The 72,089-nt window shown below is 37.2% G+C and overlaps 3 protein-coding genes across 3 annotated transcripts; 1 reads left to right on the top strand and 2 right to left on the bottom strand.

The window, feature by feature from the left end:
* Window positions 1–565: 565 nt before the first annotated feature.
* On the bottom strand, window positions 566–1,404 carry LOC142606595 (uncharacterized). Its single transcript, XM_075777904.1, has one exon. It carries the CDS (start codon window positions 1,348–1,350, stop codon window positions 907–909), a length of 444 nt encoding a protein of 147 aa, XP_075634019.1. The 5' UTR covers window positions 1,351–1,404; the 3' UTR covers window positions 566–906.
* A 56,931-nt stretch (window positions 1,405–58,335) lies between these two features.
* LOC142607817 (calcium-transporting ATPase 1, endoplasmic reticulum-type-like) lies at window positions 58,336–68,074 on the top strand. Its single transcript, XM_075779453.1, has 9 exons — window positions 58,336–58,536; window positions 58,939–60,409; window positions 60,822–60,894; window positions 60,981–61,102; window positions 64,239–64,520; window positions 64,649–65,026; window positions 65,836–65,945; window positions 66,913–67,141; window positions 67,274–68,074. The coding sequence occupies exons 2-9, from the start codon at window positions 58,997–58,999 to the stop codon at window positions 67,853–67,855; spliced, it is 3,189 nt and encodes a 1,062-aa protein (XP_075635568.1). The 5' UTR covers window positions 58,336–58,536; window positions 58,939–58,996; the 3' UTR covers window positions 67,856–68,074.
* A 1,145-nt stretch (window positions 68,075–69,219) lies between these two features.
* On the bottom strand, window positions 69,220–70,038 carry LOC142607462 (histone H4). Its single transcript, XM_075778971.1, has 2 exons — window positions 69,924–70,038; window positions 69,220–69,819 (listed from the first exon to the last, which is right to left on the bottom strand). The coding sequence occupies exon 2, from the start codon at window positions 69,791–69,793 to the stop codon at window positions 69,482–69,484; it is 312 nt and encodes a 103-aa protein (XP_075635086.1). The 5' UTR covers window positions 69,794–69,819; window positions 69,924–70,038; the 3' UTR covers window positions 69,220–69,481.
* Between the last annotated feature and the right edge of the window lie 2,051 nt (window positions 70,039–72,089).

Below are 72,089 nucleotides of genomic sequence, written 5' to 3'. Positions count from 1 at the left end.
GTAATACTAGAAATGACCAATACTTCTCTTCTTCTTCTTTTTTTTCTTAACCAATTTATCGTCTTTTGTTTGGTGCAGAAAAGCACTTGGACTTGGCCATACTGTACTGTGCACATATAAATATTCTCTATAACTGAAAATCCTAACCGCTTATTGTTACTAAGTACTAACGTGTTCAGTCCTCTCTCTGGAACAATTAATCGGGGCATTTAACAAAAAGTGAGTACATCCCAAAGCTTCTGACAAAATAACAATGAAATATAACTGCACATCACATCATCTCCATTAATCCTCTTTCTTTCTTATTTTTTTCTCCCTGGCTAGAAACAAAATTTTAATAATTATTATGAATTTGTGACAATGGAGATAGGTCTCAAATTTACTGCCAACCAAAAATACTGACAGAACTATAACGACAAGTCTACAAGTTCTTTAGATATATATCTCAATAAAATTTATATAAAAAGAAGGCTCTGTTTTCTTCTCTGTAAACATAGTGGCAGTGATTTCGATCCCCAACCTCATACTCAACTTCCAATAGAGAAAATTAAACATTACACAAAAATAAATAAAAATATAAAAATTCCTTATAATTAAAAAAAAAATTATATTTTTCCACTCAAACTTTCGCTCCATTTACAATGTTACCAAACTATATATTTGTTCGAGTAACACCCCAATTAAAAGACTTTTATCAATATGCCTTCTGTCATTCAAATAAAGTATTCAATAAGACAAAAATTGGGCATATATATAATAACCAATCATTTTTGTCTTATTTTACACTTAATTTAAATTGATACAATTCTCTCAAATTAGGGTATCAATCGGGCAAACCAATAGTTTGTGGACAATGAAAATGAAATCAAGTGTGTGGATCAAATATAATTTACCAAAAACATAGAATCAAATATCATCAACCACATCAACCTTGGCAGTGCAAAATAGCAAGCGCCGGAAGAAGGAGAACAAGGCATTGCATGAACCCTCCTTAGCCTTCATGAACACTCCACGGCCAGGCTTTTTCTTCTCATCAATAGTAGTACTCTTTGCCTTATTGCTTTTATTTCCGGAGGCCATTCTCAGCTTTACTTTCTCCAAACACTTCTTGGTCTTTTCGGGGACACTCTCTTTCCTAGAGAAAGTGTAGCTCCTCAAGAACATTTGCCTGCATGAAATGCTGTCCACCACTGTAGGGTGCGGACGCGCCCCGGCAGCACGGTGCCCATTAGAGCTTACGGCCCTCACGAACTCGGCGTCGGATTCTGGCCATTTGTAGAGGTTGGTGTAGGTTGGTCGGACTGGTACACGGCTGTCTTCGATGCAGTTTGATATGCAAACCGAGGCCATTGGCTCCAAGCAAGGGTTAGCAGTGATGGCTTTGCTTTTGTTTATAGAAATAGAGCAGAGTGTGGGAGTTTTGTGAGGGACAATAGTATGGTTTTTTATGCATTTGGGAGTGTTAATAACTTAATATATATGTGATATGAACGTAATGATTTGGAATGATGTTCAGGGTGTGTACATTTGAAGTCTCTAAGACAAATTAATTTTCTTCTTAATCATGTGATTTGACATGATTTTGAGTAGACTGTACGATTTGTGGGTGTACATATGAAGTGTAACCCAAATGACCTGATAATGTTTCAGAATTTTTTTTTTTTTTTTTTTTTTTGGGGGGATAAGAATCTGTGTTACTAAATAAAATTCTAATTTACCATACAAAAGCAATTCTTAATAGTACATGTTTATTATTATAATGACACTTATAAAATATGTAAACAATTTTCATATTATATTTGTACAAAATACGTCAACAGTCAACTTGATTAAACTTCAAACATGTTTATTGTTGCGATGTGTCATTGTATACAGCAATTAAATAATCAAATCAATATTTTTTTTGTTCCATGTTTACCATTTGAAATTAAACATCTATAATTTGAAATTAAACCTTATTATCGTATTTAATATGTATGATTTTAAATAAACAAATATAAAGTTATTTGATATCATATCACACATAATATACTAAAGAAAAATCCCAATCAAGAATCCAAATTATATTCTAGTTGCACTCTAATTTTATGTCAATCCTCCTTCTAATTGCCCTATTATTTGACACTAAGTATCTTTAGATTTCATTCTCAAAAAAAAAAAAAAAGTATCTTTAGATTTTAAAAGCATTCAAATTTCAGCCTAATTGTCCTTCCAATTATGCTCTAATTGGGAGAAATTACACTTTATTACCCTAAATTATACTTCCGATTACACTTTACACCATACATTTTTCGAATGCACATTTTGCACCCTAAACTATGATCATTGTTACACTTTGTATCTTGACATTAAGTTTGTTGTTAACTTAGAGGGAAAAATATGAAACCACGTGAAAATGCCTAATTGCCCATCTTCTCAATCCTTTAAAAGTAAAAGAAAAATTATACTTTACCACCTTAAATTATACTTCTAATTACACTTAGTACCCTAAACTTTGAACTTCCATCTGAGTGGATTTATTTTTCAAAATAGCACTGATTTTCAACCAATTTTGTTAGTTAACACGGTTTCAAAACTATTTAGGAAACTAGCATCTCAATTGCATTAAACTCAATTTTGGTGTGCTAAATTGAGTGCAATGAACTCGATTTCGTTTAAATTGAACCTTCTTTTGCTGCTAGCCTTGAAGGCCGAAGCTTATCACTTTGTCTTATTCCATATCTCTCATTCCCCACCAAAGCTCACCTAGGTTTTGCTCAGATCTTATCAGACCTGGGTTTTGCTGGAGTTGTTCGGATCGGACCTGGGTTTTGCAGGAGTTGCTCGGATCGGATCGGAATTGTAAGGAAGGTTTTGCTAGAGTTGATTGGATCGGATCAATGGTTCTCTCTCACTTTGTCTCGTTCCCCACCAAAGCTCATTTGAGTTTTGCTTGGATAGGATCAGACCTGGGTTTTGCTGGAGTTGCTTGGATCAGATCAGACCTGTGAGGAAGGTTTTGCTGGAGTTGAGTTTTGCTGGAGTTTGTTGAAGGTAAGAACTAAAGTTGAATTATGAAATTTAAACGAAATCGAGTCCATAGGACTCGATTTTTATATGGCAGAACTCGAGTCCATTAGACTTGGGTTCTATGATGTCAACTGCTAACCAATGTTGAAATCGAGTTAGCACACCATAATTGAGTTCATTTCACTCGAGATGTTAATTTCCTAAATAGTTTTGAAAACATGCTAACTAACAAAATTGTCTGAAAATCAATGTCATTTTGAAAAAAAAATGCCATCTAAGTTAACAGAAACCTTAACGTCAAAGTGCAAAGTGTAATAAGAGTCATAGTTTTAAGGTGCAAAGTATAACATGAGGTATAGTTTAGAGTAGTAAAGTATAATTTTCACGCTCTAATTGTGTGTCAGTTATATTTACATGCAAATTCATGTAACAAAACTTTGAAAGTACAAAAAGACTCAATCCAAATTATATATATATAAACTTTGAACTTCCATCCAAGTTAACAAAAAACTTAACGTTAGGGTGTAAAGTGTAACAAATGTCATAGTTTTAAGATGCAAAGAGTAACATGACGAATAGTTTAGAATAGTAAAGTGTAATTTTCCTGCTCTAATTGTGTGTCTGTTATATTTACATGCAAATTCATGTAACAAAACTTAGAAAATACAAAAAGACTCAATCCAAAAATTTTATAATAATAATAATAATTTGGATTGAGTCTTTTTGTATTTTCTAAGTTTTGTTACATGAATTTGCATGTAAATATAATTGACACACAATTATATATATATATATATATATACACACACACACACCTACTAGATAGCTCCTATAGACTCCACATTTTGTACCCCTTAAGACTCAAGCCCCCATCCCTCAATGATACTGAATTTTAAGACCCAAGGTTGGTTTAGGGCCCAATCAGATGTTAAATTGACTTGAGAAATGTTAAAATGAAAAAATAACTCTTAATGAGCAAATAAATATATTTTTGGAAAAGTAAGGCCAAGGAAACCCTCGTTATGCGCATGTAAGAATCGACATGCGCACGTAAGAATCGACATGCACACGTAACTTTCTGCATGCGTACGTAGGCTCGATCTTGCACACGAATAGCGAGTTCTAGAAACTAAACAATGCAAGTTTTCTGTATTAATGTTGAGGTTTGGAACGAATTTCACATCATTTGGGAGTCATTCTAAGCCCATATTTTCACATTATGAGTAGTCTTAAATGATATATTTTCATAACAAACAGAAATCCTATGGGAAAATACTAAGATTCACTAGAAATAGTGAATCAAAGATGAAGTTTTTCACAAAACATCCTTAAGCCAATTTTCTTTTGATTAGGGCCTTTTCTGGCCTTGATCTTTGAGTTTAAGATTACGAATCACTTTTTTATTAAATTGTAAATAGATTTGACTAAGGGGAACGGTTAAAAATCAATCTTGGAGAGCTTTTCTTTGAGGTATTAGTCTAAATTTTTCTTTTCCTTTTATTTTTCTTTTTTATGCTTTAATCTTTCTGTTTGCTTTATTTTCTTGTTATAATATATTCTAATATGTTTATCTAGCTTAGGTTTATGTTTTTGTATGTTTAAAAAGCATGTTAGAGTGTTAGATTTAGTGTTTTAAAGCTTGGCTGTGTTTTTAGGGTTTCTAGGCAGAAACCTGCGTATGCATAATCTTGTCTATGCATGCAGGCTTGATTATGCGCACGCAGGGAAGTTCATGCGTGCGCATGAACTTGCCCAAAAATTCTATTTTTTATTTATTTGTTTTTGGTTCTGCTTTCATATGTATGTTTCTGTATAGCCTCTTTTTTTTATTTTTTATTTTTTATTTTTTATGCTTTCAAAGCCTCTATTTCACATGTTGGTTTGCTTGTTTGCCTTCACATGTCGAAATTAGGGTTTATCTTGTGTTTCCTCTGTTTTGATGCCATGAACATGCATTCACATGCATACGCATAATGCCATAAGTGTTGAGTTGCTGCAAGGTAAGTGAGGTAAATCATACGTTGGTATGAACATGCATTTTAATGATGCAATATGCTTGTTTGATGTGTGATTTTATGTCTAAGAGGTTGGAATGTATGTTATAACCCATGCTGGATTACTATGCCCTTTTGTTGCCTTGTCTTTGTTGCTGCCTTGTTTGATGATGATATGTTATGCCATGATTAAATGAATGTTAGGATCTATGATACGTTATGTGTGATTAAATGTATGGTAGCTTTTTTTTGATAAGCATGATAGATGTAAGATTAGGTCTTTTGGGATGATTAATGCCATGTTTTTTGTTTAGATGCATGTTAGTGTGTGTGTGTGTGTGTGTGTGTGTTAGATACAAGTTTTGAGTGTGCCTTTAATAGGGTTAAGACATAAGACATAATGATAGGAAGCCGACTTTAGGGTTGGGCGGTTTTGGATGCCTAACTTTCCAAGACCGTACCTTAACTCCAAATTTATATCTCTGGTAGTAAGATCAACAGGTCATTCCTTTAGAGGATGCTATATATATGGTTCCTAGGCCATTGCAAAAACTAGGTGGCAACTCCCACCTTGAGTCCACAGCCGCCCAATTGCTATTTTACCAACCAACATGCCTAAAATCATGTTTACTCGGATATGTATTGCTATATTTTTTTAGCTACAGTGAACAATAAATTCTCAAATATACAACCTATTGTAGCTGTGAATGTAAAACGAAATATATTATTTTATTAAAAATATATCCTCTTTCTCTCTCTTCAATCACACATCTCCATCATTCTCTCTCTCCCACTCACTCCTTCTCCCTCTTTCTCTCCCAGTTGCAAATATCTTTCTCTCCCCATGCTGCTCAACCCATCTTTAATACTTTATCCCTCTACCTTTTTTCTCTTCACCCTATTGCTCTTTCCCTAGATTGAAGATTCAAGGGTTTCGTCTCTCACAGTTTGGGTCAAGGTTATGGGTCTTGCCATCTTGGGTTGTAGGTCATGGTGGAGAATGGCGTTTGCTGTGGAGACTAGTAGGTTTGGGCCTTGGGTCATGGTGGAGAACAACGTTTGTTATAGAGATTGGTGGGTTTCGATCGTGGAGATCATGTAGGATACTAGTGGGTTTGGGTCGTGGTTTATGGAGATGGTGGCCGATTGACGGAGGGCATGATTGATGGTGGTGGTTAATTAGTGGTGGTAGGTGATTGGCGGTGGTGGGTGTGATGTGGAGGTGGATATGGATCCTAAAGTGTTTGGCAGTGGTGGTTGGAAGTTTTGTTGTTGATTTTTTTGGGTTTTTGGTGCGACGATGTTGTGGTGGTGGTGGCTGGTGGTTTGTGGGTTGTTGTGATTCGGTGGTTGGTTTACTTGGGTGGTTCCGTGGTGGTTTTTTGTTTTCTGGTTTGGTGGTGTTTCAATATTGGTGGTGTTGATGGCTGGCTTTTGGCAGTTGTGCTGAGTTTTGGTGGTAAGTGGTTACTAGCAGTGGTGGTGATTGCAAGCTGTGTTGGTTTGATGGAGAGAGAGAGGAATAGAGATGGGAGAGAAGAGAGAGAAGTGAGTTGTTTATATCATTTAATGGTGTAGTTTATATTATTTTAAGGAGTTGTATGTAAAAATCAAAATCAAAATGTTGGTTGAATTGTAAAATGGGATGGTAAAATAGATAAAGTAGATTTTAAGGGTGTAAAATAGATAATTTTATTACATCCCCGAATGTGAATGCTCTTACACACACAAGTATGTATGTATGTATTGCACCCCTGCATATACAAGAGTCATAAGCTAGTCATAATAATATGAGAGAATAAAAACTATTTTTTGATACATTGATAATTGGGGGTGGGAGGATTTAAACATTGAATGTCTCTATTATAAATATCATGAGGTGTTAATTGAATTACAAGCTTGCAAATTTCTTGGAAAAAATAAATACTTTTTTCCCCTAAGTAAATGAAGGATAATATTAATTATTAAAAAATTTCACCTTCAATCACTTGTTACATTATCTTGTTGAAAAATACATTAAAATTATATATATATATACACACACACACACACACTCTCTAAATATATTAAATGCTTAGTTGATTTTTTTACTTTATTATATAGTTATACTTGTCGCTAACTCGTGCGATGCACGAGAATAGCTACCAAATGAGTTTCAAGAAAAAAAAAAAGTCATTCTTTTTGAGTTGGAGTAGTAAGCAAAAATGTATGAAATTAAAAAAAAAAAATGGTATAGCAAGAAATTGCACAAAGCTTTATTAGTTAGGCAGAAGAACGTAATGTTTTATTAGTTAGTTTGAGTTGTATATATAGGTATATATAAGATAGGTTATAATATATATGCCAAAAAGTGCATATTGGCTGAAAATATGTGTATTGAGTGAAAATGTGCCGCTTGACCAAAAATGTGCCTATTGGCCAAAAAAGTGTCTACTAAAAGGTGTCTATTGAAAGGTCATGACCTTTCATATTGGATATACCAAAAGGTGCCTATTGGCTGACAGTGCCAGAAGGTGTTTATTGCGATGCACGAGAATAGCTACTGAATGAGTTTCAAGAAAAAAAAATCATTATTTTTGAGTTGGAGTGGTAAGCAAAAATGCATGAAATTAAAAAAAAAATGGTATAGCTAGAAATTGCACAAAATGTTATTAGTTAGGCAGAAGAAAGTAAAGTTTTATTAGTTAGTTTGTGTTGTATATATAGATATCTATAAGATAGATTGTAATATTTTCTATATAAAAAAAAAATAGATTGTAATATGTATGCAAAAAAGTGCCTATTGGCCGAAAAAAGTGCCTACCAAAAGGTGTCTATTAAAAAGTTATGACCCTTCGTATTGGATATACCAAAAGGTGCCTATTGGCTGACACTGTGCTTATTGACAAAAAATGTGTCTATTGACCGAAAAATGTGCCTATTGAATGAAATGTGTCTATTAAAAGATATCTATTGAAAGGTCATAACCATTCATATTGGATATAACAAAAGGTGTCTATTGACCAAAAATGTGTTTGTTGACAAAAAATGTGTCTATTGAATGAAAATGTGCTTGTTGACTGAAAATGTACCTATTGAGAAATGAAAAGTCACAACTGTTCGATATTTTTAAATGTATATGTGGTATTAATTTATGTAACCATGTGGTGCAATAAGAATCGGTCAACAAAAAATAAAACGTTTCGGTTTTATATTATATATAGATATAAATTAGATAACATATCATACTAGAAGCAACTTATCATATCATATACTGTAGACACTCAATTTCACACCCATAATTTAACATTGGAAGATGAAAAAATGACCATTCTATGTACCCCAAAAATCATAGTTGCATTTTAGTCATTAAGTCATTCATCACATATCATGAAAATGATCTTGAGATTCTAATGATTACAACGATACATTCGGTTCCCAAATCGGACACTTAGATCCAAAAATATCACAAGATCAAGTTTTAATAGTCTGCATGCATTCATTTGGGTAAAATTGATCACACATGATTAATTGAAGTTAATTTGATTGGTTAACAATTAAAATTAATTAAATGAATTTCTATGATTGGTTGAATATTCTTATTAAAGTGTGATTTGCTGCATTAGAAAAAAAGTAATAAGCTGATAATATTTGATGATGCGAAAAAAATCAGTAGGCTGGATGCTTTGGACTTGAATGGACTACTGGTTGTCTTGATGGCCTGAAAAAGGAAGAAAAGCAATCAAAGGTGACCGAGGTCGTCAGCCAAGAACCCTCCGATGGCAAAGTTAGTTTTTCTCTCTCAAATTTTGGAGTTTCAACTTTTTAGGATGTGTAAAAACGTACCTTTGTTTTGTCTGAATAAGCGTTTATATAGTGTCCTAAGAACAGTTATTAGACTTGTAACCTCCCCTGGATTTGAGGAGGTGTTAGGGTTCAGGGATAACTTCCTCAACTGTTTAGGAGTTACATTTTTCTCATGTAACGGTCACTGGAAGTTATGCGTGTAATATGGAGTTGTTGTACATACTCAGGAATTTTCCCAAGTGTCAAGGGCTCGTCTAGAGGTCCCCTTCCGGAAGTCCTCTGGATGAGCATATCTCGCTTCTAAGGGAGGTCGTTCCTTTACGGACGACCTTCTCATGGACGAGGTTTATGGTTCCTTTAGACGGCACGGTGTGGTTTTGTAAAACCTGACCACGCAAAGCTCGTCCAAGCACCTTCCAGCAGGGACAAGCTTTTTATGGACGAGGTTCTTACAACCTTTGCTTTCTTGGTCTTGCCCTTGATGACCTCCATGGACGATGTTGGAGTTAGTTCCCCATCAATATTAAATTTGGACTGATAATAAGGTGTTTAGGGTAATTATATTTAAAAGCTTAATTATCAACTTGGGAAAAGTTTTATCATGAAAATAACTTAAAATTTGTCCGAATACTGTTTTAGACTTGGAAAACACTTGAAAAACGTGCTAATCAAGTAGCAGTTTTAGATTCAAGTTCAAGTGCACTTTTGGCATGAGATTTGGACTAGCTATTTCTAGCAAAGTTGTAGGGAATCTAATTTTCCTTCAGCTGTCACAATTTCAGTTTAATCCAAATTTTTAGTAGAGAGATATGGTCAAAATACAGAAATGTTTTCAAATTTGAAAAATTAGCTTAACCCTTATCCAAATCTCTTTTTTTAAAGGATTCTCTTCATATGTTTTTTGCTTACTTTTTAAGCAACTAACATCTCTATAAATAGATGAGACCACCCAAGATTCAGCACCCCTCTTCCCTTTAACATTAAAGAAACTCTTGAAATTTTTCTTCACGACTTTCTTTTTTTGTTAAGCGACAATTTTTTAGATCTCAGAGAGATCCATTCTCTCTGATTTCTAAAGCAATTCCCTTTTGTCAGATTAATTCATGCATGTATAGTTTAGTATTGTTTAAAGTTTTGTATAACATGTGTTTCTTTATTCCATTCTTTACATAATCATATCTATGGCTTGTTCATTGCATGCTTTCTTTTCCAAATCTTAATTCACATGATAGGCTTAGGATTTTGTTTGCTGTTAATTAACATGTATAGATCTAAGGTTAAATCATTATTTGAAACTGTAGATCTACAAGAAATTTCATGCATAAATACATCTTTTCATATCTTTACAAAAATAGATCTGATATTCTTCATACAAATACATCTTTTTACATCTCTCAAAAACAAATCTGAAATTTCATGAATAAATCCATATTTTTACATCTCTCCAAAAACAAATCTGAAATTTCATGCATAAATCCATATTTTTACATATCTACAAAAAAATATTTGAAATTTCATGCATTATTATATCTTTTTTAACATCTCTACAAAAACATATTTGAAATATTTTTTACATAAGATTCATTCTTTTTCTTCTCTTTCTTTTATATCATAAAACCAGAACTTTATTTTTTATATAAAATTCACAACTTTCATCATACAAATCAGATCTTAATTTTCTAATCATGATTCTCATTAAACTTTTTGTTTGCATTAAATAAGAATGCAGATCTAGGATTTTAGAATAGTATTTTAACCCAAGATCTAGGAAAATTAACATGGCATTTTTTTGCATCTCATTAATCTCTTGCATATAGGTACTTGGTTGGTTGTTTAGAGTCTTGAAGACCAAACTTTGTTTGAGCAGTATGGATGCCTAACACATTCTCATCCTGTAACCTAGCCCTCAAGTCTAGATCCTAGGTTCATAGATAGTGTTTTATCTTTCTTTTATAGATAGATTGTAACTAGGAAGAAAAAAAATTGTAGTCTTTTTACGTAGATTGTAAATTAGGACCAAAGCTATGTATAGTTCCTTTTTATCAAATTGTAATCATTTAAATTAATGAGAATTAATATTATTCATATATTATGTATTTTTTAATAGTTTTCTTATTTTTAATATAAAATAAGTGACGGTTGTTTAATTACCGATTATCCCAAAAACTTAAACTATTGGGATATAGTAAATTTAATCATTTAACAATGGGAGGTAGAGTAAATGAGACAAGGATCAAACTAAGGATCTCATGCTTTGATATCATGTTTAATTACTGATTGTCCCAAAAGCTTTAAACTATTGAGATATGATAGATTTAATCATTTAACCACATACTTCTAACACTTCCCCTCACGTGTGGATTGGAACTACCTTTTAATAGATGATGCCTAATACGTGGGAATTTAAATGGAAGATAGAGTGGATGAGACAATGATCGAACTCAGAATCTCATGCTCTATGTGAAGGTCCTTTTTCGACGAAATGTCCAGGCCCGCAATAGAAGCAAGGACCCTGGGGCTTGCTATTGTGTTAAGGAACTGAGCTTGGTTCACTGAAACTAAAAAGGGCTGTTTTATGAAACCAAGTGGTGCACAGAGCGGAGATCCTACAATACATATATTCTAACAAGCAGGGTTGTATATATATATATATTGAATAGCAAGCAAAACAATAAGGAACAATACTTAAAGAAGAACACAGAAAGTTAAAGATCCTTAAATCAATGAGGAATATTTTGTTGCTTTTAATTGAGGAACCACAAAGTGCTCACGAAGACATGTTACAAGGTCCAAATGAACTCAAAAATTACAGACTTAGATGGCCCTCTCAGCCTTTAAGACTTGCAAAGTTTGAACCCTTATGAATTTGAGTATGTTCTATAGTGGCTGCCTTGGTACACCGGGCAATATTTCTTTCTCCTTACTACTTTCTTTGAGTGTTTTAACAGAGTTTTCTCAATGATTCTATTCTAATTCATTATTGCTAAATGCCCTTCACTGTTGCTGCTTCCTCTTTTTATAGCGTCACCTTAGGGTTCTGGGGTACCACTGGTTCCCTCTCTTTGCTCCCCTGGGTAACAGAGCCCGTAGTGTGCCAACAACTTTGGTGGCTAGCCCATTCCTTATTTCTCATAATTTTCTTCTTTTGGTGCCTTTTCTCCAAAATTCCCTTGCTGACCTTCCATTCTAAGGTGTCTTCAGGGGAGTTGACCTTCAATTTCTCTTCCTCCAAGGCTTCTCTATCTTCCTTTGCTGACCTTCAATTTCTTTTTGTCATTTTTCCTAAGTGGGCCGATTCTATCCTTGCCAGGTTGAAAGTCCCCCTGGCCACTTCCCTTCATAGTTCTTCTTCCTGGGTTCCCCGAGGTACCAGACTCCTTGTTCATGAGTTTTTACTTTTCAATCCTTCTGGTCCCCTTCTACATCATCTAGTGATTGGGAAGGATGCTTTTGCTCTTCGTTTCCCGTGTTTCTTGGTACTCCTCTTGAGCTGTCTTAATCTCATTCTCAGCTGTTTTGCATATCCTGAGAACCCCGTGCCCCTGACGGCCTCTGGGTATCCCGGCTTAATACTTACTGCTGGGCTCTTTTGGTTTTCTAATCTTGATAAGTTGGGCCCTTTTTTTTCCTTTTCGTTTGATAGGCCTTAAGGCCTATGCCTCCATGAATTTTGGGCTTAAAATCCTTTTTAATGGTCTTGGGCTTAAAATCCTATTTAATGGACTTGGGCTTACTCCCTTCCCTGTTGCGGGGAGCTTTGACCATTTTATTATTACTTTCCATAGGGTGCATTTACTGTGCTACTTTGGGCCTTGATGTCATGACTTTTTGTACCTCAACACTCTGATACCATGCTAAATTACCGATTGTCCAAAAAGTTTAAGCTGTTAGGATATGGTAAATTTAACCATTTAACCAATACTTCTAACACTCCCCCTCACTTGTGGGCCAAAACTACCTTTTAATAGGTGAGGCCCAACGCGTGGGAATTTAAATGGGAGGTAGAGTGGAGGAGACAAAGATCAAACTCAGGATCTCATGCTATGATACCATGTTTAATTACCAATTATCCAAAAAGTTTAAACTATTGGGATATGAAAAATTTAATCATATAACCACACAATTCTAATAGCTACTTCACAAAACCCCAAAAAGAAGGAGGTATCGGAACCTCTTTTTAGGGGTTTTGGGGAGTCGCCATTTATTTTTTATGAAAAATAAGAAAACTATATAAAAGAGTACCTAAATAATATGAATTCTCATTAATTTGAATGATTACAAATTAATCAAAAGAACTATACAGAGCTTTGTTTCCTAGTTTACAATCTAGTAAAAAGAGTACAAGGCTTTGTTTCCTAGTTACAATCTATCAAGAAATGAAAGATAAAACACTATCTACAAACCTATGATCTAGACTCGAGGACTAGGTTACAGGATGGGAAGGTGTTAGACACCCATCTTGCTCGAACATAGCTCGGTTTTCTAGACTCTAAATAATCAACTAAGTACCTGTATCCAAAATATTAAAGAGATACAAAAAATGTCATGTTAATGTCTAGATCTAGAGTTAAAACATTATTCTAAAATCCTAGATCTGTAACCTTATTTAATGCAAACCAAAAAGTTTAATGAAGTTCATGATTAAAATTTTAGATATGATTTTTCATGATGAGAAAGAATGAATTATTCAAAGAAAATACAGATTTGGTTTTCAATGATATGAAAGAATGAGTTTTAATGAAAATATAGATCTGGTTTTTTAGAGATAAGAAATAATGATTTTTTCAGTGAAAATACAGATTTGGTTTTTATATGATAGGAAAGAATGATTTTTTCAATGAAAATACAGATATATTTTTTAGAGATAGGAATGAATGATTTTTTCAATGAAAATACAGATCTGGTTTTTTAGAGATAGGAACGAAATATTTTTCAATAAAAATGCAGATCTGGTTTTTATATAAAATAAAAGTATATAAAATAAAAGAAATGTTTATGCACCCAAAAAAAAAAAAAAAAAAACAGATCTAAATTTGTATGGAAAAATAAAAGAGTGTATTTATGCATGAAATTTCTTGTAGATCTAAGATTTCAAACGATAATTTAACCCTAGATCTATGCATGTTAATTGATTAACAAATAAAATCCTAGACTAATCATGTCAATTTAGATCTGAAAAAGAAAGTATGCAATGAACAAATCATCAACAAGATTATATAAAAGATAGAAGAAAGAAATACATGTTTGTGCAAAACAATATAAAAATATACCTGCATGAATGAGTCTTACAAGGAGGAATTACTTTAGAAATTAGAGAAAATGGATTTCTTTGAGATCTAAAGAATTGTCACTTAACAAAAAAGAAAATCCAAAAGTAAAACTTCTAGAGTTTTTTTACATTAACAGGAGAGGGGTGCTGAATTTTGGATGGTCTCGTCTATTTATAGAGGTGGTATCTACTTAAAAAATGAGCTAAGGTTGCTTTGGAAGTCAGCAGACATGAGTTGGGCTAGATTTATCCTAAAAAAAATTGGATTCAATGAGTTTAAAACTGAAAAAGAAAAATGAAATTATGTTCTGGACTTAGTGCCAATCGGCACTGTTGAAGTGCCAATCGGCAATCCTGATAGACTCGTCCAATTTTCGTTTTCTTATGCATTTTGGACTCTTTTTAGTGTTTTCAAAGTTGGGAATTGTATTTAGACATGTCTTGGACTTATATTCCTGATAAAACTCATCCTAAGTTGATAATTAAACCTTTAAAATAATTATTTTAGAGATAATTACCCTAAAAGCCCAATTATGAATTTTCAATTCAAATCTAATATTATGAATTTATTTCTTTTATTCCCATGCAACCAATCATTGTTTAATAAAAATATTCTACCAATAACAGAATTTATTGAATTAATTTTATTTATCAACCAATAAAAATTAATTTCAATTAATTTCGTGTGATTAGTTCCACCCAAATGAATGTATGCAGATGGTTAAAACTTGATCTTGCGATATCTTTTGATCCGACCTTCCGATTTGGAAACCAAACACATCGTTGTAATCGTTAGAATCTTAAGATCATTTTCATGAAATGTGATGAATGACTTAATGCCTAAAATGTAACCATGATTTTTGGGTACCTAGAGGGGTTATTTGGTCATCTCTCAATGTTAAATTATAGGTGTGAAGTTGAGTATCTACATATACTATATAATAAAAATTGAATCCTAAAAACTATTGTTGCTCAAAATGGTTACATTATCATCATATATATATATACACATATTATATTAAAGTCCAAGCACGATTAGGATACAAAGTTAATTCAAATTAGTTACAATTCACAAAATTTTTGTTAATGATTTGATGATACAATAGAGGATGGGATTTGAACCTTGATTCTCTCCATAAAGGAGAGCAAGCAATGCTACTAAACTACAAAGCTTTTGACTTATTTTTAGTAATTGTTATGATATTTTAATTTAGCTAAAAAATCTATTAGTTGTGTTTCAAGAAATTAAAAATTCCACTCCAGTCAAAATTCTATTTTTCTTTCTAATCGTTAGGATAGTTTAATTTAGGTAAAACTCTACTATCTAAATTTTAGAAAGTTTAAAATTTTACTCCAACTAAAATTTTATTACAAAAAAAAAAATCTAAAAATCTAAAATTAAATTTAATATCTATTGTTGATTAATTAATCATTCGACCATATTTTGTATTTTTTAGTATAATAAAACTCACACACTACATACTATCCCTACATTACACAATTTAAAAAAAAAATTAATTCATAGTTTCTTTATGGTGATTGCGTTTAATTGTACAAACGTATAAACAAATTGACCAAAAGATCGCCACCTCAAAAGAAAACTATGTATAATTTGACATGTAACTGCAAAAAGTTAGAGCACGTACGATCAGTTGAGAAACATTTCTAGTTTTGTAACTTAAGCAAATGCCAAGATCTATGAGCATTTCCATCCAAGGTTTTACTTTAAGGTTTTTTTATTTTATTTTTTATTATCGATTAATGAAAAATGGGCATTGAAACCTTCCTCCTAGTCGCAGAATGGTTGGATAGTGTGCATTCACATTCGGTTTCTACAAATTATGTCATTTTATCATCTCAAAAGCTACTTTATCTATTATACCATATTATTTTACAACACACCCAACATCCTAAACTTTTTTTTTTGCCATTTTATTTAAATATTCTCTTTTTTACTATTTCTCTCTCTTCCTTAAAGTAACCAACAACCACAACAATACCACCACCATGCCAACACCACAGCGCAGCCACCATGCCAAAACCATGCCACTGTACAACAACACAACATTCCATTAAAAAAACAACCAAACAAACACAACACTACATTTCCACCAGCACACCAGAACCACACTATCGCCACTGCCACCACCACAGCACCACAAACCCACATCAACCACCACCACCACCATCAATCACCCATCCCCACCACCATAGAAACCCTCCACCACCACGAATAGTAAATACAGAGAAACCCACCCCCCACAACTAATAAGGCAACCCCCACCTCCACCACTATTAATCACCCATCACCACCACCACCATATCAGTCACAACCTCAACCACACCCACACCACCAAAAAATAAAAATAAAAAGCCACCACCACAACCCATCAGCCACAACCACAATCCCCACCATCAACAACACAAACACCACCCACATCCAAATTAACTCAACCAAACCATGACCATTAGCACCTTCACGGCCAAAACCCATCACCAAAACCGATTAGCAAGCAAACCCTTCACCACCCACGACCAAATCCGATTAGCAAACTCACGAACATGCCGCCACAAGCCACTATACCCACACTGATCTTGCCCCAAAAAATCACCTAGAAAAACACCACGACTGCCATAAGGGAGTAAGGATTGAAGGAGATCTAAGCTAAGGACTGAAGGAGATCTTGGCATCATCGGAATTGCTTTCTCGATCATCCAGTGGCTGCTTGTCTCTAAAGTCAAGCTCACGCCTTCGTTGCAGCATGCTTCGGTCAACAACGGAGCCGAAAGAATGAGAGAGACAAGAGCGAGTCAGAGAGTGAGAGAGGGGGAGACGAGAAATCAGATATGAGGAAAGAGTGAGTTAAGAAACAAAAGGAGACCATCATACCAGAGAAAGAGAAAACAGAGGAGAGAGAGAATAAAAGTGATTAAAAAATAAGATACAATAGTCTATAGTAATTTCTATAAGTAAGAGCAAACTATAGCAAAATTGTAAAATTTTTAGATTTACAAGCCCAGCACATCATTTTGGTGAGTTAATGCTAAAATTTAGCATATCCAAAGTTTTACAACTTCGGATGTGAATGCTCTAATGCAAGTGTGGGGGTGATAGGTCTAGGAGTACATATCTATGTATATATTGGGTCAGAGGCCCAATCTGAGGACATTAAGTAGTCCGAGGACGGGAAATATTTTCCTAAGAATTCGTGTTGGTAAGTAAAGAATTAAAGTCTGATCATGATCATCCAAGAAGGTGGTCCGAGGAGGAATACTCCCTCGGCTGAGCAAAGCTAAGGTCGGAAGGTGCGGTCTGCCACCCAACAACAACGTTCTAGGATATCCTGTAGGTAAGGATATACATCGTGAGAGCACAGGACAAGGAAAGGTTATGAATTATCTAAGAGAAAGCTGCTACCACCGCATTGAATGCTCTGCAGCTAACTCTCTGTCCGTATTAATAAGGATGTGATGCCTGAGCAGTAGTGTTCAGCCTTACAGCTATTTCCAAAGGCTTCAGGAAGGTGCTGATGGGACAAGTATCCAAACCAACAATCTGATCCATACGTGGAAGGAAGAGAGAGGAGGAAGCAGGGACGGAGGCATTAATGGACAAGGGGGGCAATGGCCCCCCCTAAATTTTTTTTAAAATATATTAGTATATATGTATATATGCTATAATGAGAATATGATGCCTGAGCAGCAGTATTCAGCCTTACAGCTATTTCCAAAGGTTTCAGGAAGGTGCTGATGGGACAAGTATCTAAACCAACAATCTGATCCATACGTGGAGGGTAGAGAAAGGAGGAAGGATGGCATAAAAGGGGGAGGAGACCTTCAAGATGAAGGATCGGAGAAGGAGAGAAAAACACTGTAGACTGAAGAACAATATTTGTAAAACTGCTTCATCTTTATTCTTTGGTCATCTTGGCCCACCACAATTGATGTACAAATTCATTAGAACCTAAATTTCAAACCCACTCTCTACAAATTCATTGTATTGGGCTCTTTGCGCCTATTCTCTTCATCTTTTAGGCTTAGGTGCAAATTGGGTCCCTACAATTGGCGCCGTATGTGGAAAATCCTTGTGTTTTAGTGAGTTTAATGTCCAGCTATGGTAGGTTCAGCTCCACACCAGGTAGAGTCTATGGGGTCCCAATGTCAAGACCATTCCTTTAATCTTGAACAAAGAAGGGACTGGGAGAGGAGTGTACACCTCACCCATACTGGTACGAGCCAGTCTCGGGGGGGGGGGGAAGCCATGTCTCTCATGAGGATAGTGTCAGGGCCATGCAGTTGGAGATTGATCGTTTGAAGAGGAAGTTGCGTCACGAACGACGGAAGTAAACTCCTTCCATTTCTGACCCTTCTTCTGATGATGGTGGGGATAGCAGTTATAGGCCCAGGTCAAGAACTCCCCCTAGTGAATTATTCTCGTGTGAAGAGGACAACCCTCATGGTCGCAGGAATAGGAATTCATCTTGCAGAGACCTGGGAAATGACGCTATGAGTAGAGCGTTGAACCAGATTTCTAAATCACCCTTCACACGTAGAATTGAAGGAGGAAGACTTCCTCGGCGATTCACTCAGCCAACATTTACCATGTACAATGGTCGAACAGATCCTGTGGAGCATGTGAGTCACTTCAACCAGAGGATGGCTGTGCACTCTAAGAATGAGGCTTTGATGTGCAAAGTTTTCCCATCTAGTTTAGGACCTGTGGCAATGAGGTGGTTTGACGGCTTGGGGGCAGACTAATTGATTCCTTTAAGAAACTTACCTGGGCATTTGGATCTCGCTTTATTACGTGCAGTAGGGTTCTTTGGCCCTTGGATTCCCTGTTGTTTATGACTATGCAAGAAGGGGAGACCTTAAAAATATACTCGGACAAGTACTGGGAGATGTTCAATGAGATTGATGGGGATTTTGATAATGTGGCCATAAGGACTTTCAAGGTCGGCCTACCTACCGAGCATGGTCTAAAGAAATTGTTAACAGGGAAACCAATTAGTAATGTACGTCAACTCATGGACCGCATTGACAAGTATAAGTGGGTTAAGGAGGACCAGCAGTTAGGTAAAGACAAAGCAAAGGTGGTCTCTTAGGATAGGGGAGACTTCAGGTCGGATAAGTACAATAGTAATCGTCCTCAGAGGGATTTTCCTAGGTAGTCTGGGGTTGCTTCTGCACCACAAGCAGTTAATGTGTTGTTTCAAGAACCAATGCATTAAATCTTAGAAAAAATCAAGAATGAACCTTTTTTTCAATGGCCAAATAAAATGGGAGGAGATCCCACAAGGTGCAACTAAAGCCTTCATTGTCAGTACCACCAAGAGCGAGGACATACTACGGAGGATTGTCAAACACTATAGAGTCACCTGGAGCAGCTAGTCCGAAGTGGCAAGTTAAAGCAATTCCTTTATCATCCCAATAGGCAGGGAGGCCAAGCAAGGTCAAGATCTCAAAGGGATGCTTTTTTCAAAACCCCCCTTTGGGTACAATCAATGTTATTCTTGCTGCCCTGGGAAGAGTTGGTTCTCACCACTCTATGGTACTATTCGTAGCCCAACCACCTGTGAGGGTTTCCTACCTTGAGTCTAAGAGAAGTAAGATGGAGGTCTGACCAGCGCTGAGTTTCTCTGATAAGGATAAGGCTGGTACCTTGCAGCCACATGATGATGCATTGGTGGTTACCCTCAGGATAGAGGGATATGATGTGAGGCAAGTATTAGTTGATCAAGGTAGTGGGGCGGGGATTATGTACCCTGACTTGTATAGGGGGTTGGGGTTGAAACCTGTGGATTTGACTAGTTACGATTTACCCTTGGTAGGTTTTGAAGGAAAGGTAGTTATACCAATAGGGCAAATCAAATTGCCAGTGCAAACTAGGTCAGAGGTGGTGGAGGTCAACTTCATAATGGTGGATGCGTATTCTCCCTACACGGCCATAGTGGCAAGACCTTAGCTTCATGCCATGGGGGCTGTTTCCTCTACCTTGTATTTAAAGATGAAATATCCATCTGGTGACTAGGTTGAAGAGCTGATAGAGAGCCAGTCTATGGTTAAGGCAGTGCTTAGTGGCCGCAATTAGATGTCAAGCTGAGGGAGAGTCCTCGGCGTCAAATGAGCGAAGTTTGTAGCAATCAAAGGAGCCAGTGTTATCCGAGGATCCAATGGAGGAGGTAGAGTGTGAAGGGTCAGAAAAGGTAATCATAAGTAATGATAAGAAGAAGTACTTTCAGGTCGGAGCTCAACTGCCTTCTCAGGAGAAGGACGAGTTGATGATGTTTCTTAGGGAAAACATTGACGCGTTTGCTTGGAATGCTTATGAGGCCCCGAGGGTGGATCCGAGCTTCGTTTGTCATCATTTGAATGTCAGCCCAACTGTCATATCAATGAAGCAACCACCTTCGCGATCATCTAAAGAGCATTCTGAGGCTGTCAAGGAGGAGGTGATCAAGCTCAACCAAGGAGGGGCTATCAAGGAGGTATTTTATCTTGAATGGTTGGCTAATACAGTAATAGTGAAAAAGAAGAATGACCAATGGCGAGTATGTGTAGACAGATTTGAACAAAGCTTGTCCCAAAGACCCATTTCTAAATCCTCATATAGATCAATTGGTAGATGCCACTATTGGGCATCCTCAGATGAGTTTTCTAGATGCCTTCCAAGGATATCATTAAATACCCTTAGCCTTGGACGATCAGGAGAAAACTGCCTTTGTCACCCCTACAGGAAATTATCACTACAAAGTGATGCCCTTTGAGTTAAAGAATGCAGGGGCTACCTATCAAAGGTTGATGACCAGGATGTTTGAATCATAACTAGGTAAAAATATTGAGGTTTATGTAGATGACATGGTAGTGAAGAGTAAGATGGTGTCTGAGCATGTGGGAGACCTCAGGAATATCTTTAAGATACTAAGAAAACACAAATTGCGCCTTAATGCTTCCAAATGTTCCTTTGGTGTGGGATCAAGTAGATTTCTAGGTTATATGGTCACTCATCATGGAATTGAGGTCAATCCTAATCAGGTTAAGGCAATTAACAATTTATAGCCACCTCGGAATCCTAAAGAAGTTCAGAATTTAACTGGAATGACTGCTGCCTTGAACCGATTCATCTCTCAGTCCGCAGACAGATACAGGCCTTTCTTCCAGTTGTTGAATAAGTGGAAGGAATTTGAATGGACTGAGGAGTGTGCTTTAGCCTTTTAGCAGCTTAAGGAATATCTTTCTCGGCCACCTACTATGTCTAAGCCCGAGGAGGATGAGGTTTTGTTTGCTTATATCGCTGTGGCTTCCTATGCCGTTAGTTTGGTGCTAGTACGAGTTGACAATGGTGTGTAGAGGCCAGTTTACTACGTGAGCAAGTCGTTGCATGAGGTAGAGATCTGTTAAATACCATTGGAAAATGCCATTTTAGTAGTGGTGCACGTTACGCGTAAATTTCCCAACTACTTCCAATCTCATACAGTTGTTGTCTTAACCCAACTTCTGCTCAAATCATTACTTCGGAGTGCTGATTACACTAGAAGGATTGCCAAATGGGGTACAATCTTAGGGGCCTTTGATATTAAGTACATGCCTCGTACCTCTGTTAAGGGTCAAGTTCTTGCAGACTTAGTGGCCGAATTAGCTGAACAAGCAGAACATAGATGGAAAATTAGTTGGCATGGTCTCTCTGCAAGGGCCTACATCCTGGAAGGTGTATATTGATGGTGAGACAAATCAAAGAGGATCAAGAGTAGGGCTAGTTATAGTTTCTCAAGAGATGATCGTTATTGAAAAATCCTTAAGGTTAAATTTCTCGGCCACAAATAATGAAGCTGAGTATATGGCCCTGTTGGTTGGGATGACTATGGTCCAGAAGATGGGAGGAAAAACAGTGGAGATGTTTTCAGACTCAAGATTAGTTGTTGGCCAAGTGGAAGGAGAGTTGGAGACCAAAGATCCGAGAATGCAAGAATACTTGAATCAGGAGAGTTTGAGTCTTTCGCCTTAGATTAAATCCCTAGAAGCAGAAATACCCATGTTGATTCTCTAGCCACCCTTGCAACGTCCTCGGCGTAGAGTTTACCTCGAGTTATCCTTGTTGAAGACTTGTGCAAGCCTACTGAGATGAAAGGAGACATGGTCCAGGTTCATCAGATCATGTCGGGACCTAATTGGATGGACTCTATAGTGCTATTCCTTAAGGAAGATATCTTGCCTGAGGAGAAGTCCGAAGCGAACAAGATATGTAGAAAAGCTCCTCGATTTTGGCTATCCGAGGACCAAAAGCTGTACAAACGTTCTTTTTCTGGACCGTATCTGCTATGTGTACACCCTAAGGCAGTGGAATTGCTCCTAAAAGAGCTACATGAAAGGATTTATGGAAGCCAAACGGGAGGCAGATCCTTATCTCATAGGGCCTTTACCCAAGGATACTGATGGTCGAGCATGCAGAAGGAAACGCATGAGTATGTAAAGAAGTGTGATCAATGCCAAAGGTTTACTCTAAATATTCATCAACCAGTGGGCGTCCTAAATCCTCTGTCCAGCCCCTGGCCTTTTACTCAATGGGACTTGGATATTATAGGACCCTTCCCTAAGGCAACAGGGAATAGGAAATGGCTGTTAGTTGACACAGATTATTTCACCAAGTGGGTTGAAGCTAAATCACTGTCAAATATCAGGAACCTGGATGCGAAGAGGTTCGTTTGGAAAAACATTGTTGTGATCTGGGTATTACGAATAGATATTCCACCCTAACTTATCCACAGGAGAACGGACAGGCAAAGGCTGTCAATAAAGTAATAGTGAATGGACTTAAGAAGAGGTTGGATGATGCAATGGAAAAATGGATGGAGGAATTGCCACATGTCCTTTGGGCCTATCGGACTACACCTCGTAGGTCCACAGGGGAGACACCATTTTCAATGACTTACGGGACCGAGGCTGTAATTCCTCTTGAGACCGGATTCCCAACACTGAAGACAAGTTCTTTCACTCCGAGCAATAATGATGGATTGTTAGAAAGGAGCTTGGATTTGGTTGAAGAACGATGAGAAAACGCCATGGTTCAGTTGGCATATTATCAGCATAAGCCCAAACAAGGCTATGACTCAAACGTGAAGTAATGGCTAGGAATGGCAACGGGTTAGGTTCGGGCCGGGTTTTTGCATACCCGGACCCGACCTGTGGGCCAATACCTGAGACCCAAATTCGGCCCGATTATTAATCAAGTTTTTTTTTTCCGGGGCCCAGACCTGCCCCGCCAAGCTCCGTGGACCCCGTTTATCTTCTTGGGCCCAAATTTGGCCCAACCAAAAAAAAATAATTTTGAAACCCATTAATATTTTTTTCCTATATTCAAACCCATTCAAGCCATTTTACGTGGCCCAAATGCCAAAATTTGGCATTTAGGCCACATTATATGGCAGCCAAATCAAACCAAATTACAGGTTAATCATAAATCAATAAATCACATGTTAATTATACATTAATAAATCATAACTAAGATTTTAAATCAATAAATCACTTAAAAAGCTACAAAATAAATCCCACAAATCTAAGAAATTACAAAATGTCTTATCCTCCACAAACCAACAAATTAAAAAGACTAAGAAATTACAAAAGGCTTAAAATAATTACAATCCAACAAATTAATCCAACAAGTCTAAGAAATTAAAAGAGCTACTAAATTATTACAAAATGTTTAATCCTCCACAACTGTGACACAACTCCCATCCGCTTGGCGAGGAAGAACCAGATTTGTTTGTGTCTGTCATCTCCATTTTAGGCTTTGCATTCCCAACAAACACAAAAACAATAAACAATTTCTTCCATTAGCACAAAATGGTTGAATTTTTAGTTTTTCAATTTAACGAAAATACGAAATATCCCGGATAAATCAATGCAGCAATAATGAGGAAATACACAAAGTCTATTGATGAAGAAGCCAAACCATGATGAGTCCAGAACTCCTAAAACATGTCTTTAAAGCATTAGATTGGAATTTTTCCATTTTCAAAGTTGAAATAAAACCTGGGTTTCAAAAAGACAAGTTCACCAAATTCCTGGAAAACGTGAATTTAGGTCTTTTGACACTGCCAAAAAAAACTACCACCCAAGAATCTAGAGATTTCCAGCTTCACCCACCTAAAACTTTTAACCCTTTTCACTTTCTCTTCCCCATGCCTAAAAATCAACTTCACCCAACATTCAAATCTCCCTCTGTATTAGCTAACCTATACATTGAAGAAACTCTCTTCATATATAAAGATTAACAACCAATATTCATGCAATAATTTCTAAATTGAAAAAAAAAAAATACCAGGTATTTCATTCGTTAATCATTTTCTCATCATCCAGACAAAAGAAATAAAGAAAGTGCCATTTTTCTAAGAAAACTGCAGCAAGTTACAAAAAGAATATATATATATATATATATATATATATATATATATAGATATATATATATTTTACTTTATCCATTATTTTCTCAGCACCCAAACAAAATATATTGCAGAGAAGGAGAGAGACAAATAAAAAATAAAAAAACTTACAATACAATGGCTGAGGCGTGGCTGAGAGCCTGAGGCGTGAGGGCTGAAGAGGGGCGTGAAGGGCTGATTGCAGAGGCATGAAAATGGAAGGAGAGGCGGCTGGGTTAGTGTCTTAGTGAGTAGTGACTACTGGCTTAGGGTTTCAATGAATTAATGATATATATATATATAAGAGGGGGGTTTTGTAATTTCCCCTAACTAGGTTATTTCCGGGCCGGGTTCCGAGTCGGGTTCTGGGTTTTTTGATAAAACTCGGACCCGACCCGAACCCGCTTCGGGGTTTTTTTTTTTAAAACCCATACCCGACCCTATTCTTTATCGGGCCGGGTAAAATCTGGCCCATTAGGGTCAGGCCGGGCCGGGTATCCGCGGGTTGGATCTAAATTGTCATCCCTAATTATGGCCATTGGCGCCAGGGGATTTGGTATTAAGTAAGTTTTAAGTGCTACAAAGAACCCAACATGGGAAAAATTATGGCCCAACTAGGAAGGGTCATATTGCATCACCTCGGTAGCTGGGATAGGGACATATTATCTTGAAGATCTAGAAGAAAATGTTATACCACGCTCCTGGAATGTAAATAACTTGCGAAGATATTATTATTAATGAAGGTCTTTTATGTTGTATATCACTTATTACTTTATGCGTTACATTTCTCATTATATTTAAGTATCAAACAGAACCTTGGTCATGCCTGGTTCCTCGGACCATCTACTTTGGGTAAATTAATACTTTAGGTCATCTTATAAAGTATCAAACGAAACCTTAGTCATGCTTGATTCCTCTTACCACATACCTTGGATAAACTGATATTTTTCATCATTTTTCTAAGTGTTAAACAGAACCTTAGTTATGTTTGGTTCCTCGGACCATCTACTTTGGGTAAATTAATACTTCAGGTCATCTTATAAAGTATCAAACGAAACCTTAGTCATGCTTGATTCCTCTTACCACATACCTTGGATAAATTGATATTTTTCATCATTTTTCTAAGTGTTAAATAGAACCTTAGTTATGTCTAGTTCCTCGGATCATCTACTTTGGGTAAAATAATACTTCAGGTTATCTTATTAAAGTATCAAACAGAACTTTGGTCATACCTGGTTCCTCGAACCACATACCTTGGGTAAATTGATATTTTTTATCATTTTTCTAAGTGTTAAACAGAACCTAAGTTATGTCTAGTTGCTCTGACCATTATCATAATCATGAAAAAAAAACTTGTAATTTTCATTGATCTAAGCCTTAGGAAAATGAAATTTACTTACAAAAGATCAGACTACATTACAGTTAAAAAAAAGGGAAAGAAAGAAGGAGAAGACAAGGACAAATCAAGGCTTCATCTTTATTACAAGCTTGTCCTTGGAAGTATTTGAAGGCTGGTTAAGGCTGTGGTAGAAGAAGCAAGTCCTTTGCCCTTCACGTCCTCCTTAGGGGGAATAGGAAAGGTTGCCAAGACAATCTCCATGGGTTGGGAAGACTCTTTCTCCTTAGCAAGCTCCTTGAGGGCAATTGGAGGCTGAGCAGCATCATAGGCCACCTCCTTAATTGTGTCAATTGCTTTCATAGTGGCCTCAGGTTGCTCGGCTTCCACGGATGGATTGCCAAAAGAAGGAAGGGCTTTGACTGGGCTATCCTTACCAGCATCTACTCTTTGGGAGGTAACAACAGCTTTAAGGACAGATGAGCTAGAAGCTCAGATGACAGAAGGGTAGTAAACACTTTCTGCTCTCTAGAGGGCAAAAGAGGCTTCAACCCCCGCTTGGTTGAGCGCCTCATTCCACACCTGGAAGCAATAATTTCTGCATACCTCCGAGACCTCCATTCTAAGGGTATCCTCAATCTCAGCCACCCCTGCTTCATACCCATTTTGCTCGGCCTGGTCCCTGGCCTTCTCGGCCTCCTCCTTAGCCTTTTCAACTTCTTCCTTGGCTTTCTCAGCTTTCGCCTTGGCCTTTTCAGCCTCCCCCAAACTCTTTGTGAGGGTCTTTATTTGTTCTTTTGCCACCGTAAAGTCATCCTCGGTCTATCGGAGCTGCTGGCGCTGGGCCTCCGCCTGCCTCTCTGTCACCGCCAGAGCGGCCTTGACACTCTTTTTCTCACATTCGGCCAAGTTTAGTTTGGCTGTGACTTCATGCAGCTTTTTCTCTACCACCTCAAATGTCTTCACGGCGACAACACGTCTGGCCTCCTCGTCCTTCATTGTTCTGTGCATGCTGATGACTATTTCCTCAGGTCTATGAGCAGCTTGGACGGTCATTTCCCAGTAATAAAAAGAAACAGTGAAACATGCTCAGATCAGAGAAGTTAGGTATGAGAAAATACATATATAAATAATTTCTGAAATGTAGCAAGTATAAAAAATAAAATAAAAAATAAAAAAACAAAACAAAACAAACAGTACAAAACAAAAAATAAAGAAGAGTTAAATAGTAGTCTCACCAAGGCAAGCTCCCTCTGTAGTGTAAGAAAAACCTCATGTTTCCTCATCTGCCTTAACTCAGTCATGTCTTCGGGTAATAGTAGAGCTTGCTCCAGTGCGTCGGCCACATATGCAGCTCTTCCCTGCTGAAATTCTCTAATGGAATCATCGGCAGTTATGGCAGCTCCATCTAGGATCATGGCCGGAGACCAAACCAAAGTAGGCACTAGAACCTGAAAATCAGCCCTCTTCTCCAAGGCCGTTTGGGTTGTCCGGGCCTATTTGGTTCCCTTTTGGGGCTTGGCCTCTTTAGAAGGATGGCTCTTCCCTTCCTCTACCACCTCCTTACCCTTGGGTTGATCCCTTTTTCTTTTGTGGTCAACCAGATCAGGGCGATTGGTTTGGGTGGGTGGTAGGGTTGGAAGTTTGGGCTAGGTGGCCTTTTCCAGCTCCTGACCTCCCACTTGGGACTCCATTAGATCTTGGAGGCTTTGTCTAGTTTTGCATTGGATTGGTATCGCTTCTGAGATGGCAAGTTCTCCTTGTGGGTGGCTTGCTTATGCTGGGGGTATGAGGCTAAGGTCACCGGTTGGACTTCCTGGAGAGGATGGTAGGTTGAAAACCTCAAAATCATCTTCAAAGTTCGAGACGTCAACTATTTCCTCCTCTTCTTTGATGATAGGTTAGGAAGAGGTAGCTTCAACGATTGCGTATTGGAGTGGAAGGGCTACTTTTGGAATGCCTTCTGGGATAGGATTGGTGGTGAGAGTGCCTTCTGGGATAGAATCGGGGATAAGAAAACCTGGAACGGCAACGCTTATCCGATGTAGATGAGGGTCCTTGGCTTTTATAACGCATTTCGGCGCCTAGAAGCTCTTGGATATAGGGGTGTAGCCGAGAATTAAGTGCGCTGCTCTGAGCTGACCGTCACTATGGACGAACACTTCGGCCTTTAATATCTCGTCTAAACTCTGCTGGTTGACAAAATTGAAGTTTGGAATAGCAGCATGTTTATCTGCAAAACCATCAAAAGAAACAAAAAACATCATCAACAAAAAACAACGCAAATCAAAGGAACACTTATGTATAGACACGCATAAAAGAAAAAGAAAAGGGGATGATTTTGAAATAATCAACCTAGACCTAGAGTCCCACCTAGTTGCCCCTCTCTCGTCGGGCAGGGGAGGCCATCGTGTCACTTCCTTGATACGATTAAAAAGTCCTTGTTTAGGCATTTGTTAGAATCGGGGAGGCATTGGATGAGCCTAACCTCGGGAAACCTAGACTTTAGGTAGTATCTCTGCCCTTTTAGGTGATGAAGGTTATAGATTCAGTTGACATCATGGTGGGTAAGCCCTAAAGCCATTTTCTCATTAAGGGCGTCTACGCAACCAAAAATTCTAAACATATTTGGGGCACACTGGGTGGGAGCTAATTTATAAGCCCTAAGATAATCCCTAATGACCATGCCCATGGGGATTCTCACCCCTCCCTCTATGAAGGTAATCATCGGGATTATTACTTCTCCCTCTTGCCTTTTCTCTTGGCATTCCCCTTCCTTACAATATTTAATGGGGACTTCTGACGGGATCCTATATAGAGCTTTAAAACTCTCTATTCCCTTCTTGGAGTCTACCAAACAGGTGAATCTACCCATTCCTAAGAGAGGTTTAAAGGTACTAAGAAGATAAAGAGAAGGAAGAAGACCCGAGGAGAAAAAGACATAGAGAAAAGAAAAGTAGATGAAAAAAGAAAAAGAATAATAAAACAAAAAGATTTATGAAAACTTACACGAAAAAAGAAAACTCTCCTCGGACTACCTCTTGGTAATTGTGAGGGCACGAGTAGATTGGGCAAGTTTGTAGGTTCAATGTATGAGTGCTAAAGTGAGATGAATAGTTAATTTGGACAGTATTTATATCAAAGGAGAGTTACAAGTGGGAAAATTCCCGCCCGGGTTCCAACTAAATCCTCAGCCATTGGATTCGCATCACGTCGTAGAATGTGGGGAACATGGAGCCGTAAAAATTTAATGAAGGCGCGTTTCGTATGCCAAAGCATCAGGAGCGTGTCTTGAGTAGTTAAAAAGACACCTGCGCAGTCAGAGATGATGTATGACGAGCACGGAGTAATTATAATGACATCGAAATCCTCCTTTCTTCCCGAGGAGCCAGAAAGAAGAATCTCGAGGGGCTATTGTGGGGGTGATAGGTCTAGAAGTACATATCTATGTATATATTGGGTCAAAGGCCCAATTTGAGGACATTAAGTAGTTCGAGGACGAGAAATATCTTCCTAAGAATCCGTGTTGGTAAGTAAAGAGGTAAAGTCTAATCATGATCATCCAAGAAGGTGGTCCGAGGAGGAATACTTCCTCGGCTGAGCAAAGCTGAGGTCGGAAGGTGTGATCTGCCACCCAACAGCAACGTTCTAGGATATCCTGTAGGTAAGAATATACATTGTGAGAGCACGGGACAAGAAAAGACTATGAAATATCTAAGAGAAAGTTGCTATCACCGCATTGAATGCTCTGCAGCTAACTCTCTGGCCGCATTAATGAGGAAGTGATGCCTAAGCAGCAGTGTTCAGCCTTACAGCTATTTCCAAAGGCTTCAGGAAGGTGCTGATGGGACAAATATTCAAACCAACAATCTGATTCATACGTGGAGGGTAGAGAGAGGAGGAAGGATGGTATAAAAAAGGGAGGAGACCTTCAGGATGAAGGATCGGAGAAGAAGGAGAGAAAAACATTGTAAACTGAAGAACAATATTTGTAAGCTGTTAGTTATATAGAAGAACCAACCTTCTCAGATTGAGTCCGATGACAATTTTCCTTATATAAAACTGCTTCATCTTTATTCTATAGTCATCTTGGCCTACCACAATTGATGTACAAACTCATTAGAACCTAGATTTCAAATTCACTCTTTACAAATTTATTGTATTGGGCTCTTTGGGCCTATCCCCTTCCTCTTTTGGGCTTAGGTGCAAATTGGGTCCCTACAGCAAGAATTTTGCCTCATATTGTATTACCAAAAGCTTAAAAGTAACTCTACATCCGAAAATCTGTTACTTTTCAATAGATCTAAAAATAGATCTTACTACAATAAGCTTTACTACCCAAACAAATACCATTATTTTATTTCACCCCTATTATTTTAATCTCAAATTTCTTCCCAAAAAATCTATTACTATTTAATAGATAAAAAGAAATATTTAAATAGATGTATGGTATATGGTTAAAATGATTGTGTAATATAGATAAAATAACTTTTTGAAGGTTTTTAACCCCAAAAAAAAAACGTTTGGAGATTCAAAATGCATTTGATATTTATGTTTTATTTTTTAGGTGGAAATGTTCTAAGTTTGTATGAATACGTAAGATCCCAAAGTATCCGGACAAAGTGTTTCAATGATTTCTTCTCTTATATTAGCAATTTATTTTAAAATATTCATAATTTCGACGTCTATTCTATATCAATCTTCTATACCTATTATTAATAAATAAATAAAAATATTCTATACCTATCAAAGAGCCTGAATGTTGAACATCTGTTTTCTTGAGCATCTTATGAAATGATAAGTTTTTCTTCACATTATTATTATTTTATTTAGGATGTCTTCACATCATTGTTGAGTGTTTTTCTTAATTTGGTAGTTTTTGCGTAAATTTTCCATTATATTTTAATTTTATTTATTTGTCCTTGATAAGCAATCAATTAAAGGTAGACTCCAAACAAGCTGGTTTTCGATAATTTTTTTTGGATTGAGAAAAGAATAAGTTTAATATCACAAAGTTTTTCACAATTTTGCCACAAATTTGTTACATAGAGACTCAAGAGTGGTGGAAATAAAATAATAAGTCTATATAGATCTATAATTTCTCCACTCACAAATCACCACGTAGTAAAATTGTGGCAAAATTGTGACAAAGTTGTGAAAAGATTAGCGGCGCTGGACTTACTCCGGAGAAAAGGCTATGTAAGCAACTGCGGTAATAGAAAAAGCAATGCCAATAACAAAATATTTTTCGCAATTTGTTTAACATCTTTTTATGGTGGTGAGTTTTTATTAAAACATTATTTTTATACGAGTCTGCCACTAACCCAATTCTCATTATGCACCAATCACTTAAATTAAATTCGTATCCCTAATTCCCTAATTTATATATAGAAAAATTCCTATACAGAAAAAAGAGAGTGATGGTGTTTAGAATTGGAGCAACCCAGCTAGTACCTGTGGCCATGATGGGTAAAACCATATAAGTTAAGCCTAGTATGGAATTCTCCAAAAATTAAATATAGAGCACATAGTTGACACATAAGTTTTATTAAAACTTGAATTAGAAAAAACAAATCCTCTTTAAACTAATAAACCTAATTTACTTTACATATTAATTTTCCTTACAAAATACAAAAGTCTAAAGATACTTTTTCGGTTTTTCCATCATTTTAGTGGAAAAATATGGTTTGAAAATTCAAAAGTTAAAAGTTTCTCCCCTAGAAATATGTGATATTTTATTTTATTTTTTTGGCGAAAATGCACTTTTGGTCCCTACATTTTGGGTCAATTCGCATTTTGATCCCTAAATTGATTTCGTTCCTATTGTCGTCCCTATTTTTAAAAAATTGTTTCTATTTTAGTCTTTGCCGTCATTCAAGTAACGGAACCCTATTACGTGGCAGACGGAGTGACCTGGTTGCTGATATGGTGCTGAAGTGGCACTGACATGATATTAAAATATTATTGAAAAAATTATTTGACATTTACGTCAGCATGATAAAAAAAATTTTCAATTTAAACTGAAAAAATTCAAAAACAAAAACAAAAACTTTACAGTTTTAAAGATTGAGAAAAAAATTTTTAGAGCAATTATTACAATTTTTCTTGAACTTTTTTAGAAACAAACACTAAATTAACACTATTTACGCTCTATGTTGGCGTTTTTGTGTTTGTGTTTGTGTTTGTATCTATTTCATTTTCTTCTTTCTTTTAAGATAAACCAAAAAAAGTAAAATCAAAACAAAAATAAATTAATAAATATCCCAAACGACATCAACCAGAGATGCGTATTTATAGTGCTAAAAAACCCAAATTAGTTTGTGTGTTTGTGTGGCATTTGCCTCTCTTAGTCTCTATCTCTCTCGATCTGAGACGACTTGCTCTCAGATTGGGTTGGTTGAAAAAATCCCAAACCACGGCTGAGAAAAAAAGAAGAGGGAAGAAGATCGGCCCAGAAGAATTAGATAAGGAGATTGGCCTAAGAAAAAAGAAGAAGAAGAGGCAGAGGAGATCAGCAACATGGGCACGGCATGCAATCTTCGAATTTTGCTTGTTTGTGTTTGTATCGTTCTTTTGCTTCTTTCTTTGTCAATCTCCGACTTCTTTTCTCTCTCTAAACCCGAATCCCTCTTCCTCTCTCTTTTTTTATCAACGATGGTGGTAGTGAGTTTGGTGACTTTGTGGGCGTGGTTTTGTTGACTGATCGGTGGGTTTGACTGTTGATTTTTTTGGTTTCGGGTTGTTGATGATTTTTCTGGGTTCATGGGTTTGATTTTTCGGGTTGTTGATGATTTTTCTGGGTTCATGGGTTTGATTATTTTGGGCAAGTTTTCATCTTCTTTTCTATAGAACAGTTTTGGGTTCACTACACTGTTCTGGATTTGCATTTGTTCTGGGTTTGGTCTTGTTCTGGGTTTGCTCTTAATTTTGGGTTTTATTTCTTGTTTTTCTGGATTTGATGGAGATTTGATTTGGTTGCTGGATTTGGATTTGGGTTTGCCAGAGATTGGATTTGTTGCTGGGTTTATTTCTTGAATTTGGGAAGAACATGAAGAACAGGTTTAATGAAAGTAAAAATAATAATATTAGATTTAAGGCCAATAATAATAATAATATGAAAGAAAAAAATTAAAATGCTGATGTGGCTTTGAAAAATGTAAAATAATTTTTTTTAATAATATTTTAATGCCACGCCAGTGCCACGTCAGCACCATGTCAACAACCAAGTCACTCCGTCTGCCACGTAATAGGATTCCGTTACTTGGATAATGGTAGGGACTACAATAGAAACGATTTTTTAAAAATAGGGACGACAATAGGAACGAAATCAATTTAGGGACCAAAATGCGAATTTGCCCAAAATGTAGGGACCAAAAGTGCATTTTCGCTTTCTTTTTTTTTTTACTTTTTTTCCTTTCACATTCCTATTCAAGCCCCAAAAAAGACCGAAAAAAATCTTTTAAAAAAAGAAAGGAAAATTATTTTAACTCTTTTCCACAGTTCAATGCATGACCCGATGATCGTTTTGTTTTCCTTCTGTTGATGCATGGCTTGACTTTGATGCCCCCATTGAAGTGGTTTATCTCTTTGACTGACTTCAAATATATTAGGAATTTAGGACCCAACTATCCTAATTTGTGTGGAATTAGAATACTAGTAGGACCAACTTTTAGATGGCTTTTAGTATTGGATTCGCACACCAGACTTATTGTGATATGCTAGTTGTGAGGAAGATAGAGCTATTTTAGTGTATTCCAGATTTGGGTTTTATAGGAGTTCTATGCCATTTTTGTAATTTTCGGTTTAGTAGTGAAATTTTCTAGTAGACTTCACTTGAATCATGTAAATACATTATAATTGAATACGCTCACAGGCCACAGCGAACTGGTATCAAAGTTTATGCTACCTCAACGAACTCATATTAGAGTTGGGGTATTTGTTTGGATTTTGGGTATTTTAGTTTTGGTTTTGGGTTCTTAGTTCAAGTAGTAGATGATGGTCTATTTGGATGTGTAGTTATCTCATATCTGTTTATTTCGGTGATGACAACAAACATTTTATTAGTAATGTAATTTGAGATAGAAAAAATTGATGGGAAGAATGATTCTAATTTTATGGCGTGGAAAAAAAAGTGTGTTTTCTTAGTGCGATAGGGATTTTCGATAGCATTACAAAGTCAAGGATGTTTTGTCAACAATGCCATCAAATGAGGAAATAGAAAGATTTGACCATACACGAAGAATATACACAATTTGGATGAAAGATGGTGACCTCTTATTTGACCATGATTCATAGACCATAATTCATAGACTTGTTACACAAGTAACACAACTATACCACAAGTAGTTCCTTAAAAAATATATATATAATAATAATAATAACCTATACGGCAAGTACGAATCGTAATTGAGTTGGAGTAAAATTACTTGATTTTGAGAGGTCATTATTTTTATACCCATGAGTTGATGGGTCCACATGAATTCAATTAACCCACTAATCCTCTCTTGTCTTCCTCCCTTAATAAACATTTAAAATAAATTAATGGATTGATTTGTAACATAAAAATTAATAAATATCAACTATCCTAATTAATAGGTGGTTTATCATAATTTAATTTTAATATATTTCATAGTCATTCAAGCCAAATAACTTGAACAAAATCCAAGATGGTAACCCTCCCGAAGATCATAAACAAGGTAATCCCCTTAAACCTTCTTCCTGAGATCATAAAAATACCTCTGATATGACCATTCTCCATTCACCTTTCTCCTAAAAGACGTGACGAATAAAATGAATAACCTAATGAAACAGTCACCTTCGCATTAATGAGACCTCTTACCTAATGTAAGCCACATCGAATGCTGAATGACTGGCCTAAATAGTGAAAACACCTCAAAAGTCTTCCATCATGATCAAGAAATGACATAGTAGAATCTTGATAAGACAAATATCCATCAAACCCAACTAGGAGCCAGATAGCTAGAGGAGAAGAGAAAATGGCTATAAAAGGAGAAGGAGGGCAACAGGGAAGGGGTTCAGAAAAAGAAGAGAGAAAGTTTAAGTTAGAACTAAAGAGAGCAAAGAGAGATTTTCTTCCTGATTTTTCTCTTTAAATCTTCCTTGTACATCTCAGGAATCTTATTCCTTCATATATAAAATCTTGTTTAGGTCTATTTCTATCTTTTAATTTACTGCCCAAGCTTCCCAATATGAATTTTTTTCCCATCTCTTAAAAATTAGTTGTATAGTTCAAGAACATTCATCATTGTTCTCTTTTTTGGTGTTTTTGACCCCCCCCCCCCCCACACACACATATATTAAATGCTTAGTTGATTTTTGTACTTTATTATATAATGATATTAATACAACATAGAAGCGACTTATCTTCCACATCATTAATTGTTTTTTCCCCTTTAGCCGTAATCTCTATATAATATCATGAGAACTAATTGGTCATCACACACACACACACACACATTCTTTAGAGTCCAAACTATTGTTGCTTTGTTCATATATACTTTAGAAGTCTACTACGCTATATCCCTAACCCCTCCTTCACAAGTATACTTGGAAGTTTACTTCAAGGCTAATACGTATAGGGGTGTCCAACTCAACCGATGGCCCGACCCACCCGGTAAACCCGATTGGACCCGGTCTGACCGCCAGCCGACCCGACTACTCTAGCGGTTGGCGGCAGGTCTTTTTCTCTAGAATCCGATCTAGTTGGTTTGGTCTCGAATCTTCTCCCCAAATCTCGAAAAAAACCCGAACCGACCGAGATACATAGCATTTTCCGGCAAGATTTTTATATTTGGCGAGATCTCAACTAGATCCATGAAATCTCCACCAGATTTGGCGAGATCTCGTCGTTTACGCTCAGATCCAGCTACAATCTAGTGGGTTTTGCTCAAATACAGCTCAGATCCAGGGAAAATATGATGGGTTTTGCTCAAATCCAGCGACAATTTGGTTTTTTTGCTCAGATCTCATGAGTTTTGCTAAAATTCGACAACGATTTGGTTTTTTTTGCTCAAATCTCGTTAGTCAGAGGCGTTTTCAGGGAACGAAAGGACCCCTACACGTGTGGCGGCTTACAAAGTGTGTGGAAGGTGTGCTGTTCGGTTCAAAACTCTATTTCTCTCCTCGGATGGGAGGGGAAAAATAAAGTTTTGAGGGGCTATTGTGGGGGGTAAAAGCTCTTGAATAAACGTTTGGACTTTGGGCCTGATTGGCTGGTACCAATTTGTTTTGATCAGGGCCTCTAGGCCCACAAGTCAGTCCGCACTGTAGGGGTCCAAGGAGTTGTCCGAGGAGGAGTGCCTCCTCGGACAGGCCCGGCAATGACCTTGGGACTTGCTAAATGGGTTAGAGGCAGGATTCTGGAGAAACGAATGGGTAAAAGGGTGATCCAAGCACCCTTTAGAAGCAAGAACGTGTGAGAAATATCTGAGGAAAAAGCTGCTACCACCACATTAAAGGTCCTGCATCTACCTCCCTGGCCGCATTAATGGAGAAATGACCTTTGAATAGTAGAATTCAGCCTTCCTGCTATTAGTTGAAGACTTCAAGAAGGTGGTGGATGAGACAAGTATCTAAGGGGAAGATTTGTATGACACGTGGAGGAACCAGTGAAGAAGAAGAAGTATATAAGGAGATGAGAGAGGAAAGAGAGAGGGGCGCGACTCCTTAGCTAAAAAGAACTAAGAATTGTAAATTTTGGCATAGAAAGAGAATATTTATACAAATCGTTCTCGGCTTACGTCCGAGGAGGTCTCCTTATCATACTTGTTTATCATTTGCATAGATTGTGGCATTCTAGCCTGTTAATTGAACTTCCAACACCCCAAACCTAGGTTTTAAATCCATACTCTACAAATTTCATTGTATAAGGCTCGTTGGGCCTGAGCCCATCACTTGCTTTTGGGTCCGGGTACAATTGTGCACTTACAATTGGCGCCGTCTGTGGGAAATCTAGCGTTGAAGGAATTGGAACATCATGGCAGGCTTAGGTTCGCATCATGCAGAATCTCAGGGATCCCAGCCTGAAGATATTTTTGAGCGCCTTGAGCGCCAAAGGGATCGAGAGGGAAGTGTTCATACTGTATATCCTGGCGCGAGTCATACGCGTGGTGGAAGCAGTGCCACCCATGAGGATGATGCTAGGGCCATGCAGAGGGAGATTGACCACCTCAAGAAAAAGCTACGCCGTGTCAGACGAAGGAGGGTTTCACCCCCATCCAATCCTTCTTCAGGGGAATCCCGAGGAAGCAGTTACAGTTCAAGGTCTAGGACTCCCCCTAGCGAAACCCTCTCTTGCGAAGGGGATGACCTACCAGGTCGTAAGCATAGGAAGCTTCCCTCCAGGGGCTTGGGGAACGATGCTATGAGCCGAGCATTACACCAACTCTCTAAATCGCCCTTCTCACGCAGGATTGAGAAGGGAAGGCTCCCTAGACGGTTCACCCAGCCCACCTTCACCATTTATAATGGCCGGACAGACCCGGTGGAACATGTGAGCCACTTTAATCAAAGGATGGCGGTGCATTCTCAGAACGAAACCTTGATGTGTAAAGTCTTTCTTTCTAGTCTGGGACCTGTCGCTATGAGATGGTTTAATGGACTAAAGTTGGGGCCTGTCGATTCGTTCATGGAACTTACTAGGGCATTCGCGTCTCGGTTCATTACATGCAGCAGAGTTCCTCGGCCATTGGACTCGCTATTATCTATGGCCATGAGGGAGGGTGAGACATTGAAAGCATACTTCGACAGGTATTGGGAGATGTTCAATGAGATAGATGAAGATTTTGACAAAGTGGCGATTAATACTTTTAAAGTGGGCCTTCCCACTGATCATGATTTAAGGAAATCCTTGACCAAAAAGCCCGTACGGAGTGTACGTCGCCTCATAGACCGCATTGACGAGTACAAAAGGGTTGAGGAAGATCAACAGCAGGGTAAGGGTAAGGCGAAGGTTATCTCGCAGGAGAGAAGGGATTTCAGGTCGGACAAGTACCATAACAATAAGCCGAGGAGAGATTACTCTGGGCAGTCTGGTCCAGCCACTCCTCAAGCAGTTAACACTTTATTCTGAAAACCAGTGCACCAACTACTGGAGGAAGTCCGTAAGGAGCTCTACTTCAAGTGGCCCAGTAAGATGGCCAAGGACCCCACGAAGCGGAATCAGAACCTCTTTTGTCAATATCATCAGGATGTGGGTCATACCACTAAGAATTGTAGGACCCTCTAAAACCATCTAGAGCAGTTTGTTAACGAGGGAAAATTGAAGCAGCACTTATACCAACCAAACAGGCAAGACAGTCAGTCAGGTTCAAATAATCAGATGAACAGCTCATCTCGACCGCCCTTGGGGACGATTAACGTCATTTTTGCTGCACCTGGCAGGACCGGCTCCTGTCCTACCAGGGTGATGGCAGTGCCACACTCCCAGGTCGAGGAGTCAGGCTCAAAGCCAAAAAGGATCAGAGGGAGTGCGCATGTCTTGGGATTCTCTGATGAGGATAAGGTTGGGACTATTCAACCCCATGATGACGCCCTGGTGGTCACGTTGAGGATAAGGAATTACAACGTTAAAAGGGTGATGATCGATCACGGCAGCGGTGCAGATATTATGTACCCTGACTTATTCAAGGGGCTTAAGTTAAAACTGGAGGATCTCACTCCTTATGACTCACCATTAATAAGTTTTGAAGGGAAGACTGTTATACCAAAGGGATAGATTCGATTACCTGTACAGTCTGGCTCGAAAACGGTCGAGGTAGATTTTATTGTGGTTGACGCATATTCCCCATACACGGCCGTCCTTGCCAGGCCTTGGCTGCACGCTTTGGGTGCTGTCTCTTCGACTTTGCGTGTTAAAGTAAAATTCCCTTCAGGGGGATTCATCGAAGAAATTCTTGGCAGCCAATCAGTGGCCAGGCAATGCATATCGGCTGCAGTACTACATCAGGCTAATTCAGAGTCCTCGGCCTCGGCTGTGAAGGACTTATAGCAATTAACAACTCTGGATGCGCCAGATGCAGTGACAGTAGAGGAGGCCATGTGTGAAGATTTGGAGAGGTTTCTTATAGCCGATGACCCCGAAAGGTTCTTTCAAGTTGGGATACGGTTACCACACTAAAAGAAGATGGAATTGGTGAAGTTTTTGAAAGAGAATATCAACGTCTTAGCCTGGGATCCCTATGAGGCTCCGGGGGTCGACCTAAGCTTCATTTGCCATCATTTGAACGTCAACCCTGCCGTTGTTCCTAGGAGGCAACCACCTTAGTGTTCCTCCAAAGAACATTCCGAGACTGTCAAAGAAGATGTGCTTAAGCTCAAAAGGGCTGGTGCTATTAAGGAAGTTTTCTACCCAGAGTGGTTGGCGCACACTGTTGTAGTGAAAAAGGAGAACGGAAAGTGGAGAGTGTGTGTGGACTTCACTGACCTAAACAAAACCTGCCTGAATGACTCGTTCCCGATGCCACGCATCGATCAGCTTGTGGATGCTACGGTCGGGCATTCTCGGATGAGCTTTTTAGATGCTTTCTAGGGTTATCACCAAATACCATTGGCGTTGGGTGATCAAGAGAAGACTGCTTTCATTACTCCAATAGGGAACTATCACTATAAAGTGATGCCGTTTGAATTGAAAAATGCCGGGGCTACTTACCAAAGGATGATGACCAGAATGTTTGAATCATAACTTGGAAATACCATTGAGGTATATGTGGATGATATGGTAGTGAAGAGTAAGGCAGTACCTACGCATGTGAAAGATCTGGACGACACCTTTCAAATACTTAGGAAGTACAAGCTGCGCCTTAGCGCCTCAAAGTATTCTTTTGGGGTAGGTTCCGGAAAGTTCCTAGGTTACATGGTGACTCATAGAGGAATAGAGGTGAATCCGGCACAGGTCAGAGCCATTCAGGGCTTGCAACCACCTCGGAATCCAAAGGAAGTTCAAAAGTTGACCGAGATGACCGCTGCTCTCAGCAGATTTATCACTCGGTCAACTGACAGGTGCAGACCTTTTTTCCAACTGTTAAATAAATGGAAAGGATTCCAATGGTCTGAGGAGTGTGCTTTAGCTTTCCAGCAACTTAAGGAATATCTTTTTCGGCCGCCCATTATGTCTCGGCCGGAGGTTGATGAAATCCTGTTCGCATACCTAGCCGTAGCCATCCATGCAGTTAGCCTGGTTCTTGTAAGGAAGGACGGCGGGGTACAAAGACCGGTCTATTATGTCAGCAAATCCTTGAATGAAGCTGATGTGCGTTATTTGCCTTTAGAGAAGGCACTTCTGGCTGTATTCCATGCCACGCGAAAGCTTCCTCACTATTTCCAGTCCCACACCGTTGTGGTTTTGATCCAACTGCCTCTCAAGTCAGTGTTACGAAATGCTGACTACTCGAGAAGGGTAGCTAAGTGGGGAACTATTTTGGGAGCTTTTGATATCAAATACATGCCACATACCTCGGTGAAGGGCCAGGTTCTCGCGGATTTGGTGGCAGAGTTCGCTGAACCATCGTTAGAAGAAACTGCGAAGGAATCACACATGGATGAAAAATCAGTTGGCATGATCACGGACAAAGGACCTCCGATTTGGAAAGTGTCCGTTGATAGGGCAGCCAACCAGAGGGGGTCTGGTGTCGGACTTGTTTTGGTATCCCTTGAGGGGATTGTCTTTGAAAAATCATTGAGATTAGCGTTCTCGGCCACTAATAACGAGGCCGAGTAGGAAGCGGTCTTGATTGGTATGAATATGGTACGAAGAATGGGGGGAAAGGAAGTTCATATGTTCTCGGATTCTCAGTTAGTTGTGGGCCAGGTGACGGGGACCATGGAGGCGAGGGATCCAAGAATGCAAGAGTACCTGACCCAGGTCAAGTGTTTACAATCCGAGTTTGATTCTTTTATCCTTTCTCACGTTTCTAGAAGTGGAAACACACATGCGGACTCGTTGGCCACTTTGGCGACATCCTCGGCTCAATGTTTGCCTAGGATTATCCTCGTCGAAGACTTGCTAAAACCAACTCTGACCACTGCAAGTGTCGTCCGTATCCATCTGATAAGGCCTGGACCTAGCTAGATAGACCCTGTGGTCTCTTTTCTAAAAAACGATATTCTTCCTGAGGACAACTCTGAAGCAGATAAGATTTGTCGAAAGGCGCCTTGTTTCTGGTTGTCCGAGGATCAGAAATTGTATAAACGCTCATTTTTCGGACCATACTTGCTATGTGTACATCCTGAGGCGACGGAGGCACTTTTGGAACAATTACATGAGGGAATTTGCGGAAGCCATACTGGGGGAAGGTCCTTAGCCCATAGGGCTCTGACTCAGGGATATTGGTGGCCCAATATGCAGAGGGAAGCTCAAGACTATGCAAGAAAGTGTGACCAATGCCAAAGGTTCACTCCCAACATTCATCAACCTGGGGGTGTCCTTAATCCTTTGTCCCGTCCTTGGCCATTCGCTCAATGGGGACTGGATATAGTTGGGCCTTTTCTGAGGGCTGTGGGAAACAAAAGATGGCTACTCGTGGGAACTGATTATTTCACCAAATGGATCGAAGTTGAGCCCTTATCAAATATTAGGGATATCGACTCCAAGAAGTTTATCTAGAAGAATATTATCACTAGATTTGGGGTACCTCACACACTTATTTCAGATAATGACGTCCAATTTGATAGTAAAGCTTTCCGAAAATATTGCAGCGACATGGGCATCACAAATAGATACTCCACCCCAGCTTATCCTCAGGAAAATGGGCAGGCCGAGGCCGTTAACAAAGTCATAGTCAGTGGACTTAAGAAGAGGCTGGATGACGCGAAGGGTAGATGGGTAGAGGAGCTACTACATGTTTTATGGACGTATCGGACTACGCCACGCAGATCCACTGGAGAAACACCCTTCTCCATGACCTATGGGACCGAGGCGGTGATACCTTTAGAATCTAGTTTCCCCACGCTAAGGATGAGTTCTTTTAGCCCGGAAAATAACGATGGCCTCCTTGAAAAAAGCTTGGATCTGGTTGTGGAGCGGCGAGAGGCCGCCATGATCCAAATGGCTTATTATCAGCAAAAGCTTAAACGAGGATATGATGCTCATGTGAAGCTAAGGCTACTAGCGCCTGGGGATTTGGTGTTGAGGAAAGTCGTGGGTACTGCCAAAAACCCAGCATGGGAAAAGCTAGCACCAAATTGGGAAGGACCCTATCGGATCATCTCTGTAGCAGGCATAGGATCATATCGGTTAGCTGATCTAGATGAAAAAATTGTACAATGTCCTTGGAATGTAAACAACCTACGAAGGTATTATTATTAATAAAATGTACTTTTATCGTTCGTTGTTCAAATTATCAATATGTACTTGGGTTTATCTCTCACAAATTTCTAAGTGTCAAACAGAAACTTGGACATGCATGGTCCTCGGACCACATGCCTTGTGGAAATTGATATCTTATCAAGTGTCAAACAAAATTGGTCATGCATAGTCCTCGGACCACATGCCTTGTGAAAATTGATATCTTATCAAGTGTCAAACAGAAACTTGGTCATGCATGGTCCTCGAACCACATACCTTGTGGAAATTGACATCTTATCATTTATTAAACAAAACCTTAGTTATGTCGGGTTCACAAACCTTCTACTTTGGGGAAATTAACATTTCAAGTTATTATATCTAAGTGTCAAACAGAAACTTGGACATGCATGGTCCTCGAACCACATGCCTTGTGAAAATTGATATCTTATCAAGTGTCAAACAAAAACTTGGTCATGCATGGTCCTCGGACCACATACCTTGTGAAAATTGATATATCATTTGTTAAACAGAATCTTAATTATGTCGGGTCCGCAGACCTTTTACTTTGGGGAAATTAACATTTCAAGTTACTATATCTAAGTGTCAAACAGAAACTTGGACATGCATGGTCCTCAGACCACATGCCTTGTGAAAATTGATATCTTATCAAGTGTCAAATAGAAACTTGGTCATGCATAGTCCTCGGACCACATACCTTGTGGAAATTGATATCTTATCATTTGTTAAACAGAACCTTAGTTATGTCAGGTCCACAGACCTTCTACTTTGGAAAAATTAACATTTCAAGTTACAATTTCTAAGTACCACGTGCCTTGTAAAAATTGACATCCAACTTGTTGTAGAAATGAAGTTTGGTTATGTCGGGTCCTTGAATCCTCTACTTTGAGAACATTAGCAAAAACCATATCACATTAGTGTTGAAGTGTTGATGAAACACTTGGACTACTTTATGCCCCAACTTGAATTCTAAGTTAAGTTTTTGATTGTGTGTTACTGTGTCACGTATGTCATGTTCTTGAGGCATGATTTGCAAAGTATAAGCTTAGTATGTATGCTTCTGTTTAAAGTTATGACAAATTGAAATATTGGAAGTGGAGTTAGTTGTTCCATTCATTCATTTTTGTGCTGATGGGTATTTTTATACTAAAAGTTGGAAGTCAAATGAAAACCAAACCTAATAGTTTTTCATTAATTTCGGTTAATGTACATTCAAAGCAAAAAATTTAAAAAAATTTGTTACATAACAAAAAGAGAAGTCCTAATTAGCCTAGACCTTAAGCCTTTGAAGGGGGGTTCTGCTCGGAAGTGCTAGCAGCCTCTATATGTTTCAGCTTTATTTCAAATGAGGACTGGGCTTGTTTTCCCTTATCTGTTGCCACTGGTGGAGGGATATTGGGCTCGGCACTTTGACTCGTAGTCTTTTCGACACCATCACTCTGTTCCTTCTCTTTGTTGGAACTCTTAGGTTTTGTAGGAGTTGGAATGGGCTCTGGAATCATGGGAGGGAGAGTGCAAGGTGCTGTCTCAGAGGCAGGTGCGACAGGAGGAAGTTCTTCTATCACCTGGATGTCTTGGGGAAGCCAGATGTTTTCGGGCTTCCTCAACTCGGAAGTTGAGGGAATCCTTGTCACATTTAAGGCTTCCTCCCACACCTGTTGGCAGTACTCTCGAAACAACTCGGCGAACTCCTCAGTTAGTTGGTTTTTTGTCGCCACTACCCCTTCCTTGTAAGCAACCTTCTTCACGACCTCCATGGAGTCCTTGAAGGTACGAGCCTCGTCCTTCATCCTAGCAAGCTCCTTCTTCAGGTCGGAGTTTTCCTGTTGAGTTTTGGATAAGTCTTCGTCCTTTTGATGAAGAAGCTTGCGTTGCCCCTCCACCTGGGTCCTCATTGTCTTCAAGCTGGCCTCGACACCGTCCTTTTCCCTCTTTAGCTCTGCCAACTGTGTGGTCAGTTTCTCGTTCTGTGCAAGAGCTTGGCCTAAGGACTTCTCGGTCTCCTGCCTAAACTCCAGTTCAAGTCCAGCCTTCTTCCAAGAATCTTCCACCCACTCTTCAGCAGCAAAGACCTCCTGGATGGCCTGTGGTGAAATATCAAAATGATTGCATTATTAGTAACGCGAGTTTCAAGTACATAAGAATATTTCAGGTAAGGATAAGATTTAAATACTCACTAGGGCCAAGTCCCTTTTTAGCGAAAGGAACAGATGCGGCTGGTTCATCTTGTCCAGGGCGTCCATGTCCTTAGGCAGAAGAAGGAGACGTTCCAAGGTGTCGGCCAAGTAGAGAGCATGACCTTGTTGAAACGCCCTAATACTAGACTGGCAGGAGATTGGTGCCCCGTCTAGCTTAAGCTCGGGAGACTAGTTAGCCGGTGCACGGCGTACCTCGGCAAGGTCCTTGTTCTCTCCGCTTTCTACTGAGGAGGCACGTCCCTTGCCTTCGCTAGGTCTTTGTTGTTGTGGTTGTTGTTGTTGTTGTTGTTGTTATTGCTTCAGCTTCTTCTGCCTCTCCGCATATGCCTCCTCGGCCTCACTCTTCCTCTTCTTCTTAGGCTCCGGAACGGGAGGCTTAGGATCGGAGGGAGGAGGGGGTGGTGGCAAGGACATAGGGACCTGCGACCTACCAGTTCCCTTTTTAGAGACTCTCGCGCCCCTCTTATGCATCAGCTGCCGTAAAACGTCCATATCTTCTTCTTCGGAGCTGGAATCAGGCTGTGCAATCACCAGACCTTGTATGCCAGAAGTTTCAGCGGGCGTGCGTTCCTCGTCCGAGAGGATGACGAGCTGCTCCTCTTGGGGTCTCTCGGCTTCCATGAGTTGAAATTGGTTTATCTCATCGTCCAACGATTGTTGCGAGGACGCTTGCTCTTCTCGGACTGCGGTTGTCTGGGAATGGGCCGAGAGAGGAATCGTTGCGATAGGGCGAGTGTACAGGATGATGGAGGGATCGTCTGGGAGTTCGTGGTTGGAAAGGAAGTTGGGTCGTGCCACGTCTATTCTTCTACGTCGTTTGTCTCCCGCGATGATCGCGTTGTCAATCTCTTGGAAGTCCACTGATATAGGGTCGTATCCTAATATCAGGTGGGCAGCTCTCACTTGTAGGTCTTCACTAACGAAGACTTCGGAGCGAAGGACATGGTTCAAGTCGGCGACGTTGCAAAGACTGAGAAGCGGGCGGACGTGTTGTTTATCTGTGAGAAGAAACATCTGAAAAGACGAGCATGGTCAGACTAGTGATAAACATCAAGGTAAAAAGCAATAATGTGCAATAATATTAAAAGCAGTAGAGGCAACGGGATTGAATCATGGGTTAGGAAATCTAACTCCTAAGGAGTCACACCTGGCTCTCCCCATTCAACTGGGCAGTGAGGACCGTCAGACCAGTTTCCTGAGGCGATGAGGTAGTCGTCTTTCATGCCTTTGTTGGATTTGGGGAGGCAGGAAATTAGCCTAACGATGCTAGACCTGGATTTAATGTAATATCCTACATTTTTAAATTTATGGCACTCGTACATATAGACAACGTCGTGCCATGTGAGGTTCAGACCCATTTGCTCGTTCAGAGCATCGACATAACCTAAGACTCTAAACATGTTTGGTGTGCATTGGTCTAGGCATAACCTATGGTTGCGAAGGTATTCACTGGTCACGTTTTTCATGGGGAGGGTCATCCCACCTTCTATGAAGGCGATCATGGGAATGAGGACTTCTCCCTCTCTCCTGGCATTACCTACGGCTTCTACTGAGCAGTATCTTAAGCCTACGTCATCAGGAATTTGGTATTTGGCCCTAAAACCCTCCATACCAGCGTCGGTATCTACTAAACACTTAAATCTACCCATTTGGTGGAAGTAAAAATGAAAGTTAAAATAAGGAAAGGGGTTTAAATGGTGGCCGAGAAGGAATGAATAAAGAAAAGTGAAAACTTACGGGAGTTGGTTATGCGATTCTTCACGAGCTTCTAGAGAAAACAGGTAATGATTGACACTTAGATGCGATTGATTTCTGAAAGAATGAATGAAGATACGGGTTCCTAGACGTTTTGAAGTGCGGGAGGCGGCCTCGAAACTAAAATTCTCCCGCTCAAATTTTCAGAGCCAATCTGGGTCGTTGGATGCGTATCCCACCGTTGAATGTGGGGAACAGGATGTAACTTGCGGTTATAAATGCGCGCGTTCCGGGTGTCGAAGTGTCAGAGGCATTTTCAGGGAACGAAAGGATCCCTACACGTGTGGCGGCTTACAAAGTGTGTGGAAGGTGTGCTGTTCGGTTCAAAACTCTATTTCTCTCCTCGGATAGGAGGGGAAAAATAAAGTTTTGAGGGGCTATTGTGGGGGTAAAAGTTCTTGAATAAACGTTTGGGTTTTGAGCCTGATTGGCTGGTACCAATTTGTTTTGATCAAGGCCTCTAGGCCCACAAGTTAGGCCGCACTATAGGGGTCCGAGGAGTTGTCCGAGGAGGAGTGCCTCCTTGGACAGGCCCGGCAATGACCCTAGGACTTGCTAAATGGGTTAGAGGCAGGATTCTGGAGAAACTAATGGGTAAAAGGGTGATCCAAGCACCCTTTAGAAGCAAGAACGTGTGAGAAATATCTGAGGAAAAAGCTGCTACCACCACATTAAAGGCCCTGCATCTACCTCCCTGCATCTACCTCCCTGCCCGCATTAATGGAAAAATGACATCTGAACAGTAAAATTCAGCCTTTCGGCTATTAGTTGAAGACTTCAAGAAGGTGGTGGATGGGACAAGTATCTAAGGGGAAGATTTGTATGACATGTGGATGAACCAGTGAAGAATAAGAAGTATATAAAGAGATGAGAGAGGAAAGAGAGAGGGGCGCGACTCCTTAGCTAAAAAGAACTAAGAATTGTAAACTTTGGCATAGAAAGAGAATATTTATACAAATCGTTCTCGGCTTACGTCCGAGGAGGTCTCCTTGTCATACTTGTTTATCATTTGCATAGATTGTGGCATTCTAGCCTGTTAATTGAACTTCTAACATCCCAAACCTAGGTTTCAAATCCATACTCTACAAATTTCATTGTATAAGGCTCGTTGGGCCTGAGCCCATCACCTGCTTTTAGGTCCGGGTACAATTGTGCACTTACAATATTTTGTATTTTTTTATATAATAAAACTCACACACTATATATTATCCCTACATCAAGAAGCTCAATATATGCATGTATTATGATCGTTAATTTTAAATTTTAAATTCTGACTAATTATTTTGATATTGATTTTTTTATAAAAATTATTTATTTTTTTATATTGATTTATTTCATTTCTTTTCCACAAATTTTTAATAATTAATTCATAGTTTGTTTTTGCTTTATCTATATATTATTATAAATATAAAACCCAAGCCTTTGACCTTTCCACAATTTTCCACGTCAACATTATTTAAATAAATATTATAATTAATAATATTTATTAATAAAGAGTTAAATTTTGTCTCTCTAAGAGCATCCACATCAGTGGATGTAAAAGTTTCTAAAATAAACATAACTACCAATTTTACACATTTTGAACAAAAAAACACTCACATCAGTGGGTTTAAAAATGTCTAAAATTTTGTAAACCCATCTCGAGCTACAGTAACGTGTAAATTTACACGGTTACTGTAGCTCGTTTATACCATTATTTTATCATTTCTGTTCGCTCCTTTTTTTTCTCTCTCATTTCCGTTCTCAACCAACCCAACTAAAACTCAACACAGACACTTGCTCAAAAAAAAAAAAAACATAGATACACAAATACAGATCGGCGCTTGATCGGAGCGGTCGGAGCTTGGATCGGAGTGGATCAGAACTCGAATTGGTGCTCGGAGCAACTGGATCGGAGTGGATCAGAGATCGGATCGTGCTCGAAGCGACTGGATCGGAGCTCGGATCGTGCTCGAAGCGACTGGATCGTGCTCGGAGCACTGGATCGGAGCTCGGATCGTGCTCGGAGCACTGTATCGGAGCTCAAATCGTGCTCGGAGCACTGGATCGGAGCTCGGAGCGTTGATCTGGGTAGAGAGAGAGTGAGAGAGAGAGAGAGAAATGAAGAGAAGAAATGAAGCTCGGAGCGTTGATCTGGGTAGAGAGAGAGTGAGAGAGAGAGAGAAATGAAGAGAGAGAGAGAGAGAGAGAGAGAGAGAGAGAGAGAAATTAATCAGAACTGAAGAAGAGAAGAAATGAAGAGGCGCGTAGGTAGTTGAGAGAATTAATAAAAAAAGTGAGGAAATTATTATTTAATTAATAGAGGGAGTAGGATAGATGAACTGATGTGGGTAATTTGTAAAAATGAATGTGTAAAATTTTAAAATGAGGTTTTTTGTGTAAAATAGAGGAAATTTTTACATGAGCTGATATGTTTGCTCTAATAAGTCCAATTTAAACTCAAAGTCAAACATTGATAATTTATCTCCAACTTTGTGAGGTTAATCATAAACACTATAAAAGCAATACAAACCTCAATATTTTAATATCTGAATTATTCTTTTGACATTCTCACGCTACAATCTCCTTCCCCCAAAACTCAGATCATTTAAATATTATCCACACAAAAAAACCCATAGAGAAAAACGGAAGTCGATACCAGTCGATACCAGATAGCTGCTGTCACCTCCATCTTCTTCATCGTGTTCGCCAAGACTCCTTTCTTTCTTTTTTGCTCAAGCTCCTTTCTTTTTGCTTTGTTTCTTTTCCTTCCGTTCTTTTGTCTTCTCAACCTTATTTTGTTTTGTGTGCCTTTGCCTGACCAAGCCTGTAAAGCTTTCAAATTCAAGTTTATATCAAGGTTACCGATACCGTACCGGTACCGGCCGGTACATACCGTACCGGCCAGTGCACCGGCACCGGTACCGGTACACTTTTATTTTGTACCGAAAAATATACCGGCCGTACTGGCCGCGTACCGGCCGTACTGGCCACGTACCGGCCGGTACTGGATGTACCGGCCGGTACAGAAAAAAGCTTTTTTTTATTTTTTTTTTAAGTTTTGTAATTTTTGAATTTTGTAAGGCCATAATGGTAACTTATTTACATTAACTTATTAGTATTATTTGTTTTCTTAGTATGCAATGAACAACTAAGCTTTCTATTTTTTATATTGTGTTTTTTTTTTCCTTTTAATTTATACTAAAGTCTAAAACTATGAATAATTTGTTCTGAATTGAGGTAATATTTTATGATAAACTTTTATATTTACTATAATATAAGTGAAATATTATATGCTTATAAACATGGTTCTAGAGATTTTGGTGTGTGTATGTGTGTGTGTGTGTATATACAAAATAGCGATAAACGTGAAACGGTATACTGGTATTGACCGGTATCCGAAATATATCGTACCGGTGGCCAAACCGGTACAGCCTCCGGTACGGTATTAACTTCCTTGGTTTATATGCCTCTACCACGTCCATCAAGTGTTAACTTCATGCGCTTGCATTATTTATTTTATATTTAGTGTTGATTGTTTATTTTATTATTTATATTATTTTATATAAAGTATTGATTGTTCATTTTATTAATGGTGGTATCTCTTTTGATAGTTCTCTTGATAGTAGTGATTTTAAATAGTTGTGTATATGTTTTGTGGTTTACAACGACCAATATTAATGTTTTATAATTATCTTTTTTGATAGTTCTCTTGATAGTAGTGATTTTAAATAGCTGTGTATACGATTTGTGGTTTACAACGACCACTATTAATGGTTTATAATTTTAATTTACATTTAGCCTTTTGTTTTGCTTCTATCTTTGTATTAATATGAGACTTTTTTTTTCTGTTTGTTTGTGTTTGGATATAATTTATGCTTATGAGTTGTATTTTTGTTGTTGGATGGGTTAACATATTTGCTATTGTTGTGGTTCATCTTGATTAATTAGAAATATTGAATAATTTGTTTTTTAAATTTGTCTTTCGTACATTTATTAAATAATTGAGAACGTTAAACCTTCATAACCAATAGTTTTTTTGTGCATCGCACGGGTTAGCAACTAGTAATTCATAGTACTATGAATTAAAGAAATTAGTTTCTTTATGGTGATTGCTTGGGAGTTGTACATCCGTCTAAGCAAATTGACCAAAATATCGTCACCTCAAAAGAAAACAATGTATAATTTGACACATAACTGCAAAAAGTGAGTACAAGTACGATCAGTTGAGAAACATTTCTAGTCTTTCTAAATGGGCCGTTTGGAATAATAGTTTAACAACATGTTTTTAGTTTTTAAACAACATTATATGTATTTTTATACATTTTTTTACTTACACGTATTTCAAAAAAAATACAAACGTTACTAGAATAACATTAACAAACGACTCCTAAGCAATGTCAAGATTTAGGAGCATTTCCATCCGAGGTTTTACTTTTGAGTTTTTTTTTGTTTTAAATAATTTTTATCTATTTTGCCCCATTTTGTATTACTAAAAGCTTAAAAGTAACCCTACATCCAAAAATCTTTTACTTTTTACTGTGCATCTTTAGTATGATGGTTACTCTACAAGTATAAGTGCTTATAGGATAAGGTGCTTGTAGGGTGTGGGGAACAAGAGTTGGGATTCAGAATTCCAGGAGGGAGCTTCACACATATATACATTTAGATTAAACTAGAATATAATTTTTATCTTGTATCAAAAAAAAAAATATCTTAGTACAATAAGCTTCACTTCCTAAAAAAATACCAATATTTTATTCTCAAATTTCACCCCTAAAAAAATCTATTACTGTTCAATGGATAAAATTAAAAATAAATATTTAAATAGAGTGGTAAGAAAATAAAGTATTAGATGTAGGGTATAGGGTTAAAATGAGTGTCTAATATAAATAAACTAACTTTTTGGAAATTTTTAACCCAAAAAAAAAACGTTTGGAGACGCAAAATGATTTTATTTTTTATGGAAATGTTGTATGAATGCGTAGGACCCCAAAGTCATACTCCAGACAAAGTGTTTCAATGATTTCTCTCTTAGATTAGCAATTTATTTTAAAATAATCACAATTTCAACGTCTATTCTATATCAATATTCTATACCTACCAAAGAGCCTGAATGTTGAACATCTGTTTTCTTGAGCATCTTACGAAATGATAATTATTTCTTCATTCTAATAAAAAAAAAAATTATTTCTTCACATTATTATTATTTGATTTAGGAAGTCTTCACATCATTGTTGAGTGTTTTTCTTAATTTGGTAGTTTTTGCGTAAATTTGCCATTATATTTTAATTTTATTTATTTGTCCTTGATAAGCAATCAATTAAAGGTAGACTCCAAACAAGCTGGTTTTTGATAATTTTTTTATATAGAAAAAAAGAAAAAGAAAAAGCAATGCCAATAACAAAATATTTTTCACAATTTGTTTCATACCTTTTTATGGTGGTAAGTTTTGATTTAAACATTATTTTTATATAAGTCCGCCATTAACACAATTCTCATTAATTATGACCAATCACTTAAACTAAATTGGTATGTGTTGGACTGCACAAAGTGTTCAAGCCCAAATTCCACTAGAAAGAACACCTTCTATCCCTTGTGCATGTATTAAGCCCAATATCTGAATCAATACATATTAGCTCATTAATCATTACAATTAAAAAAAATAAAATAGTCTTTTTCATTTTCAATTTGAGATTAAACATTTTACTAACTTCTTATCTTCCATATTAACTCTCATATGGAGAAGAAACATCGAGTTGTATTGAGAACCTGGTGTCCCAGGATGTAATGTTTTGTCATGTTGCTAAATAAAGTCATTTGTTTCCCATCAAAAAAAAAAACTCTCATATCCTTACATTTATGTTGTAATATAAGTCCATTTTAATTAACTAATATTAAGATGCTCCAACAATATCCTTAATTCCTTAACTTATTGATAGAAAAATTCATATGCAGAAAAAAGAAAGTGATAGTGTTTAGAGTTGGAGCAACCGAGCTAGTACCAGTGGCCATGATGGGTAAAACCATATAAGTTAAGCCTAGTATGGAATTCTCCAAAAATTAAATATAGAGCAATAGTTGACACATAGGTTTTATTAAAACTTGAATTAGAAAAAAAAAATTCCTCTTTGAACTAATAAACCTAATTTACTTTACATATTAATTTTCCTTACAAAATACAAAAGTCAAAAGATACTTTTTCGGTTTTTCCATCATTTTGGTGGAAAAATATGTTTTGAAAATTCAAAATCTAAAAGTTTCTCCCCCAGAAGAAAGCACACTTTTTTTCCATCCCATAAAATTAAAATCATTTTTCCCAACAATTTTTTCTATCTCAAATTTCATTACTAATAAAATGTTTGTTGTCATCACCGAAATAAACAGATATGAGATAACTATACATCCAAATAGACCATCATCTACTACTTGAACTAAGAACCCAAAAGCAAAACTAAAAAACCCAAAATCCAAACAAATAACACAATACTCTAATATGAGTTTGATGATTGATACCAGTTTGCCGTGGCCTGTGGGCGTATTCAATTATAATGTATTTACGTGATTCAAGTGAAGTCTACGAGAAAATTTCACTACTAAACCGAAAATTACAAAAATGGCATAGAACTCCTATAAAACCCAAATCTGGAATACACTGAAATAGCTCTATCTTCCTCACAACTATCATATCACAATAACTCAAGAAGTCTGGTGTGCAAATCCAACAGTAAAAGCCATCTAAAAGTTGGTCCTACTAGTATTTTAATTCCACACAAATTAGGATAGTTGGGTCCTAAATTCCTAATACTATTTGAAGTCAGTCAAAGAAATTAACCACTTCAATGGGGGCATCAAAGTCAAGCCATGTATCAACAGAAAGAAAACAAAACGGTCATCAGGTCATGCTTTGAATCGTGGAGGAGTTAAAATAATTTTCCTTTCTTTTTTAACAGAGTTTTTTTTTTTGGGGGGGGGGGGTGGGTCTTTTTTGGGGCTTGAATAGGAAATTAGGAATGCTAAAGGAAAAAAGTAAAAAACATTCAAAGCATTACAAAGACAAGGATGTTTTGTCAACAATGCCACCAAATGAGGAAATAGAAAGATTTGACCATACGTAAAAAGAATAATCACAATTTGGATGAAAGAAGTTGAATTCTTCTGTTTGGCATTGGCTTAAAAAATTTAGTTTTTTTGTACTATTTAGCTTATATTTATTATTATTTATGAGTATCATTACACTTTTTGACAATATCCATGAGTTCCACTATTATTTTAGTTGTTTCATAGCTTTATTTACTGTACTTTCAGTAAAAAAAAATTCAAATTTAACTAAATAAATTGTTTCCAAATTGAATTTTATTTGGCTATAATTCATAGGCCATAATACATAGACTTCTTACACAAGTAACACAACTATTCCGCAAGTACGAATAGTAATTGAGTTGGAGTCAAATTACTTGATTTAGACAGGTTATTATACCCGTGAATTGATGGGTTGGCATGAATTCAATTAACCCACTAATCCTCTTTTGTTTTTCTTGCTTAATAAACATGAAAAATAGATTAATGGATTGATTAGTTACATAAAAATTAATAAATATCAAATATCCTAATAAATATGTGGTTTATGTAATATATTATAAGCTTGTTTAAAAAAACTCTATATACTTCTTTCGTATTTCTATGTTCTAATAAGTATTATTGTTTCTTCAAAAAATTAGGGATGTTTATCCCACATTGGTTGTGTGTGTTAAAGTTCAAATCCTTATAACCTCAGACTACTACTACAAATATTAAGCCCTTTTGTAATGGTACTTTGATTATGTAATATATTATAAGCCTATTTAAAAAGCTCTATATATTATTTTCATGTTTCCGTGCTCTATATATTCTCTTATCTCATTCCCCTTCTCCTATATGTGTGTGTGTTTCTAAAAAAAAAAAAGTATTGATAAGGGTCAGCTTTTTATTGGATTTTATTTAGGTCCACCATTAAATAATTTTTTATTACCAATAATCAATTATCACATCAACAATTTGTAAAAAAATTTGTATCTCTAGCATTATTCTTTTATGTGTATGGTAGTTGTACTTTGTATTGCAAGATAAATGAACTCTTTTTTTATATATAAGGTATATTTACTACAAACTTAGAATACATTCAATTAATAATTAATGTGATCATCACTTATTGGATAAAAATTAACAAATCTTATAGAATATGTATCTACAATCAAAATTGGTCACACTACAAAAATATTTTAGGGTTTGTATAGTTCTTGTATATGTCTTATGATTGTACAAAAAAAAAATTATACAAGGAAAAAAACTTAATATTCAATTGATACATTTTGATGTTTCGAGCAGAGACGTCCAAAATTTAAATTTTCCTATTCTCCAACTATCAAATTATTAAAACAAAGAAAGTTGTTTATCATAAAATTAATACAATCTACTACCATTCAATTAACTCTAATAATTACGACTACAATATAAAGATAGTCCTAAAAGAAAAGTAATATGTCTACAACATTCTTAAAATAAATCGTATGTGATAAATTATTATTAGTTTTAATTTGAATCCACATATACTTTTTTGCTTAGCCATAACATTTAGTAACAACCTGCCACTTAAGATTTTTTTGTGAACGTGTTGTAAAAATTTTATGGATATAATATTTCTTGTCCTAAAATATTCACGAAAAATGAATTTTTGCTAATTAACTCTTTATAAAATTATAAAATTTATAGTAAAACCGTTTTTTAACTTTTAACCCATTGGGTAAATAGGTTGAACCCATACTCAACACATTTTACAAGCCTTGTTTTGGGTTCATTTTTGTATGAGTAAGAAACTCCTTAATCCATACTTTTTTTTTCTTCCTTTCCTTAGAGTTTGAGCTGGTTAGAGCCAATTTTGTCTGATCTTATAAATATATATAGCTCATAGTTGTTTTAATCCGAATATAACTATTTTTGAATTATCCATAATTTTTACAATTGCTTTAGCTTATGTTTGGTTGGAATGAAAAGGGAAATGATGGAAAATGGGGGAACAAAGAGGAAGAGGAAAATATGATTTTCCACTATACTGGTCAGAGTGAAAAATGAAAGGAAAAAAAATTATGTAAATGAAGTTTTCCTCCCGAGTCCACAATTTTTTTTCCTCTTCAAATTGGGGAGAAAATAAGAGATAAAATGGCAATGAGAATAAAATCACAAAATTACTTACTCTTATCTTTTCATCCTTTAGCTTTTTATAATAAAAACGTAATAATAATTTACTCTTTATCCTTCAACTTTTCTATCATGCTTATCAAACACATATTATAGAAAATACAAATATTTTCTATTATTTCACTTTTTTTACTTTCCCAAATTTTCCATCCCCCTAACCACAAAAACAGAGTATAAGATTGCAAGAAACTAATACGGAAAAACTTGTCAATGGTGGGAAAGTTGTTTAAGCAAGCATGGAAGGAGCAGTTTACTTACCGCTACAACCATCTTAGACAACATATGTAAAACATATTAGACTAAATACGAAGCATGCATATAGACTATAGACTATAGTACATGCCATCCTTTTATGCAATGTTACCGATACCGTACCGGTACCGGCCGTACCGGCCGGTACATACCGTACCGACTAGTGCACCGGTACCGGTACGCTTTTATTTTGTACCGGAAAAAATACCGGCCGTACCGGCCATACCAGCCAATTTCGGGCAATACCGGGCATACCGGCCGGTACAAAAAAAAGCATTTTTTTTTTTAGTTTTGTAATTTTTGAATTTTTGTAAGGGCATAATAGTAACTTATTAGTATTATTTGTTTTCTTAGTATGCAATGAACAACAAGCTTTCTATTTTTTATATTGTGTTTTTTTTTTTCCTTTTAATTGATACTAAAGTCTAAAACTATGAATAATTTGTTCTGAATTGAGATAATGTTTTATAATAAACTTTTATATTTACTATAATATAAGTGAAATATTATATACTTATAAGCATGGTTCTAGAGATTTTGGTGTGTGTGTGTATATATATATATATATATATAAAATAATGCAGAACCCGAAACGCAGACAGATTGACCGTATCCGAAATATATCGTACGGCGCCAAACAGTCTGGCCGATACGGTATTGACTTCTTTGCTTTTATGCTATAAAATGTCTCACAAATATTGAGGTGAAGCTATCATGCGGTTCATGTACCATTATTTTAATTGAAGCACCTTTAATTCGGAGCCACACAATTGGAATATTTCTTTTCATGCCAAACCGGTACAGCCTCCGGTACGGTATTGACTTCTTTGCTTTTATGCTATAAAATGTCTCACAAATATTGAGGTGAAGCTATCATGCGGTTCATGTACCATTATTTTAATTGAAGCACCTTTAATTCGGAGCCACACAATTGGAATATTTCTTTTCATGTCATTTTAGAGATGCTCCTTCCTTTGTGTAGTACCTAAACTTAGAACTTAATCACTTATGCCTCTAATCTTTTATTTTTTTTAAAAAGGACTTATGCCTCTAATCTTTATTTTTATTTGTTTAAAAGAAGAACGTATGCCATCTAACTAATATAAATTGAATAATACTTCTTGTTTCACCAAAAAAAAAAAAAAGTTGTCGTATAGTTCAGGTTCATCAAATATTGTTTGCCAAACTAATAAAGAAAGCCAAAATTATTTGTCAATATGCGTGTTCTTAAAAAAAAATCAGCCATTGTTTTGTTTTTATATGTCACAAAAAAAAGCATCAATCGTCCATTTATGTGCTATAGAAGAAAGGTATTGCACTTCTACTCATATCATATCATGGGCTCTAAGTTGTCCATGCATTGGTGGTGTCCACTGCCCACAACAGTACAATCCACCTACTGGTGGGGATAATAAGTACAGTAATACGTTTGGATTGCATTTTGACCGCAACGTTTTGTGTTTTTTTAGACTAGTCCCTCTTGCATTATTCATGAGATATGAACAATACAAATAAATAAATGGATAATATTTTTATTTATGAATAGTAATTATAAATTATTTTCTTAATATTTTCAGTTTTTAGTAAAATAAGCAGATTCCAAACACACAAAGGCAGACACAATTTGTTTGGTAGCTTTATAAAAAGTAGTTCTATATTAGTGAATTTATGTGAGAGTGGTTATCTACTCTCCATAATTTACCATTTTCTACACCTAAATTCACATTCTGTTATGTGTCCATTGTTGATTGAATTTACATGTAATAAATTCAGAAAAATGTTAAAATTCAATTATAAATTGACACATAAGTTTTTTTTTTTTTTTTGAGGGACGACACATAAGTAAAATGTAGATTTTGGTGTAAAAACGTGTGTTTCTCGCACTGCTCGTTGGTATTGTAACAAAGATAAAACTATGAATAGTGATGTCCATTTTATATGAAATTATGAGTATTTTTTTTTTCAAAGAGAGAGTTTTTTATTATTGGATTAACAGACCACTTATTTTAAGTACCTACGCAATTCAAACTTAGTACTTTACCAATTATTTCTACGAATTTCAAAGCACCAACGAACTTCAATTTTTTAAAACTGGATTCGATCCTAGACAAATCTTTTTAAACAAGTTCAGTCAATTGATACCCATACATATTAATTTTTTTTTCCTCCAAAAAAAAAAACAAACAATATGCAGAGTACAGTTACATAGTCCTTTTTGTCAAGGATTTCTAATCACGATACACGAGGTTGGAGAGATTAAATTAAATTATATTATATTTTATTATTATGTTTATGGCAAGTTGGGAATTTCGATATGGTGCTTTAAACTTAATCCCAATTATATCCTTTCCATAAAGAGGATATTCCGTATGTGGATTCCAAGTCGACGCACGATCCACCGTTCATCATATAGTTCACACAACATGTGCACCATCGGATTAAAAAGGCATTTAGTTTTCGTTCAAAACCAAATTACATCCGGAGGCTGATCAATCGAGAAATGTTACCTACACAATATTTTTATAATATTTTTACAATAAATTACATATGGTTAGTTGTTGTTAGTTCAAATTAGAATCGAACACGAAGATTACTTTTTTCCCAATAATAACAACATGTAATTACCTGTCACTTAGGATTTGTTGTAGAAATATGGTAGACATATCATAAATTTGGTGTGGGACCCAGAGATAACTCTGACGTCAATTTACCAACGTGGCGAAACGCGATTGGGCATAACACTTGTGAACCGGTAGCTTCCGTGAAACACTCAAGCACGCACTTGAATCGCTCTCGCTGTACGCTTAATAGACCTTTGTTTCTTCAAAAGCAAAGGAGAGCAAGGTAGAGATTTTTGACTTCTTGGATTCGCTCTCCCTCTTTCTCTCTCTCACAGAGTGAAACTCCGAGCTTCGAAGAAGAAGAATAAAAACAAAATAAATAAGTAAAAAAGTAAAAGTCTAGCTGAGCTCTCTGGATCTGGTAATTATGATTTTTGTTTTTTTTTGGTTTCTTTTTATGCAAACGCTAACTTCATTATTCCGATTTGTTCATTTTCTAGTTTCTCGGATTTTCTTTGCTCTGTTTGGTTGCCGAGAAAATTCATTTTTAAGGATTTTGCACACTCTATATGATTTGATTGCGCAATATATATATGTTTGTAACTTGAGGTTTTTAAAAGTCTGAACAATCATAATAAAAAAGTAAGATCCAGTTTTTTTTTTTTGTATTTTGTATTTGAGTTTTTTCCTAGTGATCTAGTCGAAAGTTAGGGTTTAAATGTTTTCATGCCTTTGGAATTTTCATAATGAGATAGTTTTTAATTTTTTGGTAGTTCATATTGAGATAGTGATATTCTCTGCTCTGATTTGGAAAAATTTTCAGGTGAAAGTCGAAAAATTTTCGAATTATTCTTCGTTTTCCTGAGTGAGAGAGAGTGACTATGGGAAAAGGAGCGCAAAACTATGGGAAAAAGGACAGCTTTGATAAGAGATCTTCGAACCGAGAAATATTCCCTGCGTGGGCTAAAGATGTTGGTGAATGTGAGGAGAAGTTCCAAGTGAACCGCGAGTTTGGGTTGTCGAAGGAAGAGGTTGAGAAGCGGCGACAGATCTATGGATATAATGAATTGGAACATCACGAAGGTACATCGATTTTTAAATTGATATTGGATCAGTTAAATGATACTCTAGTGAGAATTCTGTTAGCTGCGGCTGTTGTATCGTTTGTGTTGGCTTGGTATGATGGTGATGAAGGTGGGGAGATGGAGATTACGGCGTTTGTGGAGCCACTTGTGATATTCTTGATATTGATTGTGAATGCCATAGTGGGAATTTGGCAAGAAACCAATGCGGAGAAGGCGTTGGAAGCTTTGAAAGAGATTCAATCGGAGCATGCCATGGTGTTAAGGGATGGAAAACAGGTTTCTAAGTTACCCGCGAAGGAACTTGTCCCGGGTGATATAGTGGAGTTGAGGATTGGTGATAAGGTGCCAGCGGATATGCGGGTTTTGAGCTTGGTTAGCTCGACGTTTAGGGTTGAGCAGGGGTCGTTGACAGGAGAGAGTGAAGCAGTGAGCAAGACTGTCAAGGCTGTTGCGGAGGATTCAGATATTCAAGGGAAGAAATGTATGGTTTTTGCTGGGACGACTGTGGTGAATGGGAATTGTATTTGCTTGGTTACTCAGATAGGTATGGATACGGAGATAGGGAAGGTGCATTCGCAGATTCAAGAAGCATCAGAGAGTGAGGAAGATACGCCATTGAAGAAGAAGTTGAATGAGTTTGGGGAGGCTCTAACAGCCATAATTGGAGTGGTTTGTATCTTGGTTTGGCTTATCAACGTGAAGTACTTTCTCACTTGGGAATATGTTGATGGCTGGCCGAGAAATTTTAAGTTCTCATTTGAGAAGTGTACATATTACTTCGAGATTGCTGTGGCATTGGCTGTTGCTGCTATCCCGGAAGGTTTGCCAGCAGTTATCACGACATGCTTGGCACTAGGAACACGAAAGATGGCTCAAAAGAATGCACTTGTGAGGAAGTTGCCTAGTGTTGAGACTTTAGGTTGTACAACTGTGATTTGTTCGGATAAAACTGGCACTTTGACTACCAATCAGATGGCAGCAGCGAAGCTTGTGGCTATGGGTTCTAGTGCTGATTCACTCCGACCATTTGATGTTGAGGGAACCACTTATGATCCTTGTGATGGAAAAATACGGGGTTGGCCGATTGGTAGAATGGATGCAAACCTTCAAATGATTGCAAAGATTGCTGCTCTATGCAATGATGCAGGTGTTGAACGATCTGGAAATCATTATGTTTCGATTGGAATACCCACTGAGGCAGCATTGAAGGTAAAATGAGAACTTTAATTACTTTTTTTTTTTACATTTTATCAGAAAATAGGGACTTCTATGTTTTATGGAGTGGAATATTTAATAAGCTCAATAAGGCATAGAGCTTACATGAAGCAAGGGCAAAAACCAGATAGTAATATCCAATCTTTTTTGCTGCTCCAAACCTGTATAATACTAGTTAAAATATATTTGTTAGAATTCAATTCTTTTGCACAACACGAGCACCTTTATTTAGGTTGACTGCACTGCATGCTCTAGTTATTCTTTTTGTTTGTCATCTATATCACACACCACAATTGCACTTCTCAAAATTACAGTGCACCCAACATAGGCAGTGCCTATCTGAAGTTTCTGAAGAATGTTTAGGTGATATGGATTCCTTATTTATGCAGTTTCTTTGTCTTTTCAGGTGCTGGCTGAGAAAATGGGACATCCTGAAAGCTCTGATTCTGGTTCATCTTCAAGTCATACAAATGAACTACGTATGTACCGGATTTATGAATTATTTATTGTCTCATTTCTCTTATTGGTTGGTAACATGCTTCTTTAATCTGTTTCTTCATGGAAGGTTGTTCTCAATTGTGGAAGCAAATGGAGCATCGGATTGCAACTCTAGAGTTTGACCGTGATCGTAAGTCCATGAGTGTTATTGTGAATTCCCGCTCAGGGAAGAAAACATTGCTAGTAAAGGTATATTCCCTATGTCCCTTCAAAGGTTTGGTTGTATTTGAAGTTTTTCCCCATTTAGTTTGTAATTGGCTCTATGGCCTTTTTGCAAGGTTGATTATGGAAATGTGCCACATGGCTCCGGCCCTAGCAGCTAAAGAATATTATACTTCAATTGTGATTTCATCTGTTGCAGCCTTAAATTTCAAAAAACTGAGAAAGCAACAGAGTGAATTAATATGATTCATTTTTTTATAAATAAATGTTGTCAAATATTTTCTTCTTTCCACTATGTCGTTCTATACCTTAAAAATCATATGAATATTCAATAATGGTCAACTAAATAAATTAAGAATTTTCTAGAAGAGAGGTAATATTGCACAAAAAGTTTGTGGTGGCTTTATTTACTTGGCTTTTTTAAAAATGTGTGTGTGTGTGTATATAAATACATATCCTATCAATTGGATGTCTTAAAATTTTTAATCAGTGACAGATTACAAATCTAAATTTGGGGTTTGGCCTAGATAAGGTTTGTTGGAAGCCTGCAAGGAATAGAGGCTTTGAGGTTAGAGGTTATTATAGCTCCTTCTACCCTCCTACTCCTGTTTCCTTTCCATGGAGAATGATATGGCAATTGAAGGTTCCTCCAAGGGTGGCTTTCTTTTCTTGGTTTGCTTCCTTAGGTAAGATCTTAACAACAGATAATCTTCGTAAAAGACGAGTGATAGTGCTTGATTGGTGCTATATGTGTAAGAGGTGTGGAGAGTCGGTGGATCATCTTCTACTTCATTGCTCCATAGCTTGGGAGTTGTGGTCATTGGTCTTTTGCTTGTTTGGTATTCAGTGGGTTATGCCTCATATGGTTCTTGAGTTGTTTGAGGCTTGGCAAGGAAAGTTTGCGCGACATCGTCACATTGATGTTTGGAAATTAGTGCCTCATTGCTTGATTTGGTGCATTTGGCGTGAAAGGAGTGCTAGAAGTTTTGAGGGTTGTGAACGTTCTTTGCTGGAGATTAAGTCTTTTTTCTTACCCACTCTCTTCGAATGGAGTGTGGTTTTTTCTCAATTTTCTTGTTCTTCCTTTTCTATTTTTCTTGACCGTTGTTCTTTTGTTTCCTGATTTGTGCCCCCATAGTACATCCCAATGTACTCGGATTGGCAATCTTTTTATTATTAATAATATTCTTACGTTATTTATTAAAATTAAAAAAAAATCTAAATTCAATCACATCTAACTCAGCTAACGACTAATGCTTTGTTTTAAACTTGAGAATTGTCTGCACTTGCTGTTATGTCTTCACTTGTTTGTATGAAAATCATTTCTGGAGTTGATGCTAATGCAAGTTAGTAATGGCATAGGACTAATTGGAGAGTTTACTTAGTGCTTGTGATGGGTTTAACTTTAGCAGGATTTGTGGGTCTGGGATTAGAGTTGTAGAAGAAAGGGTCACAGTTCAAAAATGGATAGGGTTTAATCTATTTTATTGAGAAAGTACATGAGTTTTAAGGGTTTGAATAGAGGAAGGGCTTGACTTGGGATTGTAAGAAAGGAAAGAGAGATTTACGGTGTTTAGGGACCCCAGAGAGAGAGAAGTGGAGAAAAGAACACACAAAGGTTACAATGATATCCAGCTTTAAAGGATATATGTAATTAAATTTGTATTCGATTGTAGGGGACAAAGATGCTTCAGTGCCTTCTCTGGTGAATTTTAAAGGGGAGGATGAACCTCATTAAAGGAATTTGAGATATATTTGTAATTATTACAACTGGGAGTTGGAGAGATTAGATCACTAATGGACTTATTATACTACCTTTTGCTGGAAGTACTGAGCATATGAGATGGCTTCCAAATAGCGTGGGTAAGGTTAGTTTTTGATCGAATTAAAATAATTGATAGTTGGGGGAGGGGGAATTTGAGCCATGGACGTCTCTGTTGGAAACACTAGAAAGTGCAAGTTGAGCTACATGGCTCTTGGAAAAGTTTTCAATATTTTTTATTAGTGTTTAGAGGTGCTATCAGCATTCATTTTCTTTGGAAATGTATATGTAGTAGAAAAGTCAACTGTACAGTGCCTAAGAAAGTTGGATTTCTAATGGACGTTATATTACTTTTTGCCGGAAGTACTGATTGAACGAAATGGTTTTCAAATAGAATTGGTAAGTTTAGTTTTCAATCTTATTTCTGGCAATCTTATTTCTGGACTGTAGGGTTTAAGAGGTAGTTCATTTGTCATTTTACTTGGGAATGTATATGGAGTAATACAGTGCCTAAGAAAGATGGATTTTTCTGTATGGATAGATGCATTGGGAAGATATTATAGACAATCTTATGGAGAGGAATTAACCACTGGTAAATTTGTTATATGTTTTTTTTTTTAATAAGTAAAAAACCTTATTTAAGAAGGAAATTGGGATGACACAGGATGTGTGCAATCCTAATTCAAAGAATACAAATCATAAAGAAAGAGAAAAAAAAAATCAACAAAAGACATAAAAGGAATGGCATCCTGGGCCCTCAACCAAAAAATTGTGTTTTATGTTCAATGTAAGTGCTGAATCCATGGACCATCTATTACTTCATTGCTCAGTTCTCATGATTGTTGGTCCCATTATTTTTTTGGCTGCTTTTGGGGTGTACTGGTTAATGCTACAGGGGGTGTTAGACATGTACTTATGTTTGAAAGTGTTATATGTGAAGTATAGCAATAGCATCATGCGGATTGTTTGGTGCAAGAAGAACAATTCAACATCCGAAGGCATGGAGAGATCGGTCATTGAGATTTACTTATATAAAAAAAAAAGAGATCAGTCATTAAGATTAGTTCTAACTTTTTGCATCTTTTTTGAATGTTGCACTATGGTGGGAGGGTTTTCTTGAGTTGATTTCTTGGTACACTTAAACTTATGTGCGTAAATCTTTAGAAGTTCTTGCACTTGTGCTCTCCTTCATTAATAAAGCTTTGATTGCTTGCTTTAAAAAAACAAGAAGTTATTCTGGTGTTTTATGAATTTATCTTTTTCTTTCTTCTGACCTGGTACTATAAAAATCAGTAATTTAAGTTTCAGATGTATCTTTTATCAGTGCTGTCATATTTCTCCTATTCTTCTGCTTTCTTTTGTTGGCTATTTTTAACATCATTGAACACTGCTCATTGTCAGGGTGCAGTGGAAAATGTTTTGGAAAGAAGCTCATTTATGCAGTTGCTTGATGGCTCTATTGTTAAATTGAACCAACATTCAAGGGATCTTATCTTAAAAAGCCTTAATGAAATGTCAACAAGTGCATTGCGTTGTCTGGGTTTTGCATACAAAGATGACCTTTCGGAGTTTGCAACATACAATGGTGATGAAGAGCATCCAGCACATCAACTGTTACTCAATCCATCCAGTTATTCTTCAATTGAGAGTAATCTCATTTTTGCGGGCATGGCTGGGTTAAGGGTGAGTTGTCCCTATGTCTATGTTTGGTTGTATGATATTTAAGTTGTCTCTTTCTTTTCTATTCATTTTTGCTAATAACAAGTTCAAAGATTCTTACTAACTCCCCAATTGGATTTCTATTGTGAAAGGATCCTCCTCGGAAAGAGGTTCGTCAAGCAATTGAGGACTGCCGAGCTGCTGGAATCCGTGTTATGGTTATTACAGGAGACAACAAGAATACAGCTGAAGCTATTTGCCGTGAAATAGGTGTTTTTGGATCTCATGAAGATATTAGTTCAAGAAGCTTAACAGGAAAAGATTTTATGGAGGTTGCTGATAAGAAACGTTACCTAAGACAAAGTGGAGGACTTCTGTTCTCTAGGGCTGAACCAAGGCATAAACAGGACATAGTGAAATTGCTCAAAGAAGATGGTGAAGTGGTTGCAATGACTGGGGATGGAGTGAATGATGCACCTGCTTTGAAATTGGCTGATATTGGGATTGCAATGGGTATTGCTGGGACTGAGGTACTTATGTTTCCTCTTCCCTTTGTTTACCTTGAAGTCAATGTGTTAGATGTTTTCAAGATAAAATCCCACAGTATGTGTTTATAAATGGCTATACTTGGCAAACTGTATTGTTAGGTACTGGTATTTGTTTGTTCATCTATTTAATTGGCTCATTACGGCAAGTGTATGCATGTACATGGCCTTGTGCATGGCTATTCAGTATTAAAACCTACTTATATTCATGCCTTAGGCTCGTGGTGAAGACTCGGTCACTTCCTATGTGCTTGTACATCATAGGTTTAGTAACAAATTTTATTCTGTCATCTGAAATGTTTGTGATCATTTATTTGGCAACAAAGTCTTAGTCCTGAACTTTAGGTTGGCTATGAATCCTCAACATACAAATTGGAGCCGACCACATGTATTCTTCTGTGTCATTCTATCCTGTCCAAAATCATACTCTTTGTTACCTCATTAATTAACATATACTTTTTTACTACTTGCACTGGTGTTATTTTAGGTCTTCCTCTATCTTTTTTCGTTCCCTTGACTTAAAACCAAATCACCATTACTCACTTGTGCATTAATTTCTCTCCTTTGCGCGTGACTAAGCAATGTCAAGCAACTCGCCCTCATATTAAGGTTTAATAATTATATGTCGGCAGTCATTGCTGATACTATCTTAGTTGAAGATTTTACATCTTTGAGCTTGTCTGCTTTTGAAATTCTCAAAGTTGCATTATTTTCTTAATATATTCAACTACCCGTTCTTTTCACATATTTATTCTTATGTTTTTTGGCTCACTCCTGCATTGCTTTTCTTGTAGGTTGCAAAAGAGGCCTCTGACATGGTGTTAGCAGATGATAATTTTAGCACTATAGTTGCTGCGGTAGGTGAAGGCAGATCTATTTACAACAATATGAAGGCCTTTATAAGGTTTGGTTCTCCATTTAAGCAAGTTAACAAATATAACAGCCTTTTTTTTGGGGGGGAGGGGAATATATCAGGCTTGATACTCAGTAAATAACTGGCCAATGAGTTATATAGCTCAACTAGCACTGTATTCAATCATAATAATTGGATGGAGGGTGAGGATATGGATTCAAGACCCACTGGGTGCATTTGTGACTAACCAATAAATAAAATAAAATCCTCAGTAAATGACTGCTGAACTTGGTGATGAACATTTTTTTATGTCAATACCTTACTACATATCTTCTTGTCTCTAATGGCTTAGGCCTAGAAGTTGTGTAGGTAAAATATCTTTTATTTTATGCATGTTTATATTGGGGAAGGAGCTGTTGTAAAGTGATCAGAGCCATTAGAGACAAAGCACATAGCTATCCTAGCTGACAGATATCTTAATTGTCTCTAGTGGCTTATTCCCAGAAGTTGTGTAGGTAAAATATCTTTTATTTTATGCATGTTTATATTGGGGAAGGAGCTGTTGTAAAGTGATCAGAGTCATTAGAGACAAAGCACATAGCTATCCTAGCTGACAGATATCTTAATTGATTTAACATTGTTTCACGCACACTGGGGAAGGGGATTGATACTTTAAAATTTTGAACTCTGGCAGTTGCCTTCACTCTGATGTGTTATTATCATGGGGGGAAAAAAACACTAATTGTTACCTCTTGAGTATTCATTTCCATATGAATATAGTGGATGGATTCATCTCTGTTATTAGAAAAGAGTTATGGACACGAGTTCTTAATGTTGTCAGAGTTGTTGCATTGTCTGCATTATATATGCAGGGATTGTCAGTGTTTTGAATTAAGTTTTCATGCACTATACTAAAGTTGGGTCCAACTTGGATTGAATTTGTTCACTATTGTTTTTTATGGAACTCATTTCTGAAACACGTTATTGTTTTGTCTTCCCTCCCAAAACATAATTGTAGGTACATGATTTCCTCAAATATTGGTGAGGTTGTCTCTATATTTCTGACAGCTGCCTTGGGCATTCCGGAAGGCATGATTCCTGTTCAACTTCTCTGGGTCAATCTTGTGACTGATGGACCCCCAGCAACAGCTTTGGGATTCAATCCTCAAGACAAAGATATAATGAAGAAGCCCCCAAGAAGAAGTGATGACTCATTGATCAGTGCTTGGATTTTATTCCGCTATCTGGTATTTAAATCATGTGCACTTTTTCCAACACAGACCCAAATATTTTAAATGACTTCTATACCTAATCTTATTCTGAATAGGATTTAATATGGAATAACTTTAATGGATAATTGCATTACTAACTTGGTACAGGTGATTGGGCTCTATGTTGGGATTGCAACAGTTGGTGTATTTATCATATGGTACACGCATAGCTCATTTTTGGGCATTGACCTGAGCAGAGATGGTCATTCTCTTGTCTCCTACTCTCAACTTTCTAACTGGGATCAGTGCTCTTCTTGGGAGGGATTTTCAGTGTCACCCTTCACAGCCGGGGGGCTGCAGTTCAAGTTTGACGATCCATGTGACTACTTCCGATCTGGCAAAATCAAAGCTTCAACTCTCTCCCTCTCCGTATTGGTTGCCATAGAGATGTTCAATTCCCTTAATGCCCTCTCTGAGGATGGGAGTCTACTGACCATGCCTCCATGGGTCAACCCATGGCTCCTTCTGGCCATGTCTATCTCATTTGGCCTTCACTTCTTGATCCTTTACGTGCCATTCCTTGCTCAAGTGTTTGGCATTGTTCCTCTCAGCCTGAACGAATGGCTTCTGGTGTTGGCTGTTTCTCTTCCAGTGATTCTAATTGATGAGATGCTGAAGTTTGTCGGGAGATGTACAAGTGGACTGCGGGCTTCTAGTGGGAGCAAATCTTCCAAGCAAAAAGCTGAGTAAGCGCCCAAGTGAGGAACTAAAATAGAATAGACTTTACAAAGTGTCGTAATTATGTTGGGACTCCAATCCTTCGTCCCACAGCGTTTTAGAATGAATGGAGAGGGTTTGGACTCAGTTTAGAAGATTTATTAATTGAGATCCTTTTGATGGAATTATATTTAGTTTCTTTAAAGTAGAATTTTCTTAAGACAATAATTTAATCTCACCTTAATGCTTAAATTGCTCTGGTGCCTGTTTTAGGGAGAAATTTTATTCATCGTTCAAATGGTCGCTTCATATTTAGCCTGTTCTACAAAATTAAATGTGTTGGACCATAATGGACAATACATACCACGCCTGAGGCTTTTCCAATTAGTTGAAGAGCATTCCCATCCAGCTCTTCAAAATAAGTCTGCACTGTGCACAAAATTACGCTTTTAATTTTTAAACCTGCATTCTGCTCATCACTTTTAAAACAAGTTTTTTCTCGTCTAAACCAAGCACTGCAAGTGTGGATTGTAGTTATTGTCATTACCGCAATAATACTCTACCATCATCATCATCCAGTAGCATCGCCATCTGTCCTCCACTGCAAAGTCTGCAAGAACTATAGAATTAATTGACACTGTTCTCAAAAACAAAAACAAAAATGACTGTTGTCACAGTAGCAGCAGCGTCATCATTCTCCAATGCAGTTGCAACATCCCAATCCCAGAACTGTCTCACCAGGTTCAACTTCAACTTCACTTCGGTGGAAGGAGCTTATAGATTATGCAACTGGAATTTATTAGGAGTATTTTTAATAGAAAAATAGAGGGCATTTGATTTGAAAAAGAATTCTTCCATCTAATTTCTGAACAAATTAGATGCGAATGGCCTTTAAAACTTAAGGACATCTTAAGCAGATAAACTGTGCTTAACGCCAAGCAAATTTCCCAAGCTCTTAATAGCGCCTCTAAACCCAGAGAGCTACTGCAGTTGATTACTCACATCTAAAGGCGTTTTGGTTAGCCCATGATGCAATTTTAGGAAAAGCTTCGAGGTGCAACCATTAAGTGAGAGCACCCAAATCTGAGATTTCAAAATTTGAAATCGAAGATTCGTAGTATAATGCTTATCTTTCCCTTTTTTTTTTTTTAAGGACATCTTCAGCAGATAAACTTTGCTTAATGCCAAGCAAATTTCCCTAGCTCTTAATAGTGCTTCTGAACCTGGAGAGCTAGTTCTCTCATCTAAAGGCGTTTTCATAGTATAATGCTAATCTTTCCCTTTTTCTAATGGACTTACTTTTTGCTTGATTTAGAACTTACATATCCTTTGTTTACATAATAGAGTCACAGACGGAAAATTCAAGATTGATGAATATAATACATAAAGCAAAGACAAGCAGGTAATCCATTGTAGCCATTCATACTTCAATTTAACAAAAACTAGTTTGCATTAAATCTTCATAGCTTGCAATTCAGAGTTTGATTCACAAACAAGTAGAACTAAAACTAAACCTAAAACCAAACCCTAAAAACCCACATATTTGAAGTAGAACCACCCCCTAATTACAAAACAAAAAAAACACCAACCACCATCGGACTTTCTTGACAGCAAGACTTGTTTCCCAAAGTCCCATACCAAACACAAAACACAAAACCCCTAACCCCCAAACCCGTAGAGAGTCCTTCCTTGCCTCTTCAAGGCATAGACGACGTCCATGGCCGTCACGGTCTTCCTCCTAGCGTGCTCAGTGTAGGTCACGGCGTCGCGAATCACGTTCTCCAAGAAGATCTTGAGGACGCCACGTGTCTCCTCGTAGATCAGACCGCTGATACGCTTCACTCCACCCCTGCGAGCCAATCGGCGAATCGCGGGCTTGGTGATTCCCTGGATGTTATCGCGAAGCACCTTACGATGCCGTTTCGCTCCTCCTTTTCCCAAACCCTTGCCTCCCTTTCCACGCCCAGACATTTTCCAAGACTTGAATTCTAAAAAATCTGAAACCCCAAAACAAAGAAAGAAAGAAATTAATTAAGATTAGAGAATTAGAGAGAGAGAGAGAGAGAGAAAGAGAAAGAGGGGCTTGGAATTGGATTTTTACCTGAATTGGGAATCTGGTGAGTTAAATGAGTGAATGAATGAACGAATGAGATAGGGTGTAGGTTTTGGTGGGGATTTATAGGAGGGAGTGGGAAAAGGGAAATGGGGATGGATCCGGTTATTGTTTTTTTTTGAAGATTTAGACCGTTGATAGTTTGTATTGACGGTTGAGATGGGATTTTGAAATGTAGTGCGGATCGATGACTTGGGTGCGTCTGTGGTGGGTTTTAACTTAAGTTGGGCGCAATTTTGTGTTTTTCGGGGAAAGTTGGGGTTTGATTTTGATTTTCGGAGCGGAAAATAGGTGCGCGGAGGAGTTGGCGCCCTATTGGTCCTGTATCCTGTTTATGGCCTACATGTGTTAAAATCCGTATTTTTAATTTTTAAATAATATTATGCATATTTTTATATATTTTTTTACTTATATATATTTTTTAAAAATATAAATAATGTTATTAGAATAAAATTATCAAACGGCCCTATATTTCCGAAATGTTTGTATATTTTACTAGATGCAGCCTCTCTTTTTCTTTTCTATTATTTGATTTTTTTTAGAAAATGTTTTTTTTTTTATTTGAGTATCCTACATCTATTCAAAATAATATTAGTATAAGTTTAAAAAATAAGATAAATTATATTTTTAAACCCTATGGACTATATTGGGTGACAAATTAAATTCTATAGTTTCAAACTCTCTTCTTCTTCTTCTTTTCTTTTTTTCTTTTTTTGAGAAAACAGTTTCAAACTCTTTCAAAAATAACAATATAGTTTCATTTAAATGGATCATTTTTAAAAAAAAAAATTGTTACATTTTAAATTTTTAGGAAATAATTTGTCAACTTTGAAATATGGGGTTTAAATTCAATTTTTTACTTTTAAAAGTATAAGGGTACATTTGTTATACCCTAAACTATAAGGTTTAAAATATAATTTTTCCAACAAAAAAAAATCAAAATTGCATGGTTTAAGTTTGGATGAATTATCATTTTAGTCCTTAAAATTTATTTGTTATCATTTTAATTCTTAAACTTTAACATTCTTGTCAAGTTGATCATTGTGTTTAAGGTAAAATAGCAACTGAGGGATGTTTACACTGCCCAATGCTAATGCTCTTAATGACTGTTTTATATGTAAAATGATCAACTTGACAAAAAATTTAAAGTTTAAGGACTTTGGGTATGTTTGGTAGGTTGTAATAGACATTGCTATATAATAGTTATTCCTATAGTTTAGCTATTCAGTAGTTTGATTACATTTTTATTACAAGGAATAGTCATTTCTTATGAATAACTATTCTTTAATAGACACTGCATTACCTAAAAGAAAGAAGAATAGGAAAGATGGGTTACGTGGCCTTGAAACTTCATATGAGCAAGGCATATGATCGCGTTGAATGGGTTTACTTAGAGAGGATCATGGAGAAGATAGGGTTTAGCCGAAGGTGGATAAATCTGATATCTGTGTATCAGGTCTGTTACATACTCGGTTATGCTTAATGGTCAACCCTATGGGTTGATAACCCTAACTAGAGGATTGCGACAGGGTGATCTACTATCGCCTTATTTGTTTTTATTGGTGATAGAAGGTCTAAATGCTTTATTCAAACAAGTTGAGAGTGGTGGAGAAATTAGGGGAGCGTCCTTGTGCCCGGCTGGTCCTAAAGTATCTCACTTGTTGTTTGCCGATGATAGTGTGGTCTTTTGTAGAGCTACAGTCTCCGAGTGTGTGAAGATTCAATCTCTCCTCTACCATTATGAACAAGCTTCAGGTCAGTCCATTAATAGAAGGAAGAAGAACATTTTCCTCAGCTCTAACACTTAACAACGTACTCAGAATGCTATCGCTACTTTCTTGGGTATCTCGGCCCAAAGATATGAGCATTACCTCGGTTTGCCTTCCCTGGTTGGAAGAGCAAAGAAGAAGTCTTTTGGCCTTATAAAGGAGAGAATATGGAAAAGATTGAAGGGCTGGAAGGAAAAGTTGTTATCACAAGCGGGTCGTGAAACCCTTGTCAAGGCAATTCAAGCAATTCCCACTTATACCATGTCATGTTTCAAATTTCCAAAAGGGCTTATCAATGATATTGAGACTCTCATTAGGAAGTTCTGGTGGGGATATAGAGGTGAGTAAAGGAAAATACATTGGGTTGGTTGGGAGAAAATGTGTT

Source organism: Castanea sativa, chromosome 8 (assembly GCF_040712315.1).
Source record: "Castanea sativa cultivar Marrone di Chiusa Pesio chromosome 8, ASM4071231v1".
Lineage (NCBI taxonomy): Eukaryota > Viridiplantae > Streptophyta > Magnoliopsida > Fagales > Fagaceae > Castanea > Castanea sativa.
The sequence above is the reverse complement of the archived record's forward strand: the minus strand, read 5'-3'. Positions and strand labels throughout refer to the sequence as shown.

Bases quoted from the DNA above. Each gene is read 5' to 3' on its own strand.
- LOC142606595 (XM_075777904.1), bottom strand. From the start codon at position 1,350: ATGGCCTCGGTTTGCATATCAAACTGCATCGAAGACAGCCGTGTACCA.
- LOC142607817 (XM_075779453.1), top strand. From the start codon at position 58,997: ATGGGAAAAGGAGCGCAAAACTATGGGAAAAAGGACAGCTTTGATAAG. The intron at 60,410-60,821 runs GTAAAATGAGAA...TTGTCTTTTCAG, and splicing joins CCACTGAGGCAGCATTGAAG to GTGCTGGCTGAGAAAATGGG. The intron at 64,521-64,648 runs GTGAGTTGTCCC...CTATTGTGAAAG, and splicing joins CGGGCATGGCTGGGTTAAGG to GATCCTCCTCGGAAAGAGGT.
- LOC142607462 (XM_075778971.1), bottom strand. From the start codon at position 69,793: ATGTCTGGGCGTGGAAAGGGAGGCAAGGGTTTGGGAAAAGGAGGAGCG.